General features: G+C 35.4%; 1 protein-coding gene across 1 annotated transcript; it reads right to left on the bottom strand.

Moving 5' to 3' along the window:
• Window positions 1-1,431: 1,431 nt before the first annotated feature.
• On the bottom strand, window positions 1,432-49,112 carry LOC106668868 (zinc finger protein Gfi-1b-like). The gene is made up of 6 exons (XM_014398018.2): window positions 49,055-49,112; window positions 26,623-26,753; window positions 23,679-23,825; window positions 23,370-23,584; window positions 15,725-15,875; window positions 1,432-3,499 (listed from the first exon to the last, which is right to left on the bottom strand). Exons 2-6 carry the CDS (start codon window positions 26,750-26,752, stop codon window positions 3,207-3,209), a joined length of 936 nt encoding a protein of 311 aa, XP_014253504.1. The 5' UTR covers window position 26,753; window positions 49,055-49,112; the 3' UTR covers window positions 1,432-3,206.
• Window positions 49,113-60,948: the final 11,836 nt, after the last annotated feature.

Raw genomic sequence — 60,948 nt, 5'->3', positions numbered from 1 at the left:
TACGACAACGCCAGGCCACATGTTTTAAAATCTCTTCATTAAACAAATTGAAAGAGGTTTTTAGTTGAGATGAAAAAAAGTTAATGGCACGAGCGGGATTCGAACGATAGGAGGAAGTTGATGTCCGAGTGGATCGAGGTCACGATAGCTCAAGTGGTAGAGCAGCGGCGTAACTAACCGAAGATCGTGGGTTCGAATCCCGCTCGTGCCATTACCTTTTTTTCATCTCAACTAAAAACCTTAATTAATTGTAATGTATTAATTGGTCAAGCGGACCACGAAATTAGTGAATTTAATGATTAAAATGAAGTACACTTCACTAAAGCTCTCCGTGGCCATTTCATTTATCGTCGAGAATCCAATCCGATTACACGACATTTTAAAAATGGCAAAAAGGAGGGAAACTCATAAGGTGGGGTTGAGATAGGAAGTTAATGTCCGAGTGGATCGAGGTCACGATAGCTCAAGTGGTAGAGCAGCGGCATATCTAGCCGAAGATCGTGGGTTCGAATCCCGCTCGTGCCATTAACTTTTTTTCATCTCAACTAAAAACCTTAATTAATTGGTCAAGCGGACTACGAAAATAGTGAATTGAATAAAATTGAAAGAGCTCCACCCTATTCTCCAGACTTGTCTCCAACAGATTGTCACCTCTTTAGGAATTTAGACAACTTCGCCAAAGAGAAAATGTTTGAAAATGATGTTCAAGTCCAAAAAGCGTTTTGAGATTTTGTTTCATTTCAATGTTCAGAATTCTTCAATTCCGGCATAAAAATGTTGGTCACGCGTTGGGAAAAATGTGAAAAACTGAGGGTAAATACTTCGAATAAAATGATTTGGTTTTTGTATAGTAATTTTACTAAAAACTTTACCTTGGGAACGGACATTTCATGCGAAACAACCCAGTAGAGAGCTTATGAAATCTAATTTGATTAATCATCTTTGTAGTGCAGAACCTAATCCTCGTTGGTGATAAAGAATCACAATCTTCTTACCTCTGACTACATTATGAATTTACATCAAGTTTTATCAGCACCAGTAGAATTAAAATGCTTTAAAATTCTTTGTACTATCTACTAACTACTTGGACTGACAAGTAAAGGTTATTTATACCTGCCATTTTATTTGCAACGCATTGTGTTCCCAGTTTGTTATCAAGATTTAATAGCGGAATATATTAGGATAATTCCGTTCTGTTTTTATTTATCACTTGATAGGAAACCACGAATGAAAGGTAAAAAAACTTATGAATATTTATCTCTTATTTTATGAGGTTTGGTTTTTGTTTATGTTATTTTGGTTTAGAATAATTTGTTTACAATTAAATGTTTATCTGACATGTAAGATAAAAGGTTTTGGGTGTATAAAAATAAATTAAAACATTTTTAATTGATTAATTTATTTTGTAAAGTATATTACAGTACGAAATGCTCTCGTTCAATAAAGCTAGTACAATTACAGTTAAAAATTTCTAGTAAGGCAACATCGGTTTTTATTTCAGATATAAATCTTTTGTTTTTAACTTATCTATCTACAAAATAATACAATATCACAAATTTCTACAGCTACTTCATCATATTCCGGGCGACTTTTTCAAGTCGGCTTTCCCACTTATTCGACATTTCTTTGGTTTACTAGCTGATGAACTCGGTACAATACCATTAAAAGGTGCAAGTTAGAGAGACGCGAGTGCACATCTTACAGACATCTCTTTGAATAAAAAAAAATTAAAAGAAAATAATTTTATAAAACAAAATAAGGTTTAGGAACGAAAAAAAATATAATACACAAAATTTGACAACTTCCAAACGCGACTAGAGTCACCTCGAAGTTTAAATTTTTTTTCAATAAAAATTCTCTTTAAAAATAATTTGCTAAGCAATCTCTATGAGGACGGAATGTTTGATTTTTGGTCCCTTATCATCTACGTTTATATACAATATTTTGGTATGTTACACGCTGTTTTCTTAACAACTATTCACCAGTTTTAGACTGGTGAAATGAATATGCATGACTTTCAAAACTCATCCTTGACTATTTTGAACCCTTTTGGCTTAAAAAGGCATTGGCAAAATTTTAATTCTTTCAAATGACTGTAGTCGACTAGACCAACTGTTGTAACACATCTCTTTAACATATAATTATAACCAGACTTTAAATTATAACGTTCCCTTATAAGAATACCATAGTTACGTAATTTGTGTTTTTTGGTAACGATTTACAGAAATGATCTAGAATGTCGAGTTTTCCTTTGTACACAAATCATAGGGATTTTTCAAATTTGAAGATATGAGGGTAACTAGGTGCTTCGAGCAACACAGTTGCCTTGCGGTTTGATATTACAAGAATTATTTCGATTGGAGAACATTCAAGTTGCACGTCGTCATTTACATACAGTGCTCTTAACTTCACAATATATTACATTCTTGGTTTAAAAACCGTAATGGTACATCTATACAAACATGGAAGAACTCTCTTTCAGCAATTGCAACGTGGCTAGGCCTCGTTTCATCTGATCTTTGGCAGCGGCAGTGATGAGAGACAATTAAAGTTAATTTTTTCTATTGAATCTATTATTGTACAGAATATACACAGTATGAGCCTAATATCGTTTTTATACAATGTCCAGTTAAGTCGAAATTAGGATTTGGAGTAATATTAAAAATTATGTCTTACGAGATATTTCACAAAAAATATTCACGTTATATATTAGTTACGTACATTTTTAAAAAATTGAATCTTATATAACAAATTGAATAAATAAGAATAACGGTTTGAGAGCCCTAGCTGAGGAACTGCTACAACGCTACAAGTGATCATTTTTATCTTCACTTTTTCACTTGTTTGGATGTGTCTTAAGGTGGAAATCGGCATCTAAACCGAATACAACTCGCAGAGTGAAAGTAAAAATGATCAGTAATAACAAAACGGATGCAATGTGAAGTACAGCCAATAACTTCATAAAAATATTGATTTGTACATATTTAATTTACCCCTTATAATTTAGCGACTATTATTAAGGACCAGATGTTTCTGGAATAAGTCATTTGTTACGTTTTAACTTAAATTTGAAGTCTTACTAGTTTGATTATTATAAGGTTAAATGTATGTACACGCTTAGCCACCTTGCAAGTGAGAGACTAGTGTTAGGTAAAAACTAAAATAGAAATAAAAAAAGGACGCTTTTTCCTAAAGACAAGCTTTTTTCAGTAGTTGGCAGGTAAGTCCTCTTCTTTGATTTTGGAGCCCGTGTTCTGTACTTCCTTTTCCTGGGTGGTGGTGTCAGGCGTCCAAGGCTTGACGTTGCTGTCTCCGGGCCAGGCAGCGCTCGGATGCTGGCTCTCGCGGTGCCTTCGCAGGTCGACCTTCCTCTGGAACGCCTTGTCGCAGAGGCCGCAGGCGAAGGGCTTGTAGCCGGTGTGCTTCCGCATGTGGGTGATCAGGTTGGACGACTGGGAGAAGGCCTTCGAGCAGACGACGCATTTGTGCGGCTTTTCGCCTAAAAACAATCGTCAATTTACAACATGGAAGAATTTAAACAGAAATCGTCCGATAATAGAAATAATGAAGATGGGGTGAGTACGTAGAATCACGTTTTGTAAAATATGGTTCTACTCACAAATTTGGTGTTAAAGATCATCAGGTTGAAGGAGTTACAAGCACATCTCTTGTCATGAATTGTCAATTGACATGCTTGTAACTCGTTCAACCTGATGATGAGCTTTAATGCTTGAAATCCGGATAATTGCATAAAACAAACTTGCGAATAGAACCATCTTTTACAAAAAACTGTCCGTTAAAGTATGTCAGATTGTAAAATGAGACGATTTTTTTATCGTGTTGATTTCTATTAGGATGGCGTGTCTAGAATCCATAAAGGCTCAGGTGTCCAGGCTTTCCCTGCCCGGACAATCAATCGCATTAATCGTGAGGATCCCCGGTAATTGTACAAGTCGGAAGCGGCCTAATGGACCGGAAATTGTTAATAACGTTCTGGAGTGTTTGCATATTCCTACTTCAATTTTTAAACTCGTCGTTCTACAATTAACGTCTTTTTAATGAACACAAACGTCTCTTTCCGACCCGAATGGGGAGACTGGGGGTGCGAATGAGGCAGACGAGAAGGCAAATAAGTCGGGACATTTATTTTCCGCTTTGTCCTATTATAATAGACATTTGGCTAGACAAACGAACAAGCACAATAAAAAATGCATTATTAGAAAGCTTTTAATCACCCAATATGTTCTACACAAATATTACGTTAAATATAGAAGAAGAAAATAAACTTTATTCTGGGGCTTTGGGCCCACTTGAATAACAAAAAGTACAAAATTTGCCACAATATATATACATACATAAACATTTAAATGTAATAAAATAAAAGCGAATAAAACGCACTATTAAGTAAGAAGGGGGGAAAATTAACAGAAAATTAACCATCCTCGGTGTTAAATTATACTGGGGCAGTCAAGCAGGCGAGGCTTAAAATTGGAAAAAGTTGAGGAAGTTCCATGGGTTGTAGGATAAGGAAGACTGACTAAAGCGATGGATTTGTATGATAGGGGTAGAGAAAATAAGGGAGAAAATGAATTAGTATAGACGACGTAAATGTCAACAGATAGAAGAAGAGGAATGGGAAGAAATTACTTAATAGAGGAAGGAGCCAAGAAAGTATAACCTGTGATAGGAGGAGTACAGCCATTTCAAACCTCTTTTTGGGAGCTAAATGATTTATTATTTTTTTATTTATTTCATTCATTTACAGTGCAAACAGGCCAGGTACCCAAGCATAGGACAGTCAAGCAACACAACAAAACAATCATTACAATATAAACTATTAAAAAGGATATAAAAATAACAGCAATGAAGCGCCTACACTTTTAACAAAAAATCAATATTATAAATAGATTAATAAATAGCACAACAAAAATAATAAATAACCCTCAATAACATTTTAAATCTCGTTCAATATTATTTTTAAGATCCGAAGGGACGAGGAGAAGGGGTCTGCACTGATAGCGAATTTATTTAAGTAATGCACAGCTGTGGAGATTGAAGACTGTAACCCGTATTTGGTCCTGTGCCGTGAAGTGCTAAGCAATTCACGGGTCCTTAGTTGACGCTGGGGAACCCTAAAGCCATAAGATTATATCTCCGGGGAGTCAATAAAATTAATTAGGATCTTCCACAGAAACATAACGGAAGGTAAAACCCTTCTATTCTCCAGAGAATCCAGGCCTACTAGAGCAAGTCTGGCTTGATAGAAGCAATGATGGCAGTTCCTGTGATTATATAACTTGTAGTAAAGGTATTTCGTGGCCTTTCTCTGTACCCTTTCTATCATGTAAGACCCCATGTATCTAAAGAACCCGGCGACCAACAACACTGGCATACTATAACTGACTGCGCACCACAGATTGAAAAAGTAATTTTATTGCAAAAAGGGTTCTTAAAGTCAACAGTTTGCCTGAGTACGAATCCTACATTTTTAAACGCTTTATTTCTAATGGCATAAAAGTGGTCCCGAAAATCACAATTCTAATTAAAAATAACCCCGAGATCCGAGATAGTATCTACCTCATCAATGAACCGAAGGAAGAGGTTCATGATTCACTAAAGTCTGTTAATAAGCTCGCCGGTGAGTCCACACTAGATAACAACAACAACAACAACAACAACAACAGCCATAATAACAATGGGGAAGCACAAGGAAATGGCCACGAAGTTCCTGGTGTTGATTGGGAAGATTTAGCTTGCATGCCGGCATGGGTGGAGGTTGGAGAAGCAGCAGCGGGAGAACTGGGAAATTTTCCTAGGTTTTTGACAGATGGATAAAAGGAGATCGGTCGGTTGTTTATGCAGAACGGAGGATAGGAGTGCAGAGAGGAGGAATAGCATATAAACATAATTTTATAAACTCCTCCTCCTATACTACAAACGCATTCGAATCTCCTCCCACCCACGCACATATACATAAAACATGCACCAATACCGTACATATAAACACATATGCACAGTAAGAAAAGAAAATCGGAACATATTGAAACATCGTTTCACAGATATATTACGATTATTCCTCATCAATTTAATCGTTTAAAAGTAACAAAACACCAAAAATTCCTTCAGTTTCTAAAATTCTGTACAACATACTGTAAAAACATTCTTCAATATTAATACTAATTGTACATATTTACAAAATCAGGAATAAGGGAATTCGAATAGCAATAAAACTTCCTTTCTCAACATTTCGAAGAATCCTTTAGATTTCGTGTTCCGATTGACCAAATAACTTCTTTCAATTAATTAATCTTTTTGCAAGGTATTGGTTGAGATAAAAAAGTCAGTGTCACGAGCGGGATTCGAACCCATGACCTTCGGCTAAATAAGCCGCTGCTCTACCACTTGAGCTATCGTGACTTCAATCCACTCCACTTTTTTATCTCAACCAATACCTTACATAAAGATTAATTATTGAAAGAAGTTATTTGATCAATCGGAACACGAAATCTAATGGATTTAATACGTAAAGTGAAGTATATCTTCACTAAAGCTCTCCGTGGCCATTTCATTTGTCGCCGAGAATCTAATAGATTACACGACATTTGAAAAATGGCAAAAAAGAGGGAAAATTCTGAAGGTGGGTTGAGATGGGAAGTCCGAGTGGAACGAAGTCACATTAGTTCAAGTAGTAAAGTAGTAGAGCGCGGCGTATTTAGACGAAGGTCGTGTGTTCGAATCCTGCTCGAGACACTGACTTTTTTAGCTCAACCAATACCTTACATAAAGATTAATTTCGAAGAATATTTCTTTTCTCAAATTTTCAAATTGTTGATACTAATTTACAGGATTAAACATCTACTTAAATTACTGTAGCTTATGTTAGGTTAAGCATAATGAAATTAATAATTGAGTTTAAACTGAACAACTCGTCCATTTTTGGCCTTATCCCTAAATTATAATATTAAAACCTGATATTAATTATTGTTGAGATAATAATCAAATAAAGATTTGGATTGCGTTTTGATAAGTTCAAGTCTGCATATGACATGTATGTACACACGTGTACAGGGTTGAACCTATCCCTGAAAGGGTTGTCGAAATTCCCCCATTACCTATTAAATAACAAATCAAATTGGGGGTTGATGGGATTCTCAATATTCCTCCATCAGTCCTCTTAAACTAGACATTCACGCTAATAAATGCATTCACCCTCTACACAAAACTATAAGCGCTATATATAATAAGACAACCCTGTTTCCTCCAAAAATCGGAAGAGGTGACCCGAAAACTCGATACATTATTCTTCTTGTATAAAATTATTATACAATTTCAAATATCAGTAGACAAACAGAGTACAGGAATATTGGGAGTTTCCGATCATCTTGGTCCGCCTACCCACGCTGTTTTATAGCTGATATGTGAATATATTTGCCCATATATTTGAATTTTTAAATGGCACTTTGTCCCGTGCTAGTCTTAATTAAAAATATCCGATTCTTGAGTGAGTGCTCGGATTCACGACAAAAATGAAGAAAAAATAGACAAGGCTAACAGCAAGTCTATGTGGGCCAATGACAATGTTTAATCCAATGTAGTAATTCATGAACGTTCAGTCATACTCAGCATTACTTCGTAATTTTTAAATTGCTTTTCTATGACCTGCCTGCAGGATATTTAATGCTACGATGCCAAATTAAAAAAATCTTGACTACTTCATTTATATTTGTAATAAAGCGAAATGGAGGTATCTAAGCAAGCATTATCTCGTTACTGAAACAATGGTATGAGTTAAAATCGTATAATTTCCAATCATTGCCATGCTCATCAGCTCCAGCTCTGTGTAATGGTTAAACAACCGCGGGAAGATACGGGTTCGACCTTGGCGGGATGCGGGTTGCATATGGCATTATGTTTGAAAAAAAGAGAGAAAAACGACTGGCATATACACACATTTGTAGACAAATCACACCGGCACCGAGCTCCGGGAGGGCAAATGAGGGTGTAAATGAAACCCGACAGCTGCAGGTGGCCCTTTAACTCTTTGTTTTAACATTATCAACTTCCGATTCTCACATGGAAATTAAATTACAACTGTCAACAATGTCAGCCGGAAAGACGACGAATCGTTCGACTTCATATGAGAAGAAATTATAAGAAATATCACACATAAAACCATGAAGATTTTTCGTATTTTGCACTTTGCATCACTTTGCAAAAACGGCCAAAATATCTACTGCTAGCTACATCAACAAAACATCCTTTCAAAATTTATCGTGTTTATGGCGTATTTGTGACTCAAACATACCGATAATCAGGAAAATTCGTAGGAGTTTAAAGGGTTTAATAATCGTCACAATCAAAATTAGTAAAGAAATTTTATATTCGGTAAAATAATCTTTGTGGGTATATACAACCTTCTCCCAACGAGTTAGTAGCATTATGCCCTTCCTAAATAAGTTTGGGTCCCGGGACGAAAAAAAATTTTAAAAAAATAAAAAAAATCAGCTCATTTTCAGCTGTTATCGATTATCAAACTATCGCGCAGATGATTGTTCATAGGTAAAAAAGGTGAAAGTCAAATGGGGACCAGGGCTGGAGTGTACGGAATGGTAGAAACCCCCCAACAAAGTTGCATGAGGTCTCGCGTTGTATTGGTTCACGAAAGCACATTGTTTCTGGGCCATGGCAAAAGATACTCGCTGAGTTTGGTTTAAGTAGGTTTCTTGGGTGAAGGTCTGATTTCATAACAGGAGTTCGTATGCATAATGCCTACTATACTTTACCAAACACAAAGCATCACCTTTCGTTGGTGAAATATTTGGTTTTTGCACCAATGGGACGACTGCCAATACGACCGCTGGTCAAAAAGTTTTAATTTTGTGCCGTAAAAGCAATGAAACGCAAATGTTTAGACGCTGTAACATGTAACAGTCGAATAATTTATGAGGAGCTCATTTATTTAGCTTTCACGTCTTTCCAAGCTGTAATCTAGAGCGAATGGTTTCATAGCTCATGTTGAACATGTGGCAAGCTCCTGATATGTTTGATTCGAATCAAGTTAAATAGTTTTCCTCGTTGTCATTCGACAGAAAGTCTACCAGATCGTAGATCATCTTTAATCCTCTCATAACCAAGTTATGGTACCGTCTTCCAGAATCCACAGCATCTGAGTCAGCAAACTTCACTTCCATATAAATAGGGCTCAGGCGCTAGGGCCGACAGTCTTCCGTTAGTCTTCTATTAAGTCTTACTCTTAGTCTTATGCTAGACGCAGTGTTATGCTAGTTGTTGGCCGGTATACTTCTTGTATAAAATTGTATTCGTTATTATAAATAAAGTTTTTTTTGGACTTTTATTATAACGGATTACATAACTTCCATAAGCAAAATATTTGAACCACTTTTGTACAGCGCGCTCACTATTGTTTTACCATCAAACGTGAAATTTTACGAACTTCGTCTACGAACGTCTGCCCTACCGAGCTTAAATTCATACAATAAGCACGCTCGAATTATGTGTTTTGACGCCATGAAAAAGTAAATATAATTTACAGTGAACTCTTCAAGACAATTTTTCTAAGAATTGTCGCATTATCCTAGACAAACATAATACGGAACTGTTATGCAAAAATCGTGAGATGCGGTATGGTGTGATGTAGGTTTCAGAAAAACATTTTCTTTATCGTGCCAACGTTTCGATCTTTATTGAGATCATCTTCAGGGCTCAAAGTGTTTGTCTTCTGTGTAATTGTGCCATTCTTGCGTGTCGTGTTGAGAGTGCCCCTGAAGATGATCTCAACGCACGATAAAGAAAATGTTTTTCTGAAACCTACATCACACCACACCGCATCTCACGATTTCTGAATAATTATCGATTAACGGTCACTAATCACCACACATAATACGGATCACTGATTTTCGTTTAGTGGAGCTCATTTTGATCGTTGACATGAGAAGCATAGAGAACAGAAACATACCAGCTGACTGACTCCTATGACTCAAGTAAATACGTACAATCAGAACCATTAATCGATAAGAAATGCAAACATGAACAAAAATAATAAAAAACATTGCACAAGCATGATTGGTGAACACAATTAACAAAGACAGGGGCAAAAAGCAAACGGACCACGGAAACAGAACTAGTTAATCTATTGAAGAAACTTAGATATACAAACTGCATTAAAGATAATAGATAAAATTGGAACTGCCGCACAAAATCACGTGACTCGCAAGACAAAAAAGTTTTATATAGAGGTAAATGAAGATAAAAATACAGACTGAACGGAAAATAAGAGACAAAAAAACAACATGCAAGGTGAGGAAAAATTCTATTGTGCAACTCTCCTTATTCAAAACCACCAAAAAATACAGACAAACATACCAGATTCGACACGAAGAAACTCATGAACAAACGTATCATCACCTGACAATCATAATATGCTACATATAAAATAGATCACAATTGAACCAAAAACCAAGTTCATAATTATCGAAAGAAACAAATAACGAAAAGAAGTCACACTTAATTCGTCCAAAATGCAGGCAAAGAAACTCAACTGAGTCAAATGTGGCTCTAAAAGTGGGCAAATGCTTAAAGGCTTCTGAAAGACCAAAACATGATAGGAGGACCATGAGGATCCGAAACGACCAAACTACTAATTCCACTCACCGCTGAACTCATGAATAATCTCACAATACAAAAATACTGATTTCTCCAAGATTATGCAAAATTCACTAATTTCGTGGTCCGCTTGACCAATTAATATATTGCAATTAATTAAGGTGAAAAATGGCAAAAAGGAGGGAAACTCAAAAGGTGGTGTAGAGATGGAAAGTTAGTGTCCGAGTGGATCGAAGTCACGATAGCTCAAGTGGTAGAGCAGCGGCGTATCTAGCCGAAGGTCGTGGGTTCGAATCCCGCTCGTGCCGTTGACTTTTTTATCGCAACTAAAAACCTTAATTAGTTGTGTATAATAGTAATGCTCTTGCCATCTTAATTTTCAGAAAAGAAGGACTTTTTTAACAACTAGATCAATAGTGAAATGAAAAACTAAANAGTGGATCGAAGTCACGATAGCTCAAGTGGTAGAGCAGCGGCGTATCTAGCCGAAGGTCGTGGGTTCGAATCCCGCTCGTGCCATTGACTTTTTTATCTCATCTAAAAACCTTAATTAATTGTAATTATGCAAAATCTTAATGCTTAATTGACCTCTCAGCATAGATGAACAAAGAAAACTCTGAAAGTATCATCAAAACGTCATCTTTCAAGCAACACTTTTGCAGGAATACAATGACATGCGCTGTCGATTCTCAAAATATTAGGACAGGTCAAATAAACTGATATGATGCTATACGTACAAGTCGATGATTGTAGGAAAGTGTGAGAGTTTTTACGATTATTGCTCATTGGACAAAAGAAAAATTCGATATAGATAAAATAAATATAATTTTGTCAACGTCTCACCTGCTCAATTTCAATTTCATATTGATATCGTTAGAAAAAAAAAACCATCGACGCCCATTCTTTTTTTTACGACGTTACTAAATAAAAGAGGTTATAAGCCTGAATAATGAATCAGGCACGAATCTACCGATCGACAAAATAACACTCAGGTCAACCAAAGAAAAATGTGACAATTTAAACGCATTTGACAGACCATAACAGTGAGGATAGGAGGACCAGAATGATCGGTCCGTAAACCCTCAGATACCAAAAAATTCTCTCAACAGAAACATTCATTGAATGAGACATGAACATACGTTGACATTTATAAAGTCCTTTTGTTAGAACAAGACGACTAAGAGACCTGCCCAAATAATTGAGATCAACTACAATTTCTCAAAATATTCTAAAAATGTAAAAATCGACGAAGGAAAAAGATAGGTAAATGTTTTTAATGATCATTGATAGAAGAGCAAAAAAAAAAAAAACTTATGTGCAGTTAAAACAAACATGATTGTATTTATGTCTCACCTGCCCCGATTTCAATTGTGCATTTGTGCCGTTAAAAGTAAAAAACCCTCGACGTCCATCAGTTTTAACGACGTTATTAAACAAAAAAGACGTTAAAAGGCTGAATAATGAATCAGTTACGAATCGACCGGATAAGTAATATAGATAATTGATTTGAGAAACGTGCCCCGGCCCCTGAGATATCTGTAAACACACTTAGGTTATTGATAACGCCCCGGTGCCTCCGACGGACCGAATGCCATCAAGAAATCCCATAATTAAAATCGATTCCCGCCCTGTTGAATATTTAACATCGCTCTTCGCTTCGGGTTTCGATTCGAATTTCCGTCATTTTACAATTTGATCGGAACCCTTTGAAAGATGGCCCAGACGACGGCCGGCATCAAAGAGACGGGGGCAACGGGTTTGATTGGTTGATGAGCACGATCCCTCTCGGAATGGCTTCCACTCGACCCAACAAATTAGAACTGATTAAGCCTTTATGGAAACTAATTGGACCGCCATCGCATGCGATACTCGCCGTGGATAACATAAACAACAACCACTACTGACCATCGCGGTTTCCAGTGCTTATTTTTAAAAAGCTTCATGTATTTTATGTACCACAGCGTAGTAATACCACAGGGACTGCAACCTTACAGGGAACCCTGGAGTCGTCATTGAAAATGTATTTTGGAATAATTAAAAACAAATCGTGGTCAACCCACTCGTATACAAGACCCACCAACTACAGCCCTACTAATAAAAAGAACAAGGTACTGATAGCATTATGCGAAGAAAGGACCAAAGTAACACCGCTAAAGGCAAACTTCTACTGGTACACTGACAGCTCCGAAATCAACAAGGGCACGGGGGCTTGGAGTCTTGGCGATGAATCCAAGACCGAACTGACGGTAATCCGAGGTAAATATGCTATAGCTTTCCAGTCTGAAATCATAGCGATTGAACTGTGCCAGGGAAATAAAAAGGCTAGGAATACAATTCCGGAAGGTAGCCATTTCTCTGACTGTCAGGCAGCATCAAAGTCCCTGGTCTCGTGAGAGGCAAAGAGTGTTGGAAGTCAGCGTCATTAATGACCTCACCCTGGCACGGGTCTCTGGGCATTCCGGGCCTGCAGGCAACTCGGCCATAGACTCTACACAAAAGAGGATATATCTGAAAATGGATCCTTAATGAGTCCAAAACCTGTTGGAACAATACCACAGGTATGAGGCACGCGAAGAGATTCATAGAAGGGCCATCTGCAAAACTTACAAAGGAATTACTGGAAGTTAACCACAACCGAACCAGGATTCTGGTTGGACTCCTGACATTGCCACTTAAAAAAGCATATGCACCGGGTAGGAGTACAGACAGAAGAAACACTGCAGATACTGCCAGGAAGAGGAGGAAACAGCAGAACACATTCTATGTTTCTGTGAAGGTCTATGTAGGTTCTTGCAGCTAGGGCAAGAAAAACCACAAGCATGATACTACACTGAGGAGCTGCTGGCAAAGCTATGGAGGCTGATTAACAACCTGAAGCTGGCGAGTGAGTCATAAATAACAGGGAGCACAATCTACCCTCGAATCATGAGAAACGAATGGGTGAGCATATAATGACCTATCCTAAGCCTAGCAATGATTACTTCAAATGGTCAAATTCTAAGGTTTCATACTATCTTTACTTTCTCAAACTTCGACATTCGTAGTCGCGTGTTATTAATTGTGCCACTAATGCTATGATTTTATCCATTAGATTTCGTGGTCCGATTGACCAAATAACTTCTTTCAATTAATTAATTTTTATGTTAGGTATTGGTTAAGATAAAATTTGAAAAATGGCAAAAAGGAGGGGAAATTCAAAAGGTGGGTTGAGATCGGAAGTAGGTGTCAGAGTGGATCGAAGTCACGATAGCTCAAGTGGTAGAGCAGCGGCGTATTTCGCCGAAGGTCGTGGGTTCGAATCCCGCTCGTGACACTGACTTTTATCTCAACCAACACCTTACATAAAGATTAGCTATGATTTTAGTTGAAAACTTTCTAACACGTCATAATTTAGCGTTATTCTAATATTTATTCATATGAAATTGCCTGTTTTGCTAGAAATCGTGCGATTTCGTTTTCTGATATCCCGTTGTTTCCATGAACCCAGATAAAAAGGACTTTTAATTCGCGATTTTGTAAGCTTTCAACACAAGTAGAACTTATTGTATTAAAGGGTGGGAGGAATAGTTGTTTTCAGTATCAGAGTATCAGTCACGAATATGTAAATACGATGAGCATGTTGTTAAGCAGAACTAAAGCGTTTACATTCTCATTGCTACAACCCCAGCAGTGATGCTGCATAATGATGCATAAGGTGCAGGTTCGTGCAGCTAGAGCTAGAAAAACCACAAGCAAGATCCTAAGGAGCCGCTCGCAAGGCTATGGAGGCTGAGCAGTTTAACAGTACTTTTAAGAAAAATATGTGTTCAAATAAATATTTATTGATCATTTGATTATACTATTATGTTGGTCAACCCCTTAATGGTTTTTTCTTGAGATCAAGGAAAATGGCCAACAGATGAAATTAACGCACTATGTTGCCAAGGTTCCGATGACCAATTTCATTTTCATCAGGGCCTAACAAACATACAATCGAATTTTTTAAATTATAACATCGCCCGCTCCTTCTTAGAAACAATAACATGGTGATCCTTTGTGTACCATAACACAAAGCAATTTTGGGTAACGAAAAAGCAAGCCTACTGGCTACAGGAGGATCCGCAATACACTGGACCTATTTTTGGGATACTTTTTTCTAAGCTGAATACATACGATAAACGCTTGTGCTTTAGAAAATCTCCAAAGTGGTTATACTCACAAGAAAATCACCATAAGAACGGATAGTCAAGAGAGCACATTGCAGATCCCCGTGGCCAGAGAGCAGTATTCGGAGTAATCTGATCCTTGTACGACCCGAAGAAAATGTTAGATAAGAGCGGAGGATTAAGAAGAGGAATTGGAAGGACTCGTATTAACTTGTACAGAATTGATTGATAATAATACTATTGAATGTTGCCTTCGATTAAGTAAATAATAAAACAAATATTTATTATTGAAAAGTTTACTGATTCATGGAATGTTGTTTTTCAACTCGTGTTTTTTGTGTGAAGTAGACAAAAACTTGTCGTGTTTGGTGAAAATTCCATGCAAAATTATACAATTAGTACAATCATTAGTCTGGGAACTTGTGCTAAAGATTATAATTTTTATTTGAAAGTGATCAGAAAAGACCTTACTATTGGTTCATCACCCAAAAGTCCGGAAGCAAAAATATTGTTTTAATACTTAGAAAGAAATCAAGAGTTTGACCACGGGAGGGACCAACATTTCCTCGACGTCATGTTAAATTCATCGTCACAAGTTAAATAATCGATAACAGACGCGTTCGTCGTAATGCTAATGTTAGTCGTCCGAAGACACATAAGCGTATTAAATCTTGAATAAGCAGTCACGTTCCACAGGCACGATATTTCCATGTGTAATTACGTCCTACATACTTCATCCATCGCCACCCACGCGATTGCTACTATTCCGATGTTAGGAATTTGCCGATTTAAGTGATGCTCTCAGCCTTATTTCGAATGTAAAACCGAAACACTGGGTTTTATAAGCATACCTAATTTTAATCGAAATATACTTCATTCCTCGAATAACAAACGGCTTGATCAATTTCATCTACACGCGCGTCAAGCTAATAATAAGCAAAACAACGTGTATTTACCTGTATGTATATACGTGTGCTTCTTCATGTCGGACTTCTGGTGGAACCTTTTACCGCAGTACTGGCATGGATATGGTCTGGTGTCTGAGTGTATCAGCAGGTGGGTCGAGAGTGTGGAACTTCTTTTAAACGTCTTTCCACATTGTTGGCACTGAAAAAAAAATCATTTCATCTTTGTTTAATCAACGAATGCAAACTGATATGCAGAGAAGATTTTGAACATTGTAAGGTAAGATTCAAATACGTTACCTTGGATTCTACTTCAACAGCAGACTTACATTGAACATACACATAAAAGAAAAAAGTCAAGAACTGACAGAAAAACTCAGAAGCCTTCATAGAACCAAATCAATGAGTACACAACAAACTACCAATTTACAAGACGCTAATTAGACAGATTTGGACTTACGGAGTCTTGGGGTTCAGCCAAGCCATCCAACATCCAAAAAATCCATCCTTTCAATCAAACGTTCTCCGTGGTATCCTCAACGCTCTCTTCTATGGCACTAACCAAACCATGCACAAAGACCTAGACATGCCATTTGTAACAGGAATCGTATTAGACAGACATGATCGAAACAAGATTCCACAACTTCCACTCCAATCTATATGTCCCACCCTAAAAATACAGTGGCTTCGTGACCTGTAACAACACAACCCTAAACCTCAACCAACAACCTACGAGTATCTGTACAGGGAACTATACCTCAACCAACTAAGAGTTCCAGCAATGTCCATCTCCTCTCCTCCATCCCCATCCCCGTGGTCTGATAGGTTCTTCCAGATATTTTATTGTTGTTCAGAAAACAATAATAATACAAAATGTTAATATCATGCATTTTTTAGATGCAACGTCCAGCAAGAACTAAGAGATAATTATGTTTAATTTAGAACAATTTTTTTAGGATGTTTAAATGACCAATTCTTTCTCCCATAGTTCATTTCTTTGTCCACCTTTGGAACCAGCGTACACTTCCATGCGTTCATTGGAACCTGTTCATAATTTGAACCAAATTCAGAGAAGGGAACGATGCACCAATCTATAAACCACCGTTCGTTTGAACATAGGTCAACCTCAAGTTTTTATTATACCAGATGTTATTAACTAATGACCTCATTTCAAAAATGAGCCTAAGCTGAATACAAGTTCTAAGGATTTACATGCTACGTCTTTGGCTTATTTATTGTTCAGAATTTTGAAGAAATACGCAATAAACATATCGTTAATAATGTGAAATTATCCAATCAGCTTTGAACCCAAATAGATTTCGACGGTTTGGTTTGCTGGATTCCTCGTCGAAAACAATTAGGTATTCTCAATGTTTATCTTTTAATGGTATAACAGTTTCCGATTAATTTAGTCTCGAACCCTTGCTGTTTAGGTGTCAGATGCGTCGGCATTTTGTCATATTCAGCTTATAAGCAGGTTGACAAGATCCACCACTAAGATATGCAGATTAAAATGACCGAAAGGACCAAACTGCACGTTCACCCCTCAATTTTTTCGATGAAGCATTTTGTAAAAAAACATGTCATTTTCATTCATCAGGTGACCATCGAAGGGTTGATTAACCTTTCTGTCACGCCAAAAAAAAGAAATTCAGTAGCATTCACTCGGTAGAGAGACGATGAATAATAAAATGCAACAGGCGTTCTCTTACTGCCGGGATAATTACATCGATTCGAGATGGGCATACCATCGATCCGGTTCCGTTGGAGAAAATGGAATTAAGTCGACGCTGTCGTCAATTCCTCGCCTGTCAACCGGGTCGACGTGTATGTGGCGAAAAGAAAATATCTTCTTCTGTAATTTCTAAACTCACTGCCGTCTACGATGAAAATCAATTGTATTTTAGCCACTAAATCTAAACGTAGAAGGCGCGGTTTATCCTACCAATCTAATTACTAAAGTGTAACAGAAGTTGATGGATATTTTTAGAATTGGCATAATTAAAAATAAATTTAAAGAATATAAAAAATAAATAAAAATAATATATACAAATAATCCTTGTAAGGATTGCGTTAGATTTTTTAGAATAAATAGATGCTTGCTATATCATATATTTTTATTATTTCGGTTTTTTTTACAAATGGCTTTGTCTGTGTGGATGTTTAATACAAGAGATTTGACGGTTGTGGACCTTACAATTGCTAGTGTGACAGAAGTATATCATGTATCCCATTGCATCAACTCTATTTATGTATATAAAATATGTAGTTGAGAATGAAAATGTAGGCCTAAGGATAGGTTACAAGCCTTGAGGGCCTGGAATGATTAAGTTGTCGATAGCTCCACGACCTAATTTTGGCAAACATGCCTTGATCTCTAACCCTATAATTTAATTCAAACACAAATTATTTATGATTCACTGTAATAAACACAAATCGATCCTAATATGAAAAATCGGGAACGCACAGAGTTTTAGTTTCGCTGAAAATTGACTAACTTCAACTGTTCTGGACCTATTCTCATTGACAATCGATATCCGACCAATAGTGGACTGCATGTTAATGTTTTGCTGAAGCACTGATTGTGGTAAAAGACGGTACATGTACGTTCACCTTCAGAATGAGACAACCGCATGTGTCTAGCCTATTGTTGAAGTATGCTATATAAAGATTACGCATTTTAAATAAAATAATTTAACCACAAAAGACTTTCCTCAGAATCAGTATTTAAATTTAGACAAATAACACTAACTTCCCATCTCAACCACACCTTTTGAATTTTCCCTCCTTTTTGCCATTTTTCAATTTCTTTCAAAAGGTGTGGTTGAGATGGGAAGTTAGTGTCCGAGTGGATCGAAGTCACGATAGCTCAAATGGTAGACCAGCGGCGTATCTAGATGAAGATCGTGGGTTCGAATCCCGCTCGTGCCATTGACTTTTTTTATCTCAACTAAAAACCTTAATTAATGGTAATATATTAATTGGTCAAGCGGACCACGAAACTAGCGAATTTATTTACAATTATTTCTTGTGAGATATCTCTTTTAAAGTTGAATACAGAGAAACATCAACCGTTTCTATCTCATAGTGCTGATGTTACCCAGTTTGATTTTTACATACCACTCACCATATAATTATTGTTTAAAGACTTAAGTTGTTTTCAATTTTCGTGTATTTCAAACTATTTTTTATGTGCTATGGATGATGGATTACAAATTCTGAGGGCATCCCTGAGAATAGACGACCACGACTGTGACAAACTTCAAAGCCCCACAAATTAAATCCCTTTAATTAATTAATTATTTATCAGTTATATGTCAGTAGTATTCGTTAGTTTCATATCGAAATTCGAGAGGATCCCTAATTATAAAATATCTTGACCTTTACCTTACAGTGATGAGCGCCGTGTCAACCCTAAACCGTTGCGGCCACCGACATCCCGCTATCGTGTATTCTTCGTAATTATATAACAATTCGAAATCTCGATAGCTCTAGTAGCTACCACTAGAGCTATCGAGATTTCGAATTGTTATATAATTACGAAGAATACACGATAGCGGGATGTCGGTGGCCGCAACGGTTTAGGGTTGACACGGCGCTTATCACTGTAAGGTAAAGGTCCCGGGTTCGAATGCAGGGCCGGTGGATTCGAACCCGACATACTTACAAATGGTTTTCTTTTTTTCAAAAACACCGGCACCCCGAGGGTTGATATGACCTCCGCTGTTGCGAACCCTAGTAAAAAAATTGAGCGTATTGAGCTGAAGGTCGTGGGTTCAAATCCCACTCATAACATTTTTCATTCTATAAAAAGAATAATTGATATGATAAATATGGCCAATTATGACCACTAAACATATTTGGGTTAATTAAATAATTGAATTTCTTCTCTTCTGAAATCTTCCCAAGATATTTTATAATTAGGGATCCTCTCGAATTTCGATATGAAACTAACGAATACTACTGACATATAACTGATAAATAATTAATTAATTAAAGGGATTTAATTTGTGGGGCTTTGAAGTTTGTCACAGTCGTGGTCGTCTATTCTCAGGGATGCCCTCAGAATTTGTAATCCATCATCCATAGCACATAAAAAATAGTTTGAAATACACGAAAATTGAAAACAACTTAGGTCTTTAAACAATAATTATATGGTGAGTGGTATGTAAAAATCAAACTGGGTAACATCAGCACTATGAGATAGAAACGGTTGATGTTTCTCTGTATTCAACTTTAAAAGAGATATCTCACAAGAAATAATTGTAAATAAATTCGCTAGTTTCGTGGTCCGCTTGACCAATTAATATATTACTCCCTGCTCTCCCACCTGAGCTGTCGTGACCTCGATCCAATCGGACACCAATTTCCCATCTCAACCACACCTTTCACCAGGTCGTGAGCGGCGTATCTAGCCGAAGGTTGTGGGTTCGAATCTCTCTCGTGCCATTAACTTTTTTCATCTCAACTAAAAACCTTAATTAATTGTCATGTATTGATTGGTCAAGCGGACCACGAAAGTAGTGAATTAATGAATAAAGAATAGAATTGTGGGGAATAGCTAAACCTTCCAATATCCAACGCCTCCTTTCAATCTAAAGTCCTTAGATTTCTTATCAATTCTCCGGATTAAGTCTCCAATACTATCCACCACAACGACCATAAGCCAGAAACACACTTACCCGATGCTACCCCATGCGACGCTACCCGATGCAAATCCAAACTTCGATTTTCCATAAGGTTGCAATACTCCCGTGCACACTACCCAATGCTATGCCACGCTAACCTACCCAACGCTCTGCGATCCCCACTGTCCAGATTTTCGTCGGGTCGCATCGAGTACAATCGAAGACAAAAGAACCGGACACTCATATTTTTATTCAAACTACATGTATTATTGTCGTTATATTAATTACAACATACTTATTTTTAATATAAACCAAATTAACTGTAATTAAAAATTAATTCGTTTTTATTTAAAAAATTAATTTTAATGGTTTGGTAGAAAATTAATCAAAACACCGGAATACGATTTTTTGATATAATGAATTTAACTAACAATTTATTGTACTCGCTTCGGCGGTACATATACTAAAATTGGAACAATTTATTACACGGTTTTGCTCATAAAATTTAATTAACAATTTATTTCATAGTTTTGCTCGTAAAATTACACCATTTTGTAATGTCGGGTAGCATTAGAACAGGACACTTATATTTTTTGTAGTTTATTTCAAACTAAGTACATGTAATTTTTTCGTTATATTATTTACAACATGTTATTTTAATGTAAACCAAATTCATAAGTTTTTACAAACATTGTTTAATTATGATGGTTAGGAGTAACTTTATTTAAAATAATTAAGTTTAACAAACAATTTATTAGATGGTTGTACTCATAAAATTTAACTAACAATTTATGCAACAAGGTTTTGCTCAAAATAGTGCATTAAGAACAAAAGATGCGTTGCGATTGTGATAGTGATTATTGTGGTAAACGCTGTGGACTGTACGCGACGTGGGCTTGCTAGGATAGATGTGCACACCCCACCAAAACGTGGCAAGGCGTCGGGTAGCGTCGCAGGGTGTGGCATCGGGTAAGTGTGTTTCTGGCTTTAAAATTCTATTCGTCCAATATATAATCCCCCAAAAATTTACCAAGTTCTACAATGATTTCTTCCGTCACCCCAATAGTCTCGCCCAAGCCTTGTCCATCCCTACAGTCCACGTCTCAAGAGGAAATAGCCCCGCGACCTCCTTTCTGAGGAATGGACAGTGAAGTTTATTCTGTGAAGTGAAGTGGGAGAATAATATTGATTATTTGATCCGCACAATGTAAATATGTAAATAGCTTTAAATATATCTATGTTCATCAAATTACATATTGTAATCATAAATTGCAGATTGTAATAAAATATTGAAGAAAAAGAATTCTTAATACGACTTCTTGGAAGACTTCATTGGAATTAATCAATGAATTGATTAATTGATTTAAAACTCAAGTGTTTATTGCCTTAACTGAGCAAATTATGATTACTTCTTTTTATTGTGTCAGTTTATATTCTGTACTTACCACCTACCCTTTGTAAAGTTAAAACCTATTATTAGAAAAATCAAAAATTCTACAGCAAATTACCTTTATTTACCTGCGACAAAAATACATACAGAGATAAAAGTTTCGCATCTACATAGAATAGAGTATATATAATGAACAAATAGTATGGATAGTTGGGGGGCATCGGGGGCCGCAACGATTATGCGTTGACACGGCGCTCATCACTGTAATGTCCCGGGTTCGAATCCAGCGGCCCTGCATTCGAACCCGACTTATTTAAAAATGGGATTTTTTTCAAAAACACCGGCACCCGAGGTTTGATATAACCTCTGCTGTTGCGAACCCCTCGTTAAAAAAAAGGACAGTAAGGATAGTTTTAGGCTAAAATTGTATCCAATAGCTCGCCCTCGTTCGAACATCTAGTACGTAACAAAAATCTTCCACAATTTGAAAACACCCAAGAAAAGGATGCTCTTTAGTAAGGTTTTGCAATGCATTTGGCCCGGATGTTCTGAATTTCCTAAAAAGTGGGTGTTTCCCCTCTATCATGGAAGTTAACAATTTCAATATAAAAATTTCAATGGCTCGGCAATAAGTAAGTAATAAGGGTCAGGAGGAACTTGGTTTTGGTTCAAAATGACGAAGCTGTAATGCTGAATTGTTAGTCTTCAATACATAATTAAATATAATACATCTAATTTAACAATCAACTCATCCTATACAACGATAACAAAAACAGAAAGTCAGGTTGCTAAAGAAAATATCCTCCAAGCGAATATTGTAGCCTTAAAGTTAAACCATACAGTAGAAAAAGCAGCATTCAATGTTGAAAATAATTAAGTGGCAATTGAGTGGAGAAATACAAAATAAAGCAAAATAAGACAGCGAAGAAGAGAAGTGGCACATTATGGATTAAGAATAGGCCAAACCAAAATTATTCATAGCTAGAACTTACCATATGTCAATTTTTCTGAGAAATAACAACAGTTGTACGGATTGTAAGTTTTAAGCAGGTCTACAATTCTAAGCGCAGAAACGAATTTACTGAACGCTTTGAGAATTCTAGAGATGCATGAAACATTTTTTACTCTTAACGGAATGACGCTCAAAGATATGAAATTCAAGGTAAAATTCAAAATAACCTAACAAAAAGTTTCAGCATGTTTAATATTTAATGATTACGCTAGAAAAGAAAATAACGATAAAGACCAATCCAGGCTGAACCACTGTAACAACTATTGTTGGCAATGTTGGAACTAAATCGGTCTTCAATGATTGAAACCATGTACTAAATTCCCTGAGTTTCGTCCGAAGGAACTGGGACACCCTGTAGACCCATGATTGATTTCATGTACTATGTTGTTATAGGCACATTTGACCCCAGATAGTTGCTGGTTTTAAATTAACTATATATGGCTATAGCTGTAAAAGAACACCTTGAAAGGTCGTGCACAAGTAGAGTTGATTTTTGCAGATCAAGAAGAATTCAAGTTCGTAAGGTCAAGGTTATATGTTCCTTAAATAACGTCATTGTGACCACTATAATTCTGAAAATATTATGACTAATGTGCCCATGTAATCAAGGAAGAGATGTAATAATTGATTGTTTTAAAACTACGTGTTTTCGAGTTTGAAATTTACCTGGAAACTTCTTTCTTGAGAGTGCGAAGTTGCGGTGGGAGTTGGGGTGGTGCTCGAAGGCGCCTGGGGCGGGCTGTGAAGTTGGACGATGTGGCCGGACTTCTCGCACATGGACCATGGTGACCAGATTTCCACCGGTTTTCTGTGCTTGGTCGACAGGTTCAAAGGCATTTCCTCGTCGCTGTCATCGCGACTTATTTCCGTAAAAGTCTCGCCTGAAAGTACAGTTTTTTTGTTTGTTTGTTTCTCTTTAAAGGTCACAGACCGATCAAAGCGGTCGACTTTTATAATTTGTACTAATCGGCTCACCGGTTTTCGTTTTCTCCGGCGTACACCCGACTTCCGATCCGGCCCGGTGCGGGCTCAGATCCACTGGTTCTTGACTAGCAGGTGAATACGGTATGAAAAGCCCGTGGTGCCACAAGTACGGCATCAGAGGAAAGCCTCCGCCGTACTCTAAACATAAAATTAAAAACAACACTTTTTAAATAACAATAATTGACAATTAGTTGACTAATCTATATAATACATAACAATACATACAAACTACTAAGGCGCGAATAAAACATAACTTAGCTATAATTCGTAAATAACCTGTCATTATAAGTTCTGATTTTTTAAAAATCGATATGACGTAATTACTTTTAATTTAATAAAAAGTTATGTTACTGTAGTTTGTCGGATTACGATCGATCATCTTGATCTTCCTTCCTTCGAGGCTGCTGTTATGGTATGTTGATAGATTTGGAGTTCCAATGTTAGTTTATGTTACTTTGACTCTTTATTGATTTCATTATGTTTATTCATTTGATTGTTATTTAGCAGAAATGAAAATTTCGGTTTTTTAAGCTTACTTTTTAAAAATTAAGTCAGTAGTTAAGCCTAAGGTATGTTGACATATGGGTGGTGGTATGGTGAAACAAGACCTGCAGGCTAAGGCAATCAGATTATTAGGTAGCACTCGAAGATAAGCTCGTCTCAGAGTCACTGACTGGAGCCATGAGAACAACGCCAATTGCAGCCTCGGAGGTGTTATTAAACCTTACACCGCTTCATGTTCTAATCCAAGGAGAAATCAGAGCTGCGGCCTACAGGCTCAGAAATGGACAACCATCTACAAGGATAGGCTATGTCAAAGAACAACGGAAACTGAGGGAGGAGATACAGAACGATGCCATGCAAGTCATGCTAATCGATGCCACTACTCCAAAGTACAACTTCACCAACAAGTTTCAGATACTTGTACAAGAAAGGGAAGTATGAAGCCGAAAACCTCCAATGCTTACTGGTACACTGACGGCTCAAAAATAGACTGGGGCCAGGGAACTGTAGCCATCGGCCTGAATCCGAAGATTGAACATGGAACAATTTTCCACTCTGAAATCTTAGGTATTGAACACGCCAGAGGTATAACAAGAATAGTTATACTTTCTAGGAAGATTAGCCATTATCTCTGTCAGACAGGCACCCTCATGTTAGATAAAGGCAAAAAGTATGGAATTTATTGAATCCCTGACACCAATGACCTGACTCTGGCATGTATCCCAGGGTATTTGGGAACATAAAGCCAATGAGAAAGTGGACATGTTGGACAAAAAAGGAGCCAATATGAATTCTCTAGGTCTCGAATCCTATTATGGCCTAACACCTTGCCACAAATACATGGATCCTTTATGTGGCCAAACACCGAAGCATGAGGGAGGAGGAATTGATAGAAGAGCAGTCTGCAAGACTGGAATGTAACCTCAACAAACCTCCTCCTGACAGGCACTGTAGCTCTTAGGCACATGTACTGTTTAGAGGAACAGAGGAAACATTGTCCACATACTGCCAGGGAGAAGAGGAGGCCGCAAAACGGTATGTTTTTCTTGTTTGCAACTAGGAGAAGAAAAGCCATAAGCGAGACCCTACACCAAGGAGCCTACAATAGCAGCTGGACAGTAAGTCCTAAAAATAGAGTAGCACAATAGATCTACCCAGGTCAAGATGCGGAATTTATCATCTCATTTATCCTTACCCTTAAGCCTACAGAAAGTAAATAATTCCTAGTCTATCCTGTCATTGCCTACACGTTAATTACCACAGGATGATAGATGGCCGAACTTCACCCGACAAAATAACGCATAATTTATAATTCTTTCAGTAGATAATACAAGAATAATTATTTTTTATAGCTAAGACAACAAATACTTACAGCACTATAAAACATTCTGATGAGGGACCTTACACGTTCCTTGACACTGGTTACATTCTGCATTTGACCATCATCTACCCATGGTAACAAAAGCAGTTTAAAATTTACTTTTTAATTATGATTTATTCAAAGTAAATTTAAGATTTTACGAAATTTCATACATATTTTCTATTTTAAAAAAGAAATCGTGCTTGGGACCTTGGTAGCCCCTTAGATAGATCATCAGGCTCTCGGTGAGTTCGTTTTTCACGCCGCCCTTGGAATTTTTGATTGGTGTCGTTTTTGGCACACTATTAGCTACCTAGCCTATGCTATCCGAATGACACACTTTGGTAGGAAAACTTTAACACACTTAACACAGGTAGCACGGTTTACGCGGGTTTCAGCAACCAGTCTTTTTCATTCAGATCCGGTGGACATGGCGGGAAAACCATTGGAAAACACCAAATATCAGTTGATTTCATAACAAAAACCTTAAAATTATTTGTCAGTAACGTAAAATATCCTTATTAAAAATCTACGCAGGTAGTAAAAGAAGAACTATTTTGGTTATATTGTAATGTGATGTGTAGTGAAATACTCAATTTATGAAAAACGCGGTTTTTCGAGTTGTACATGGTGGCAAAGCTCAAGTTACATGTAGTTTTTTGTTCAATTATCGCATTAAAAGTTATCTCACTACGATTATCAGTTCAGAGTTTGTTTTACATTTTGTGTCGGTTATTTACAGATAATACATAGGTTAATTAATCGTTTATAACGAATAACGACTCAAAACTTGAGAGAAAGTATTTAAATTATATATATGTTAATCGCCTATCAGTTGCATCTGTTGGTTCAAGAGCCCTTTTCACATTCTTCCGGGTTCAAATTGACTTTTGGGGCCCGATGAAAAGCCGAACGCGTGTTTGTTGTCACAGGTGGCTATTATGGAAATAATCTTGTTCATCTTCAAGGGCTCAGGTTGTACACCTCGAAGTATGAAAGCCGTTGAAAATGGTTTATTCATGTGTTTTGTAAGTTTATTAAAAAAAAAAAAAAAAGAGGGCTCTCGTATACCTGATTTTATGGCGGAAGAATGGTGTATCACGGGGTGGTATTCGGGTATCCTCCAGTAAGGGGGCGGCGGTGTCCCGGAGGGCGGGGTTACGGGGTGGTTTGGAGGCAGTCTCGGAGCCCCTTCCAACATCCTGCAACAAACGATTAACGTTAAAAATTTCTAATATAAATATAATTTAAAAAAAAGTTGAATTTGCTGATCAAAAATCAAATAACACCCTTCAATATAGTAAAATCTGTATGTTAATCATATACTTTTTAATTACAATTAATCAAGGTTTTTAATAGAGATGAAAAAATGGCAAAAAGGAAGGAAAACTCATAAGGTGGGGTTGAGATAGGAAGTTGATGTCCGAGTGGATCGAGGTCACGATAGCTCAAGTGGTAGAGCAGCAGCGTATCTAGCCGAAGATCGTGGGTTCGAATCCCGCTCGTGCCATTAACTTTTCTTCATCTCAACTAAAAATCTTAAGTAATTGTAATTTATTAATTGGTCAAGCGGACCACGAAATTAGTGAATTTAATACTTTTTAATGCTGGTTGATGATAGAGTTCTCTACCTCTCAGGTCTGTAGAGTTCTTAATGTCATTCAGTTTTCAGACTCCTAATGGTTTACACCAACATGCAGTGTTGGTTAGTAAAAATATTGTCCAAAACGAAAAAGCAAAACAAAACAAAGAACGGTACGCTATTGTTTCTTGAAATCATTCCGTTCAACTGCGGAGGCTGAGATCTTTAAATTGTCTGATTTTTTTATCTGTCTTGTTCGCAATTTTAATAAATAACTTTTTCCATTCAAATTTCGTTCAGCTTAGTTGGATTTATTTTGTCCAGTTACTCTTATTCTCCATTTTAAGTAATTCTCTAATAGATAAGGCTGCTAAAATCAGGTGGGTTTTGATTGCTTATCCGCGCTGTTTAGGCTCGTCAGATGCGTCTCAGCATTTTGCCCTCTTGGGGGTTATTGTGTTATTTTTTAGTCGTTTATACTAACCACTGATGTTTGCGAAAAACCAGAGCAGTCCGGTAGTCCAAACTTCAAGTTGATCATCCATCAGATCTCAAGAAGAAATCTCACAAGGAAATACAATCGCGAGTTTAAAATGGCGTCTGAAATACCAAAGAAAACGAGCAAGCTTCAAGGTACATCATCACCTAGCAGACCTCAAGAAGAAATCACACAAGTACACACAATGCCGACTGAAGATGCAAAAACCCGAAACGCTTCCAACAGACCAAGATGATGGAAGATCCACCAAGCCGCAGGACCATCACCCTACAAACCTCAAGAAAAAATCTCACAAGAATATACGATGGCGATTAAAAATTAAAAAAGCCAAAACGGTTCTAAGACCAAAATGATCGGAGAACGAAGAAGCCCCAGTTTTATCGCCCAGCAGACCTCAAGAAAAATCACACAAGATACACAATACCGACTGAATTTGCACAAAGCGCATCTAACCAACCAAAATGTTCTGAGAACGACCAACCAAGGTTAATCACCTTGCAAACCTCAAGAAGAAATTTCACAAGATCATACAATAGCAACTGAAGATGCAGAAAGCCCAAACGCTTCTAACCGACCAAAATGATCCGAGCACGACCAACCTACAGGTTTATGACCTTGCAAACCTAGAAAAAATTTGCAACAAGATAAAATAGCGACTGAAGATGGAAAAAGCCGAAACGCTTCTAAAAGACCAAGATGATCAATATCTACCAAACCGCAGGTTCATCACCCTGCAAACCTCACGAAAAAATCTAACAAGAATATATGATGGCGATTGAAAATTAAAAAAGCCAAAACGATTTTAACAGACCAAATTGATCGGAGAACAAACAAGCCCCAGTTCTATCGCCCAGAAGACCTCAAAAAATCACACAAGAATACACAATGCCGACTGAAGTTGCAGAAAGCCAAAACACTTCTAATCGACCCAGCTACAGATTCATCACCTCAAGAAGAAATCGAGCTTAGAATAGCACAAATTCCTAGCCTTCTTGGCCCTTACATAACGTTTTACTTTTCACTTTTCACAAACCTAATTTGAGGTTATGTATGAAGTATTGGTATAATGATAATCATTATCATCTTGTCGTATAAAAGGTTATGTGTTCTACACTAAAAATGAACCACCAGAGCAGTTTGCTAATATGAAATATCTTATTTTCATGGTTTTGGTTTTACCATTGAATATCTCTGATTTACGATTTTATATCAAGTTGGATAAAGATATATTGGGTAAAATGTGGTTTATAGATTGTAAGATCCTTAGAATCACACGTTTTCACTGTTCCTAGCCTTAATCGGCGAATGTCTGTCAACTCTGGCAAAATGACCCAGTTTCAGATTGAAAGAAGGCTGAGAAGACGAGCCGACGCCTCTCGAAGGGGAAAAATCTCAAAAATGCTAAGGAGAGCAACTGGCGTAAGGGGGACGGGATGAAAGTGAGAGGGCGCAACTGACAGGTGCTCCGGCCGGGACGACTCACCTGTTCTCCACGTGCCGGGCTCGCACGCCAGCTCCTTTTTCTCTTTCTTTTAATAAACCTTTCTTTTACAACGGTTCGCCTTGTTTTTATCATTTTACGATCTTTTTGTTCTTTAAAACGCCTCGGTAATGGGCTCGAACCCGAGGAACCCTTCAAGAACGACGTCAGTTTGTTCAGTCTTTTCAATATTCATTGGTATTATCATTCTTGAAATGTCTTCTCGAGAAAATTTACGATTTTGTATGTAATTTATATATTCACTTCACAGTAGGTTAAAAATGTATTTGAAATAAAGATAACATCATAAATAAAACATTTTTTTTTGGAAATTGAAAAAACATTGTGCTTAGATCTCTTTCTTATCTGAGAAAACTTAAATTTTGAAGTCTGCCAAGCGTACTTAACACTCGTGAGCGATTCTGTGTGTGCATTTACAAAGGCGGCACACGTTTAAAACTGACCGTCGCCGAGTATCGACCGTCCGTGGCACTTAGGTCGAAACCGGTGAAGATAAACTGGTTGACACCTGTTGTTTTCCCATCTCCTAGATTATTCAGCCCTATAAATCCTCCCCTCTCCGACGCAGATAGCTATCTGACAGGATAAAAAAGGAAATTAATCCCCACGGTGATGCTAATTTCCGATACAATTTTGTACAATATCATTCCTCCTCGATATGGCACGTTTGATGGTATCCGGCCGCAATGAAGGTCCTTTAGGAATTGATTCGAAGCTTTTATGACAAGTTTCTTTGAAAATCAATCAATAATACCAACATAAAACTATAAATCATGCTTAATTATATTTTTTCTCTTCTCAAGGCAATTTTTCCTTTCAACTGTCCTTTACGCCTGACAGCTTTTCTGTTAAAATGCTAGATTGTCGACCGCTGATTTATTCTCACAAATGATCTGGATCTTGGTATGGTCTGGATGCAGAAACAAACTCAATTTTTACTGCCAAGCTTTCGACCTATTTTAAGGTCATCTTCGGATTAAACGATTAAGTCTTCATACTGTCATAATTAAGTTTTTAAGAAATGGTTTCAAGATTTTTTGAACATATCCTTGGTACTAAACTAGTACTGCACCTCAATTGTAACAACAATTGAGCCACTAACGATTGTAAACTCAAAACTATTGATTCAAAAAATGTCTGTATAGATTTCATCTTATAAGGCACTAAATTTTTTATTGAGTGACGAGTTTTTGGGTAAATAACCGCGAAAAATATACGAGAAATTTGAATTTTTCCAACTGTGAAGTTCTTGATCCCACTCAGTACTTGGCAATATTCGGTCTTCAAAAATTTGAAACCACCGATAAAAAACGTAATTGTGCCAATGTGTAGACATCTTTAATATTGTTTTACGTTGATGATGACGATAAAATAGGTCTAATGCTTGGCTGTAACAACGGAATTTGTTTCTTCATCCGGACCATACCAATTTTACATTGTTCGCAACAGCCTGAAAACGCCAACAATGGATCAATCCTTTCAAATCGAATAATTTTTCCGCCTTGTTTTAATACATTTCGGGTTTATTCATCAAATGAATAACTAACTTGAAAAGTTCTCTATGCTAGTCAATAACTCCACGAGTGCATGTCAATGGTTATTGAAACAAGTGTCTACAACTTTTTTCACCCCTATTTTCCTATGTATGGTGCTTTGTTATTATATTGTCTATGCTTGTTTTATTATTTTGTTTATTGTGTGAGTAGCCTGATCTGATTACTGAACTACTAATAAAATTAGTAACTATACGTTTTACTAGATGAGCGATATACAACGAAAATAAGGAGCCGCGGTGGCCGAGTGGTTAGGGCGTTTGCCATGGTAGCGGTCTCGGGTTCGAATCCCAGTACAGACGATAGTTTTTTTAAATTGAGAATTGTATGAAAGATGTATTGTACAATTGTCGGACCCTTTATCTGTATGACATTTCTTTACTTTTTATAATTTTTACTTTTACTCAACGAACATTGTGGGCAACCAGTTAGTGAATCTAATGACGAACAGAAATTGGCATAATTTGTACCAGTAGTTTTCTAATCCACGATTAAAATTGAAATGAACACTGAAAGTTGAAAAAACCTGTCTTTGGCTTAATTTATTATTCATGGCTGGGTCACAATTTAAACAAGGGCGTATCTTTGATCGATAAACTGATTAAACCAAACAATAACAAACGTATATCCTGTCTTTATAACGAATTGAATATCTGCTTCTCATAAATTTTAAATTTGTTAAAGCTATATTAACTATATTGACTAATGGTAAGGTGGCAGCGTCCAATTTAAGTTTAAACTAATAGTTTTTCTTTTTAATTGTATAATTATTAAAGATGTTGTTAATATATGTAGTAATAATCAATTCTGTCTCATTGTACACTGATTAGGAATAATTTTTCGAAAGGCAACGGTACAAAAGTAAAGCAATTGAAAAGCGACAAGGAAACCCGTATTTATTCGAAAAGGAACCGGTCCGACAGACAAAAACGAAAATAAAACTGGGTTTACAATTGCAAATAACCGAATCGTACTTTGTAAGTCTAAAAAGTGGCAGGCAGATTAATACTTCCCTCGGATCGATACCAAGTTGTTAATGGCTCGGATCGATTCTGAGCATTAGACAGTGATTGTCGCCTATCGATTCGCACTGACCCAAGCCCCGACATGCTTTTAAGCCTATCTGATAGGAAAGCGACTGTTGCTGGCACGAAACCCCGCTATATTGTTATTGTTTATTTACTTTTCCTGGTACACAGTTATTATGCGTTTCCGTCGATCTAAAGCAACGGTAGGAGAGGTTCAATGGTTTAATTTAATTATAATGCACTAAGCCGATAATTTTACAAGAAATTATATAATCGCTTATCCTGACGTATAAAATTCAGTAAAACAAAAGAAAGATGAGTTACCTTTTCGATAATTTTTATTTTTCCTAAGCCTAAGGATATTTTGGCAGGGATGTACGTCTTTTTATAAAAACAGGGTGTCGTTTTTAGATTGCCGGACTGAATTTCTGTTGAACATAAAACATTATCGAAAAACAAAAAAAATTTATAATTTCTAGTTTAGTTATTTAAATATTTGTTGTCAGGATACATCAAAGCCAGCCAATTTTGAAATTTGAAATTAAAACGTATAACAGTTTTACCCATTTTTAAGGGGCTTTTTGCACTGAAAACGATGGCGCAGTCAAATTTTAAATTGGCCAAAGAATAACAAAGTTACAGCACAGGATGCGAAGAGAAATATCTTAATTTCTTTTTTACCATTAAGTATTTTCATTTGCTGTTTTGATACAAGTAATTTTTATGAATTTGTTGGAATGACGGTGAGGGTCTTTCGAACATCTCTGTGTTCCACTTTGTTTTTCTTGATGTTGGAAACATGTAGAGCACCTTTTTTAAAAAATGCTACCGTCTTTTAACTAAAATCCATGCATATCCTCTGTTAGCAGATCCATCAACACCATCCCAAGAAATTCACTTCAATCGGTTCCCTACTATTAAAATATCTTGTTATTTTATGTTTGTTATGTATTGTTATTTTATGTTTTTCACTTGGCGATACTTTTAAAAATTATCTATTTATAAACAAAGCACAGGATTTTTATTAAAACAATTACTTATTGAAATAATAATAATAAAAACGAAATTAAGATATTTCTTTTCCCACCTTGTGCTATAACTTTGTTATTCTTTGACCAATTTAAAATCTGAATGCGCAATCGTTTTCAATTCAAAAAATCCTTTAATATGGGTAAAAACTTTCTAACGTCCTCATTTATAATTTCAATTGTCCTGGCTCTGAATTATAAACAAATATTTAAACATAAACAACAGTTGTTTAATTAACAACAAATATTTTAAAAAACAGTACAAGTTTAAATCTAGACTAAAAAGTACTAAACACCTATTTTTAGGTTTTTCGATAACCCTATTTGTTCAATAGAAATTCAGCCGGTCAAACTAAAAAAAGAGCACCCTGTATAATATATTTCATGTCGTGATAAAATATTTTGTAGACATGTTATCATCATGCAATCTACATCACAACAAATTAAAAGCAGGTGTTCTCGCCTGACATTGTAGAGAAAGTCCCTCGTCTAATTTCTAGAAGGATGCAGGCTTTAAATCCTCACAGATGATACGCGAAAACAAGGAAAAAATAGTGTATTTATCAAAAACACCTAGATAAAAACAAGCAAGTACAACATTGATAATTTTATTGAAAAAACAGAAATTTTATTCAAACTGGATGTTTAATTAAGATTTAAGATTTTATAGATTGTAATTTGTTCATTATTCTTTACTTAGTTATTCCGAAATCATGAGATGCGGTCTGGTGTGATGTAGGCTTCAGAAAAACTTTTTCTTTATCGTGCCAACGTTTCGATCTTTATTGAGATCATCTTCAGGGCTCAAAGTGTTTGTCTTCTGTGTAATTGTGCCATTCTTGCGTGTCGTGTTGAGAGTGCCCACCAGACCGCATCTCACGATTTCTGAATAATTATCGATTAACGGTCACTAATCACCACACCTTATTCTTTACATGACTTTTATGTGCAATTGAAGACTATATTTTTATTACGTTTTATATTAACTTTAAGTACGTTTTTTTAAAATAATATATTAAATAAATAATATAATATTCATGTTGGAAATTGAATTCTGTGCAACCTCTTCATAAGTTTATTTATTAATATGTTTTCATTATAGTTGTTTAACATATGATTTTTTTGTCATATACAGGCTGTCCCGAGAATAGATGTCAATATTTCAGGTTATCCTACATGTCAAATTGGACTAAAAAGGCTTTAAGTCAGATTCTAAATTTTTCGAGGTATTTCTCTTTGGAGGTTATTTCAACCTTTCACCACTTTATTCCATAAAGTCCTCAGTATTTAAAAAAATGTTAACCCTATTGTAATTTTATCTAAAAAAACACAAAAAACAATGCAAATCCTAGGAGGTCATTTGTTTGTCACTTTTGGCAAAAATTAAGTAAATGTAAAATCATTTAGAAGAGAAGAGAATTTTATGTGTTTCAAAAGGTTTTGTCTAAAGTTAAAGTAAGATTTTCTTGCTTCTGTAAATATTGACATATATGTCAATTAAGGAAAAGTTGCTGCTAGTAAAGTATTAAATAAATGTACTCCATTTCTTACAGGTCATTAACTGCCATTATAAAATTAATGTTTCATTGCTAAAAATCTGATTTTTTGGTTAAAAAATGGTAACAAATTAGTCATTAACATTTTGAAACTTTTATTCAAAAAGAATTAAAGTAATAAAAAGTTAACGAATAAATACTGTTTGACGCAAAATTTTACATTAAAAAAAATGTCAGACTTGCATATTTCAAGAAGGATAAGACTTTTAACATTCAATTTTATGAATTTTTTAATTTTTTCAACGTTTTAATTTTTAAAAAACTGTCCAGGTCTCGTAGGTTTTTGAATGTTTTTACTTTGATTTAATGGAAGTTTAAAATTTTATGATACGAGAGGCCTTGTGTAAAGTGCGAAAGGTTGAAATTACCTGAAAAATTAAATATCTCGATTATACTTGAGAATAACTTTAGTAGGTAATGTTTAGTTCGATGTGTCGTAGGGTAATATCCTGAAATATTAATCTCTCCAACGGTCCACCCAGTTTATGGTCATTAAGAAAAAACAAATACAAATAAAGGATACCCACTTCGATAAGAAATCTATTAATGTAAGCTTTCTTCTTGAAGTCTCCGGCGTGATGGCAAACATGATTGACAAAATAACGCACAGGCCCACCATCGAAGATGGTGAAATGATTAAACGCTTCTGACAGACAATAACCGAAGTTTGGAGGACCAAACAAACAGGTTCATAACCTGGCCTACCTCGAAATTTATAGCAATTTTCTTCGTGCCGAAGTAAATCCTGTTTACTTCCAACAATCCTGGTTTGCCTGGATTCCTGTAAAACGTATTGGGTTGTCCGGAAAATAATGCAGGATTTTGGTATTAAACAAAAAAAAAGAAACTAGTTACTTTAAAGCAATGTTCTTTAATCAAAATAATTTCCCATACTCTCAATACATTTCTCCCAACGTGTTGGTAACTTATTAATTCCGTCTGAGTAGAATTCAGAATTTTTAGAATTGATAAAGTCAATAAATGCATTTTCCAGTTCCGTTTGATTTTTGAATATTATGTGTTGTAAGTAGTGGTCCAGGTGTCTAAAAAAATGGTAGTCAGTAGGCGAGAGGTCTGGAGAGTAGGGTGGGTGAGGCAAAGTTTCATAGCCAAGCTCCAATAATTTTTGTGACGTTACACGTGACACATGTGGTCGAGCGTTGTCATGCAACAAAATGGGCCCTTTCCGATTGACCAAAGAGGGCTTCATTACTGCCAATTTCTGATGCATGGTATTAATTTGGTTACAGTATGATTCAGCATTGATGGTTTCGCCAGGATTTAAGAAGCTGTAGTGTATTAAACCAAATGAAGCCCACCATACCGTAACCATTACCTTTTTTTGATGAGTTGGGGGCTTTGGAAAATGTATTGGAGCTTCTCCTTTGTCGAGCCACTGTCCAGAACGTCTAGTGTTATCGTAGAGAATCCACTTTTCGTCACATGTAACAATTCTGGCCAGAAATGGGTCATTTTTGTTTCGACAAAGAAGTGATGCACAAACATCAAAGCGCTGATTTTTTTGGCGATCGTTTAATGAGTGTGGAACCCAATTTTCGAGTTTTTTCACTTTTCCAATCGCCTTGAGGTGGTCAGCGACGGTCGTTTTACTGACGTTGAGTTGCTCTGCAAGTTCTCGAACAGTTGTTTTGGGGTTTTCTTCCACCACTGATCGCAGAACATCATCATTAAGAGAGGAAGGCCTTCCACGACCTTCTTCATCTTCAAGGCTGAAATCTCCCTCCCGAAATTTTTTAAACCACCTTTGCACAGTGCACTCATTAACACAACCCTCGCCCCAGACTTGGTTAATGTTTCTAGCCGTTTGGGCTCCGCTTCGGCCGAGTTTAAACTCGTAAAAGAAAATCGTACGAAATTCTCGCTTTGACATTATAAGGATGACTGAATTATTTCCAAGTAGCGGAATGCTACAGAGGTAAACAAACAATATCATTTGGAAGAGGATTAATAAGTGTTGACATTCATACAAATGAGTAATCCTTTAAACGTAAACAGAATATTTTATATAGATTTTTTTTAATGAAAACTTAAAATCCTGCATTATTTTCCGGACAACCCAATATTAACATACGACCAAATGATCAGAAACTGGAACATCTAGGAAAAGCCGAACTAAAGAAATATTTCAGTTATTTTTGTTTTATCTACTTTTAATGTTTAAACGTTTCTAAGTTCGCACCTTTTCAAACGAACCAACAATTTCTGTTGAAAAATGGTTATTTTGGAAGTCCGGTCAGAAAGTGGCTTCAGACGTGGAAAAAAGAAGAAAATGGGCGTCGTTATGATTACTGTGATTATAAGTAGGATTTGCGATCGATTGAGTTGTTTGCGGCGTTTGTTTGTTCAAGTTGTCACTGAAATGCTGGCATTTTTTATGCCAGGAAAGCGCTTATCAAATACAAACCAACTTCGTTGACAAATCTTCCTGTTATTTTTTTTTCTTTCCCTATCATAATATAATCTTAAACTTTGAAGTATTCAAAAACCAAACGGACCAATTGCATAGAGAATAAGATAAAGAAAAATAAGAGAGTCGATTGCAAAATAATTGAGCTTAATCTCACTTGGGAAAAAAAAAAAAAAAAAAAAAAAAAAAAAAAAAAAAAAAAAAAAAAAAAAAAACATCGCCGCGAGAGCAAATAACAATTTCCAAAATAAAAAGTTCCCTTTGAATAATTGACGCATAGCTTTTCTCGCATAAGGAAAAATCTTAGGAATTACAGATCGATTAGTTTGACGGATTGATTTTTTATAACTAATCTTCTCAAAAAAATAAAAAAATCAATCGGGTCGCTGAGTTCATACACCCTCCCTCGGACATTAATTGCCGATCATGGATCTATAATCAACGAGTGTACCGGGTGATTAGCCACCATTCTGATTTCCTTTCATGCTGGAACTGGGTGAATTATTGAAATTATAATTGTCCACTTTGCGTCAAGGTTCGGAAAGGCCCGACAAATTATGCTTTCGCGTATTAATGGGGCTTACATTTTAAAGAGCTCATCGCCCATGCCGTACCGGGTGACCGATCGTTTTGATTAACAGAGTAGAACAAAACAAAAAAATGTAAACAATCTTATCGATTGACTAATTAAAATAACAAATATCTCTTCTGAGATTGTAGATTTTTGGAAAAGGTTTTAGTAAAGTTTCTATTTAAAAGGGACATACAATATTAAATAATGGCCTGATTTTTTTTATACTGCCTTAATCTTGCCATGGATGCTGAATTTTGCTGATGTAGAACATGATGGTAAAACTTTGAGCAGACAATTCTAAGTACAGATATTGCATTTCATTTATGGAACATTATATTGAACTGATATCCACTGACCAATTTACTGAGTTCGTAAAAATCTACGGATCCAGTAAAGAGAATGTCGATGGGTTGAACAAGTGTTCATCCAATCGTAGATCAATTTTAAAAATTGCACAATACGTGTGTGGTGAATAGTGACCGTGATCAATGATTATTCGGAAATCGTGAGATGCGGTCTGGTGTGATGTAGGTTTCAGGAAAATATTTTCTTTATCGTGCCAACGTTTCAATCTTTATTGAGATCATCTTCAGGGCCTGGGATTTACAATCATTGTTTACATTTAACAAATACATGTAGGATGTGGAAAAAAGTGAATTTATACAATGCAAAAAATATTTTTATATTCAATTAAAGTATTTCTATATATCCAACGTATATAAACATAAAATAGCAATATCTCACTGGCACTCTCAACACGACACGCAAGAATGGCACAATTACGCAGAAAACAAACACTTTGAATGAGTAGAAATACTTTGATTGAATATAAAAAATATTTTTTTGCATTGAATAAATTCACTTTTTTCCACATTCTACACGTATTTGTTAAATTTAAACAATGCTTGTAAATCCCAGGCCCTGAAAATGTCTCAATAAAGATCGAAACGTTGGCACGATAAATGCTTTGCTGAAACCTACCGCACCTCACGATTTCCGAATAATCATAGACTAACGGTCATTAATCATCACATTCAAAATAGTTATGAATTTTTAAGTGGAACACAGGGGATCGCCGGAAAAAAATGCCCACTGCGAATCCAGAAAAAAAATATTTTGTCGTTACCGATCATTTTGGTCTGCTTATTCTCACTTGGTTGGATACGCATTTACCCTACTTATATCCCTGACCAAGTACTCCAAATGACGAAAAGTACAATATAAACGCGTCTGATAGACCAAAGAAAAAAATTGCCCCTGGCGAGTCCTGCTCAAAAATCTATTTTTTATGATCTAAATTTCGTATGCAAAAGCTTTAAGGGAAGTTTAAAACGAATTCTAATTGTTAAGAAATAACTACTTCCTTGAAGTTCGTAAGGTTGCAAGTATATGTGCTTCCATTTAATACCACCATCTTGTATTTCTCCGCTCCTAGGGTTTGTTTTCTGGGAAGATGTATCATTATTGTGTTTCGAGAGTGGCACTCTGAATACGACACATCTGCATAGAAAACAATACTTTGAGCTCTGAAGATGATATCAATAAAGATCGAAACGTTGGCACGATAAAGAAAATGTTTTTCTGAAACCTACATCACACCAGACCGCATCTCACGATTTTTGAATAATCATTGCACAATACGTCAATTTTGTAAAATCATCTGTTTTTTTAATGAAAAAATCCACATTTAATATAAAGAGTATCCTTTTTAGATGGCCCGGCTGAATATCTCTTTAGCCAATGACACTATTAAAAAAAAAGTACTTCTTTTATATATTTTAGTCTAGTTTCAAAGTTTTACCTTTTTTTGGAGAAAAATTATACACGGTATCTCAGGCCCAGTTCAACTTCAAAATTTCAAATACGACCTGCCATGGATTTCTTCTTCACGTTTGTAGTATGTTAGTTATTTTGCAAAGGACGTTTTCGTGTGTCTTACTGCTTTTAAATTTTAGCTTACAAAATGGTGAAGGTTTTATTTCTAAATTTGTTCAACCATTTTAAACCGGGGTTAAGAGAAATTTACCCGAGCGGATACGCATTGTTTGCAAATTACAAACTGCTTTTCTTTCTCAGGGCTTTTTTTATATCGAGTTCTCAGCCTAGGTTAATGTAAACCAGATTTTATGAAACTTGCCAGCCTCAAAAAAAGGACAGGTCAACCAGGATAGTCGATTTTGGTTTTGGTTGACTTATTTAAACAACTGTTTGATTCTATTTCTCCCCAAAAATTATTTTGCTTTGGGTGAAATGATTTTGATAAAATCGTTTAAAAATTTGTTCGACAAACGATGGGGCGAGATTGTTTGAAATGCACATTCTATCTCAAACGAACACGAAGAAAACTTTTATTCAGATACTTTCACTTTGCACTAGTTGCAAAATGAAAACTTGGAAGAGTTGTATATCTATAATTATTAAATTCACTAGTTTCGTGGTCCGCTTGACCAATTAATATCTTACAATTAATTAAGGTTTTCAGTTGAGATAAATTCGAATCCCGCTCGTGCCATTGACTTTTTTATCTCAACTGAAAACGTTAATTAATTGTCTATAGTTATTCATAAAATTCCCCAAAACTTACCAATAAAAAGCACTAGTGCCCAATATTTCATTAATTTCTCCATTCAATGTTAACTATCCATAACCGCAATCCAAAAATATCACAAATCCACCGTGACATATCCTTTTATAGGTAAATAAGACTCCTTATCTAATCCAAAATGGTGGAATGTCTTCTCCTTAAACTCTCAAAAGTAATTCCTCTCTCATCAATTTGGGTTCTGATTCATTTTATTGCCCAGCAGTTCTTTAAAGTAGTCAATGCGATTTTTCACTGTAGAAAACAATGTGTAGAGATTAGTGACCGTTAATCGATAGTTATTCAGATCTCACGATATCTGAATAACTGTAGAAAACAATGACCGAAAGTGGTGTCAAAACGTACACTGTATCGTCCTAAAGTCCTTCCTCTCGGATCGCTGGTTTAATAAAGTAAGAATTATCTCCGATTTTTTACTCGTCATGCTATTCAAAGCGGACGTTCCGCAAGGAAGTATTTTAGGACCAACGTTCTACGCAACTCACACTGCTGGCATACCAGATATTCCGAAAGTTTACGCGTACGACACAGCAATCACAAATTCCAGCCATACTTAACAACAAAAACAATCTAAGAACACCTACACATTATAGACTGGTGCACCCAGTGGCGGAGTGATATGCCAATTAGTGAACAATAAACAGCAAGTTGACAAAACAGTATATAGATATTACAACATCCTAATTAACTGACCGATATTTTAAAATCAGACAAGAATTGAAAATGGCTGAAAAATTAATGCGGGTGTATCCCACAGGGGATCATACTAGGTCCCTTAGTTTACTTTATACATTTAGCGATGTTTCAAAAATGAGAGGCTTAAAAATTCAGCGGTGAAATCAACATGACTTATTATCAAACTTTCTTCCAAACGTTTCTCAATAGCTTCAAATAGCTTAGAACAGCAATAAATTAGTGGACAAAAATGAAAAATTTAGCTTCATCAGCTCAAATCAGTATATGTAAATATCGCATATGCAAGATTATTGGTTTATCACCAATGATCGAGCTATCACACCATACAATAGTATGTACTTTAATGATACCAATTGTTGTAAAAATAAACCCGATTCATTGATACAGTTCATTTACAAATTTGTCGTTATAGAATTGTCAATATTGTTCGAAAAGAAGCCGCGTTGTAACCGACGTTTATTTTTGAATATCAAGCATGTTTAGTGGCACAATGGGTATCTTTCCGACAACATTGTCATTTGGACAATAAGGAGTCCCGGTTTCACCTCGCGATAACGTCAAAAAACAAGGGCCGAATTTCAATCACAACCCGAGCGGCGAAACACTTTTCCGAAATAAATAACTAATTCGGCCACCGGCCCAGATAAGGATCTGGACAAAGAGAGTGCAACCCAGGGTTATTTTCGTGTCATGTTCAATTTCATGATTGATATCAGTTTAATTAGAAGATAAAACGTTGCCACCACAATTTATGGAACACGGCGTCCCACTCATTACCGCATCCTTCTGCCGCCACTACATCGTGCTTAATCATAAATATGGATTACTGAAAAAAAAAATCTTGGGATAATTTTAATTTTATTAGCGCCCAGCCAAGTTTGTATGGATTACTTGGCTTTTTATTTGTATCTATCTAGTTTAAAATCACATATTAAACTGTATCGTCTAAGACGCACTTGAAAGGGATGAGAGATGTAAAACAAATGAACAAATGGAATGAGAAAGTTAAACAAATAGATAAATGGATATAAGGACAAATTGAGGTACACTTGGAAACAGATAGAACATTATATCTGTAGATATATAGAAAGAGAAATAGAAATAACGAAGTATAAGTGAAAACAGATCAATGTTAAAAACATAGAAAGATTGAAAACTAGAAAAAGAGACAGGGAAGTAGATTGATATATACAAATGCAGATAGATCATAAATATGCAAAAATAAATAAATTGTTAGTAACATATAGTTAGGAAAAAATATAGGTAGATAGAGAGACAGATAGATATAGATAGATAAGATAGATAGATGGATAGATAGATAGATAAAGAGAGAGAGAGAGAGTGAGAGTGTGTGAGAGAGTGGGAGAGAGGGAGGGATGGAGAGAGAGAGAGAGAGAGAGAAAAAGAGAGAGAGAGAGAGAGATTAGTTTATATTTTTTCCCTATACAGAATTCTAATGGTTATCTTGTTTTTATATGATTTCGGACAAATGCTCAAACATAATACATGGATTAACTAACTTATTAACCCATAATAACTTATATAGTAGATATCTATTTCCAACATGGATTTTTACATTTACCAGTTTAACTTTTTGGAATTACAATATTTTGTTTAACTGTTTTAGTGTTGTATCTAACAGATCCATTAAAATTGATTATCAATTAAATTAAACAAAGATTTTACAAACATATAGAAAAATTAAATTCTATAAACGTTTCCTTTATACAAACGCAAGTTTAAAAAATTCAGTATATTCTATTAGTCTATGTTAGGAGTACATATATGATAGATATTTTTTCAGAGCTTCTTTATACGAATTTTGAGATTCACATGATTTTACATAATTGGGAAGTTAGTTATACAGTGGAATACTTGTTGGGATAAATGAATTTTGGTATGATTGTGTTCTGCATAATGGATTTTTATACATTTTATTTAGGCGTGTAATTTTTGATTGCATGGGTTGTATCATTTCTACTAGGTAGGATTGTTTATTCGTCAATATCACATTATTAGAGTTATTATTTTATATTTTATTATGTCTTCTATTTTCAAAAAGTCTAAATATTTATATCTGTCATGTATTCTTGAAACATATTGTAGGTTTCTTATATATCGTATACATGTATTTAGGCCAACTTTTAATTTAGTGCTGTAATTTAGATGTGATATTACAGCTAGACAGTATATAACATATGGATATATGCATAAAACTTTATACAATTTCAACTTTGCTTTTTGTTATTAGTTTTGAATAATTTTTTAAGTTGATGTAAAATTGAGTATATTTTATTACATGTTTTATCAATTTGTATATTCCAATTTAAGTATTTATCAAAAATTAATCCTAAGATTTTGATGCTATTTTCAAAGTTAAGAATATTTTTATTTGCTACTATTTTTGAAATATTGTTATAATCTGTATTATTTAGTTGTATGTGATGTCCTAAGATTATTGCTTTAGATTTTTTAGCATTTGCTAAAAGAATCCATGAGTTTTACTCCAATCAAGTCGATTTTGTAAGCTTATATTTAGTTTATTTATGTTTTCAGAGAGAGAGAGAGGGAGGGGAGAAAGAGAAAGAGAAAGAAAGAGAGAGAGAGAGAGAAAGAGAGAGAGAGAGAGTGAGAGGACGCAAAATGAAGATGCTGAAAGTGTGAGAGGGAGATAGACAAAAAGTATGTGTGTAGCAGGACAATTGGTAAATTATAACAACAACAATACAAAAAGAGAGCAGAGGGAGAGAGAGAGAGAGAGAGAGAGAGAGAGTGAGAGAGAGAGAGAGAGAGAGAGCGAGAGAGAGAGAGAGTGTCAGTTTATATTTTTTCCCTATACAGAATTCTGATGTTTATCTTTTTTGTATGCGATTTTGAACAAAAGCTCAAATAAAATCAAATCTTATAATGAAACTTTTAAAACTATCATTTTCCATTTATTCTCACCTATGACGATTGTTGGCCACTAGTTAAAAAGCACGAACTTGCAAAGTCGTGACTATCCAAAATTTATTTCTGAACTTGCGACTTTAAATCAATTCGGAAGTGAGGAGACGGCAGCTTAGAAATCGTCATTACGATGATTCAGCCTTATAAAGCTAATTGAACGCTCCCTGTGACTCGGAGGGTCAGGGCGTCGCGTGTATTTCGACATTGGCACACTCGCTCGTCCCGCCCTCGTCAACATTACAAAAACGACTAACGATCTCCAAAAGCACGAAATCCGTGGTATTCAGGTAATCTGAAAACGCCCAGTACGTTTTTATTGGAAATAAGCATTATTGAGTAATAAAAGGTGAAGGGGATGCCACAAGAAGATGTTTGTGTGACATGACTCAATTGATTATATTATAGCGTTTTTAGTAGAAGGATAAAATTAATTAACCACGATACACCCTAATAAAACATAATTTTCTGATTGTCTTTACAAGAAGCCATATTAGCAGTTTAGACTATTACAAGCTGACATTATTATATTTCCTACGATTATGATGAGATTAGATCATTAGTCTAAAAGGACCTGTTCCACACAACGCCCAACGTTGAGTTTAGGCAAACAAAAATTCAGCAAGATCATTTGTTATAAGATTTTTTCCTTGAACTGTGCAAAGAGATGAACCTGCCATATGGTCGTTTCCGATGGTCCGCCTATCCTCGCTGATTTGACGGGACAGACACGTTTCGGCTTCTAGCCAGCTGGTCCCTGTGTCCTTTTGTTAATTGTTTTTACACGATCCGAGACAGGATACAAGTATTATTGGACAGCGCCAAGCTTGACTTCGGCACAAAGAAGGTCAATTGATATGTATCTATGAACTTGCAAATTCGTGACTGTCCAAAATAATTTATTTTGGAACTGCGACTTTAAATCAATTCGGAAATAAGAAGACGGAAGCAGTATAATGTCTAGTGTCCTATAATTGTGACGTTTTATATTATTTGGTCTGGCAGAATCGTCTAAGAATGTCCCTATTTATTGGTTAGTATGTGAGTATTTTTGACAGTGTGAACGTTTATAATTTTGACATTATCCAGCAGAGATTAAGAAAGAATTTGACAGTTAAATCAATTAAAGTGAACCATGGTTTCTTCAAAAACTCCCTACCGAGGAAAGGAAAATGACGAAACGCTTCAGATAAACCAATAAAGAGCGAGGGAAAGCGGACCAGGTTCATTGAAAACGATCAAACTACTTAGGTCTTAAGGCCGGTCAAAACCAAGATAAATTAATCCACCAAATCGAACAACAGCGACATTTATGTAAAGCACTCTTGAAGTCTGCGGTGGGAAGTCAAAATTATAAGAACGAATACGATTTAAAAATATAACCCACCGATGAACCACTGAAGATGGCGAAATGCTTAAACGCCTCTGGCAGATCAAATAATCGAAAATGACAAAACTACAAGAAGCTGTAGGGGTGGTTGTGCAGCCTTACTTCAGACTACTTGTAACTCGGACCAGGCTTTACAGAGACAAACCAACAACGACAAATCGGATTAGAATAATCTGAAACAGCCCAACTATGAAATCTAAAGTGACACAATAGGACAAATGGAAAAATGCGTAAAGAACTTGTGTAGTGTATGTTGTGTGATACTTAAACGACGAAATAAAAAACTTCTTAAATAAACCTTTCTTTTAATTTTTCCTGAATCAGCCATTATTACTAAAAACAATTATTATTCAGAAATCGTGAGATTTCTGAATAATTATCGATTAACGGTCACTACCCACCACACATTACTAAAAACAATCGGTCTTGAGGAAACTGTCGCTACCATTAACTCAATGAATTATTATTGACATAAAAGAGGTTGTTTATATCAAGACGTACATGGCTTTAAGTTAACTCTCAATTAAATAGGCCCAATTTTGAGCAAATGTGTATAACAACGTAAGAAATTTAAATTTTTGTTAACTAGATTAATGACTAATAATACAAATTTGGGAGATTCGACAAATAGTTTGAGAATAATTTGAAATTCAACTCGAACACACAATCGGATAAACAGATTCAAATTGATCTTGTACTGAATGTAAACAGTTTGCGGTTTCAAGGTGAAGAAATCCGCCTGTTTTCATTGTAATTTGCGCTGTTAATTGATGCTGGGCGAGTTTCAAAAATTGTATTAAAACTGTCATTTGCATATTTTGAACAAGGTCAGTTTGGGCTGGAGACAGGTGAAAATGAAAGCGGTTATTCCGCCGAACGATGGGGGTCCGTGTGGCCCTGTCTTGCTGATTTACACGGGCGACTCTAGACCAACGGGTTGATTCATAGTGTATCAAGTGGGATTATTTTCGCTTTGTACACGATCGAAAAAGTCAGTTTCTCAAATTTTCATCGAGTTACATTACGTAAGCACGGATTTGGAATAAAAATGAAATATTTGGCTTATGAAATTGTGAAAAAACTGAAGATTGAAAAATCCTATTATTTAAAGTACTGTATTTAGAAATGTACATACAAAAATTTATTTAAAATAAATTATATATTTTTTTGGCTCTTAATCTTAGAACGCTTCGATGATAGAAAACTATTTATAAATTATAACTATTTAAGGGAAATGTATAAGGGTTTTATGTACATTTTTATACCCTACTTTCCGGTGCTCATAAATTTTTTTTGTTTGTGCACAGGAAACACTAGAAATCAATTCTGTGTACCAAGTGCAAACAGGACGCTTGTCACACTATTTGCGCGGTTTTATTGATGTTTTTACAAGAAAACAATATAATAAAAAGATAGTGGAAGTGTTAATGCTAAAAAGAAAATGGTTAAATAATTCAAAATAAATACAATAAATGATACAAATTATTTTTACTACATTTGCCCAACAGTTTGGCCGATTCGTCGTCTGACTAAATATTAATTTTTGCATAATCAAAGGTAGATTTTCCTAAGAAAAGCATTTGTTTTTTAATTTTTGATATTTGAATTGTATGAATATTATACATAAATAAAAGCGATTAAATATTTTCTATCAAAATTGTTGAATATTATTACAAACAACATGAGATTAATTAGAAATTTCGCCTGTTTAGTAACAGACACATGTAAAATTAATTAATAAAACTATTACGTTATACATAATTATGTATTGTAAGGTCGAATTTGATCGCCCGCAGATCGACTCTTTCCGTGTTTTTATGTTTAGGTTAAATTAGGTTAAATATATATATTTCTTTTCTTTTTTTTTCTAGCAAGAATCTAAGTTGATATTCATTTTCTGAGCCAGAAAAAAACTCTCAATAAAATTTTTGGACAAATTTCTCAGATTGTTCGTTTGCATTCTAAAACCACCAATTTTTTTTCGAAACTCACAAGAATGTTGATGATTTAAAAATGGCTTCACTGAAGAGAAGAGAGAAGATTTTGCAAGGATTTCGAACCCTAGAATCTACATGTAATAAACACATTTGGTCTCTGTAAATAAATGTGTGGTGATTAGTGACCGTTAATCGATAATTATTCAGAAATCGTGAGATGCGGTCTGGTGTGACGTAGGTTTCAGAAAAACACTTTCTTTATCGCGCCAACGTTTCGATCTTTATTGAGATCATCTTTAAGGGCTAAGTGTTTGTCTTCTGTGTAATTGTACCATTCTTGCGTGTCGTGTTGAGAGTGCCCTGTAAATAAACTAGATTTAGAGATATCAAATAAAACGTTTAAAGATTTTTTAAAATTTTATTCTTGTTTTTCTCACTTTAACTGACATAAAATCAAATATCTCGTAAGGAAAGTCTAAAAGATGAATAAATATACTTTCGAATAATTGTGATAACGTTGTACCTGAGTAAAATCCGGATGTTTTATGCCTTTTAAGAACACATAATATGGGGGGGGGATTTGAGGCGAATACAGCCAAAAATATCAATTTTTGTATGTTTATGCAAATTCGTACTTAAGGTTTTTTTTATGATTCAACAAAAATGTTTTTTCATTTTTTGTATGATGATTTTGATGATTCTACTCACAGATTTGTTAAGTTGATTTGGTTTTTGTAACTTTTTGGCACAACAAGGAAAATGTTTTTCTAAACTTACATCTGCCCTTTCAAATTAATTTTCGAAATTAAAAACCCTGTAGTTAATTGGAATACAACACAAAAATACACATATAATAATAAAAATAACAAACCGTACATCTTCACTTTATTCTTTCATCATGACTTGAAACTAATGATATACTTATCATATTCGAAATTATGTCTTCAATTTGTTTTGCTTAGTAAAGTGGACGAGATCTATAGCCATTCTACATCACATTGTCTTAGAAATAAGTTTGGAAGTCCTGATGAAGGAATAAACCGAAGAAGCTTAAGAAATGAGTGTTCTTTCTTTCTTTCAAATTCGTTTTATCCCTGATCTTTTGTATAATTTTCCTGTTGAAATGCAGTATTAAAAAAGCTATTCTTTTTATTATGTTATTGCCTTTAATAACAAAGTTTTTAAATAAATCATAATATGATAATCTGACTTTCCATTGTTTATTTATAATTGTTTTTGTTTTTTTAAAGGTAAAATTTTTTGACTGATTCGGTAAAAAAGAAATCTGTGCCGGCCAATTCTGTTCATTTTAGAGTAAAATTGTAGTCGAGATCTATAGCCAGTCCATTCTACATTACGTCTTAGAAATAAGTTTCGATGTCTTGAAGAAGGAATAAAGCAAAAAGCTTCAAGAAAGTTCTTTTTTTCTTTCAAATTTGTTTTGATTCCTGATCTTTTGTATCCATAATTTTCTTGTTGAATTTAAATATTATGAAAGCTATTATTTTATTATGTTATTTGCTGTTGTTATTATGTTGTTTGCTTTTAATAGCAAAGTTTTCATATAAATCATGGTGATCTGACTTTGTTCATTATTTATGTTAAAAAAATTTTCGAGGTCAAAATTTTTTGACGGATTCGGTAAAAAAAATTTGCGCTTGCCAATTCTGTTCATTTTAGACGAAAATTGCTCAAACTTAAGCTAAGGACTTGAGAAATGCAATAAAAACACTGAAATTATTTCTTTAACCAATCATGCGTTTTGCTTCGTAAAGTGGATGAGATCTATCCGCCAATCATCACATCATCTAAATCACAATTGTCTTAAAAATAAGTTTCGATGTCCTGATGAAGGAACAAACAAAAAAGCTTCAAGACTGTTCTTCTTTCTTTCAAATTCGTTTGAACCTTGATCCATAATTTTCTTGTTAAATGTAAGTATTATGAAAGCTATTATTGATTATGTTATTGCCTTTACTAACAAAGGTTTTATATAAATCATGATATGGTGATCTAACTTTGTTTATTATTTATGTTTTAAAAAAAATTTGCAAAGTAAATTTTTTTGACTGATTCGGTAACAATCTATGCTGGCTGTTTCTTAGCATTTTAGACTAAAAGTACCTGAACGTAAACGAAGGAATTGAAAAATGGAATAAAAACTTTGAAAAAGCAGTACTCACGTGGTGAAGTATCGTCTGTCGAGTCCGAGAGGCACTCTTTTCACACTTGTGGACTCAAGCGAAGCTCGAGGTTGACTGAAAGCTTTGCCGAAGGGAGGAGAAGGAGGAGTGATTGCCAGTGATTGGTGGGGCCCGGGCAGGAGGCGATTGGCCGCTCGGAAGGGGATGAACGACAGTACGGGACGGAGCGGAACCAATCCCAGCCCGGCCCGGCCACGTACTACGTGGAGGGGGCGACGCCAAACGGACCCACTCGTCGCAAATCAAGGACGGAACACTCAACATACACTCACACCCTTCAGACCAATGGGCGATCGATACAAAAACAATTACTATTAAGTTTTCAGGACTGTTAACAATCCATAAATTTATTAAAATCGTGGTTTATCGTCTATTTTATTTATTACGTCTACTGTTACATTTATTTATTTATCTTGCGTAATTTCTTCTAGAAAATCCCAGATAAAATCAGACTTAACTAGTTGGTTTTACAGAAAATCTGCACCGTCAGGCCAAAACTGGATCAGTCAAAAAACCGTAAGATTTTAATGTTTAGAACTGATACAAATTCAATTTTTTAGAAATTTATTTTTTATTGCGCTCAAATTTCATCAAATTCAATGCAGTTTTCCTAGTCAATAGGTTGTTTTTTCTGTTTTATTTAATTATAACTTGACTTTCTGGTGTCACGGTTAAGGCGACCTCGTAAGAAAACGACTACGGACTGCTTAGACCGGCTTCACCTTGGAACTTTGGACGGACTACTTAAGTTGTCACTGGAACCGGCTACGGACCACTTACACTGGAATCGACTGCATAAGTTGGTATCACACTCGAACCAACTCTGGAAGCGACGCCATTGGCCCTTCACATTTCACATTCACGCTAATAAATACATTCATTTTCAATATACACTAAGAAACGCTAGACCGGATTTGATAAAGCACTATTTACAATTACGTTTCCTATAAAAAACGAAACAGGAGACTCGATGCCGCTCAAGCACATTCTGGTAGCATTTCTAAACGCGATCTATACTGAGACAAGGAATGTAACTCTTCAATTAAGTGGAGCAACTTCGACCAAAATTTCTTTATATGCGTATACGCAGGCTTTGGCCCATATCTTTAATCGTGTAAGGATGACCTTTCTTATCCGAGCCAGATCCTTTGAGGGCCACCTACGGACTGTGCCCTTGATACGTGGGATCTCCTCTGCCAATCTGGCACACCTAGGCTGCCATTTTCTTTACCATCTGTATGCCGGTTCGCAGTGGTTAAGTAAGGAGGTTAGGTAACGAAAAGATTCTGTTGTTTAATCAAAAAATCGAAACAGAGGACCCAGTTACTTGCTGTCGTGATCAAGACCAATTACTTAAGCGTGACACATTTAACAATCTTTCCTCTACATGCCGGGCACATGCGCGAGTACTGACCAAAATGTAACTGTCTGTGTCAACAGCGCACGAACTATTCTTAATTGGTGAGGATGACACTTTTTATACGAGTCAGGTACTTCGAGGGCCACCTATTGACAGTACTCTTACTCATACGCGAGAGCTCTTTTTTAACCTTTTCGTTAACTTCCAGACTTATGTGTCCAAGTACCCAGACAACAGCCAACGTTTTGCTAAGACGCTCCAGTTCATAGTATCTTTCCACGAAGAGCGCAACTAGATGGTCGAGTAAGAAAGAACCTGTCTCGAACAGCAGTAATCGATCTGAGGAAGTCGATGCAGATGAGGTAGTCTCCACCTTTATTTCCAAGAAACTGAATCGAAAGGAAGTAATGACTTTATATAAATCTTGGATGGTCAGTAGACGTTTTAAAATGGTTTTTTGGTGAATTTTTTTTCTGAGAGAAAGCTGTGGTTGGGAGGTTCATTATGGGGTAGATTGAGTAAATTTTGACTTTTCATTGCTACATGTTAAATGTTAAAAGTGTCCAAATAGTCATAGAACAGTTTGTATTTAAGATGACCCATAAAAATCTATATCAATAATATGTTAATTCTTCGTTTCTAATTACAAGCACTTACGTCTTAAAACTTGTTATCCTTATTGTTTTACCTTCTGTAAAATAAATGAACTGACATGTTCATTTCACCAGGCTGAAGTTTTTCTCATATCACCCAACTCAAAATTATCAGTAAATTAAATTATTAATAAGTATAGTAATACATTAATTCTGTAATGTTTAGTAATTAAAATACGGCTTTGTTCGATGCAAGTACGTAACTTGGAAGTTATCAATACTTTTCGAAATCTAATCAGGCGAGTGTTTCTAGATTGCCCTTGAATTTTTAAATATAGAAAGCCCAACCCTTTCTGTATTTTTTTTTGTTGGAAGGGTGATCGAATTTTTAAGCGGTTTCAATTACTAATGAGTCCGTGACTAATCCAATAGCTCCAATGAGCAAATCGTCTCGGCCATCAGGTAAATAATAAAATAATGCCGAGGCCAAGCCCTCCCGGGAGTAATCGTTCGAAACTTCGCGGAAAGTCAATCCGCAGCTTATGAAATAGACTATAATTTCAGTTTTTGTGTAATACAATGTCAGATTGAGATTGTGGCCTCGGTTTTCTCTCTGATTCGAATCGGCGGAAAACCTTGACAAAGCGCACCTGGTCCACTGAATTTAACTTTCATACGGGTTGAGCGACTCTGCATACCCTCATGATCTCATCGGGCCATGAGATGAGTCCGATTCGTCAGGAAAGAGGAAATTAAGAGATTTTTTTCACTTTTGTATTTTCACTTTTAAATTGATAAGACACGGCGTGGAATTGTGATTACTTACTTTGGGTAAACAAACAAACTTAAGAATGAAAGAAAAAACCCATAAGTATTCAAAGAAACAAGAATATCGGCAGTCAATTGAGAAATTCAAATTCAATTGAGATGTTCCTCAAACTGGCATAACCATATAACTGGAATCATAGTAAATAATAATATATTAAATAACATATCAGCGAATTGGCCAGGAAATCAGGGTACGCGTTTCCAATCCCATATGGCAGGCTGACGTAATGTGATAGACAGCAACATCAAAATAAATATGTTGTACATCTGATCATCAATGCTCTTTGGTGTGTTTCAAATTAGCCGTTACATAAAGACCTAAAAGTTACAAAAAGAGCGTCGACAGGTTTACATACCTGTATGAATGATGAATATCCGCTTCGCTGGATACTGCAATTCAACAGAACGCCAACCGGACTCGAGCAAAAGACCCATATTTACCAATGTTCATGTTGTACGTAAAAGAAATATGTAAGGTAAAAATACAGCGATTACGATAAGATCCTTAGGGTTAAGGCTGGAGAGAATCCTTCTAAAACAAGCCAAACAATAGAACTATTGTGATGCAATTATTTATGTTAACGAAACGAAAATAATCTTATTTCATCTGCCTATGTTGACAGTTTTGTCTGACACATTTTACTACGACCAACTACTGACGATGAAGAGAAGCCGAAAACATTTGACAGGCGAAATCACGAGGTTAGACTGATTGGTACATAACCTCGTTGAGTTCGACAGGAAATCCGGCAGGACAAAGTGCTATGTAATAGTGAAATTTTTCTTATATAAGGCTAAAAAATAAGCACTATATCGCCCTTCAAACACAGTTTAACGTAAACCACCTGGCCTAGATGGGAGAGCAAAAATTGTCGAGCAAAAACGGCAAGTTTTTATGGAGCTGTTATATAAAGTATAATTAGCCGAATGAAAACAAACATGTTATAAAATCGCTACAGACTGAAGACGGCGAGAAGCCGACAAGCTTCTAACGTACGTATACAACAAGGTTAGTTGAGCCAAACAGCGGGTTCATCGCGCTGCTGAGCTTGGATGTAGATCTGACAAAATGAAGTGTTATGAAATAGAAAAAAAATTCTATATAATACTAAAACAAGAAATCTTTCGACCTACACAGTTCAACGTAAACCATCTGGCCAGGATGGGAGCAGAAAAGATGACCAGTTTCGATAGAGCTGCTGTAAAAGTATAATTAGCCGAATGACAAGAAACGTGTTATAAAATTAAACAATACACTTGGTCTTTTATAGCTTAATTTCATTGTTTCTGTTTTATTAAGTCAAATTAAAAAAAAAAAAAAATGGATCCTTCTGAATCAATATTGAGGAGGTGAATAGAAACAGAAATGTTAGATTGTATACATTAAAAAAAGGCTAAAAAAATAAAAATTTTAAATTTTTTATATAAACAGCCTATCTGGCTTTACATTGGTTGTTTTTAATTTTAATGCTAAAATCTTAGACGATGTCTATCATTCGAAAAAACAGCTGTTGCCTGATTGCACTCTTGATCTCGATATGGTACATTGTTTCAATTTACGTTGTAAATGAGGCAGCTCATCCTTGATTTGGATTTGAATAGATTGAGATCAAATCCTTAAAATGGAAAGGGAGCGCGCACGAGGATGGCCATATGTCGTCAATTAGTATCATCGGGGAGTGCGTCTGTCTCCCCCTTCGAAACGCCAGAGGGCCCACAATTGTTACTCTGTCATAAAACAAAAAAATTAATTTCCGCCTTTCTGTTTTAGACCTCCTTTTCGAAAGGTAGTGACCAAAATTTAAAATCCCGGTTCAAATTGCTTTCTGTTTACACGGAAAACATTTTTTCAACCCTATTAGGCGTGTCCGTGAAATTTTCAACTTTATTTAGACTAATAATACAATAAAACACATAATATTGCAATGAAGAGAATTGGGAGAATAATATTTATTATAAGCTCCCCCCAATAAGTAAATGGTTGTAAATTTTTCTATATACGATCAAATTACATACTGTAACCCAAAATTACGGATTGTAATATAATATTTAAAAAAAATGCAGGATATAAATATCGGGACGTGCTTATAGAGCATATATTAAATTTTATTTTGCCCCGCTTTAGATAGATTTCGATTGTAAATAGACGTCTCCATATAAAATGTAAGAGTCCCTGGGAAGGTACAGGATATAAATTTCGTAGAATTGAGTGAGGGTGGCACAAGATAGATAAATAGATAGATAGATAAATAGAGAGAGAGAGAGAGAGAGAGAGAGAGAGAGAGAGAGAGAGAGAGNGAGAGAGTGAGGGGGGAAGGAGAGAGAGGAACAAAGAGTTGGACGGTTACAATTCTAACCGTAAATAACTGTGAGTAGGAACTATCTTTTTAAAAAATTGAACTTCAACATTTATTCTACGTTGCAATCATTCAACCTGTAACTCATCACTAACTCTAAACTGTAACGACTCGTGACACGTGTCACTCAATTTCACACAACTATTGACTGCCCAGTGACTACCATTTAATCGTTCGGCCAATTATAATCTTACAGGAAGTGCGGAGGAATTAGAAAAAAGTGATGATACCAAACGAATGCTTACCTGAGTATCAGGAGAACTACGCCTACTGCTGCCCTGGTGATGTTACTAAACCTATCACCTCTAAAATCTTCTCTAGGGCGTGCAAGTTCAATTACACATAGAATGCAATATTGGGCAACCCATAATTCCTAAATTATGGTACCGACAAGATAAACGTAGGGTAACGTTTAATAATAACTCTCTTTGGTACACGGACAGAACACAAATTCAGCAGTCGCTGCCTGTTTCTTTTTGGAGCAAATTGAGATTTAAAATGCTATATTCTTTTGGAAAAGTTTATCACGTTTAGTATTTTGAGGAAGGAAATATTAAGGGTCTAGGTGTATAGTATAAGGTTATCTTTTTCAATAACCGAGCTCCGCTTTAAGAACAGGATGATTCGTGATTTATCTATCATTTTGAGGAATCCCTGGATTTGGTGCATGCAGATGTCGGGGTGTGTATTATACTGCGCCCTTTAAGAGCTGTGGTATCCTCAGTTCTGTGCCTATGACACACCGCTTAGTTCTTGGTGCATTTTCTCAATTAGTTTCATTTATATGCTTCCAGGACCAGCTCAGTTCTTTCCTTTCTGTCCTTTATTTCGCGCAAGGCCGATGGCTGGTGCTAGAGGTTGGAGGATGTGGAAAACAGCTGTCCTCAACCAGCCTTAAAACACATTTTCTTGACTAAGGTTTTAAATGATTTTTCTTCTGATTGTAGTGGCTTATACAAAACAAATTGGGCCAAGAAAAGTAAAAGCTTGTTTTTCAATTAAGTAAAATGAAACATGAGTTATTAAATTTAATCTATTCGATCTTGATTTGCTTTTATGTGCGTGATCATACAGAAACTTTACAAATTGAAATGTTAATCTTAAATGACATTTACGATAAAATTAAAAATTAAATATAAATCTACAGAGAAAATTGAAAAAAAGACACAAAAAAAAACTTGATATATTTGTGGTTCCAATGCGGTATTCCAGAATAAGCAGTTATTAGTAGAGATAATAGAGTATTTGGTAATTAATTTGTTTAATAAATCTAATGATTAATGATCGGCCCCCATTTGAAATGGAAGATAGAGATAATAGCCGGTTTGATGGAATCATTCAGAGGGAAAATGGATTCTTCAGAGAGGTCGAGGTAGATTAGAAATTTAACCAAATTTATGAGGGAGATTTCAGATATGGCAAGAGATAACATCACGAAGGGTGTCTATTAAACACAACCCGACGGGTTTCGCCGTAATTGAGCGGCGCACATGTTTTGTCAAAGAATTTGGTCTTTTTAGTTTAAATTGCATGGGAAAACGTAGGCTGAATCGCGGAAATATTAATCAATTGAGAAATTATGTCTTTCAATTATAATTTATAACCGCATTTGAAAGAGCCGTAACATTTTGGCTGTCTACCATGCTAGAAAAATCTGCATCTGGAATGAACGAAGATTTATAACTGGGCAGTTTCGCTTTAGCCTGGATCTCCTTCTATTGGCGGGGAACTTGCCTCACATCACGGTTTTCGTCTCAGAGCTTTCCATGAAAATTTAATGAGAAAATACTCCAACAATCTTGTAGCCTACATTTTTTCTTTCTAAGAACAGTTACAAGCAGTTTTTATAAATAGTATATATTTCGAAACAGCCCTGCTTCCTCTTCAGTTGACAAAAATCTTAACAATTACAGGCACACCTGAATTATTGTATGCTTTTATGTATGCTGAAGAAGAAGCAGGGCTGCTTCGAAATATATAAAATTTATGAAACCAAGACAAATAGTAACTGTTCTTAATAGAAAAAAGTAACCTACAAGATCGTTGAAAGCAACCTTTGTAATAAAAACGACATTAATTTAATTGCAACATTCTTTGGCTACAAGATAATCGAACTTATTATAATCCAATTTTAGAATAATAAGTAGTCTATATGCATTGCTTGTACTCTCATTCATACATTGATTAATTGAAGTTAATAAACCAGTTTAGGATTAGGCAAACATAAAATAGTCATCTATATTAATAATATTATAAAAAAATGAATAATATCAAATACATAATCGATTCTAAATCCTATGTTCAATTTTTAATTGGAAGGCGTTAGAAATATTGTAACATTTCCCTTGTAATTTGCCGTATGTATGGTATATTTTTATTATGATATATTTCTTAATTTAAAATAGTTTTCTTATATAAATCCCAAATGAAGTTTCTTTCACTTATGATTCGCTGAAATTTTTAAAGGCGTTAATAGTTTGTATTTGTTTTTGAAATAAGCAACATCCGATTTTTTTGACGAAACAGGGCTGGTTTACTTTGTGTATATCTCGTCATGTGGATGTTGAGATCGTATGTATTTATTAGCGTGATTGTATTATGCGAGAGAGCCAATGGAGGTGTATTGAGTAAGTGAGAGTGTGAGTGGAATCGGATTTAGAGACTGATTGGATTCTGGGTTGAAATGACCTAGGCGCCCAACCTCGGTCGCTGGACGGATAAGACTGAGGTCAGACAGCCAACCCTCGCGGTCGATGATTATAATATTATATTAGGCCTGCCGGTAATTTATTGACAAGTACACAAAAGCTAGAAATGCCAGCGAGCTGCGAGCAGTGATACGTTACATTCCGAACACGTGTGTGCTTGCATTGCGCATTTGAGATTATAAAAATCAGTAACCAGTAATTAAGTTCCTATCTTCGTTATTCCACAATTCAGTAATGATTCAGGCTGCTTTTGACACATTTGCTTACCTTTTAGAAAACAAACAATACTGCTCGGATGCAATCTTAAACATGTCCCAAGCTTTTAGCTCAGCCTCAGCCAAGACCGACCCCAGCCGGCGTCCCACAAAGGAGCATTCTTGGACCGTTGCTATATAATATTTATATGGCTGACCTGCTCATTCAACCCCAAAACCATACTTACAACCTATGAAGGTATCGAAAAATTTATCTCCTAACTCAACTCCTACTCAAGCTACCTGCAATAACTAAGCATCTTGATTCGAAGAAACTAGAAAAATATACCCAAAGTACGTTCACGTTAAATAAACAGCTTGTTGTTTAACTGCAATGGACTACCGGAATGTACACAATTTACATACTTAATGTTCGTGTGATGAGTCCTACACAAGACTCCCGAGACAAGAACCGAATAAACGAATTGGACGAGTACGAAGACTTCTATGACCGAACGAACAAACTAGCACTGTACATACGTCGACCTTTAATATCCAACTAACCAAGTATTCCAATCAAAAGCCCGCAGAGTTCTACAAGTTCCTTACTACCTCTCAGCCGACTCCTAACAGGCAGCAATATTCACTACATAGGCCAAGATATGATTGAAGCCTGGACAAAAAAAATCGGTGTAGGAAATTCTTTCGACTAAGCGAAAAGTCGGAGTTTCGGTAGAATAAGGCACGAATTTATATCGACCACTTGCTTCCCCACTCCGCTATAACACTGACCAGAACCTCAAAAATGAAATGTCCAAGAAAATTATGATATTAAAGGTCTCTGTCGAGTATGACGCGAGCAATGGAAAAGAAATGTCTGAGCGTCGACCAGGTCATAATGGTTGAAAGGATATCGGAATCGGAAAAAGAGTAAAGTGGAAACTAAAAGATCTAAGTGCGTCTTGTGCATCTTGAGGTAATACAAACTGATTCGCAAGGTTTTTGATCCGTTATTAATTAATTTATTATACAGTAGAAATCCGTTCATCCGGAAGGGACCGGGACTTGTCCGGATGATCGAATGTTCGGATAATCCGAAAATTTGTGATTTTATTAGTATCGGGTCAAAAAAATGGAAAAAACACATACGAAAATGAGCACTTTTAGCCATATTTCAAGTAGCATTTAAAGTAAAGTTTTTATTAGTTTTATTTTTGTTTAAGTCCGGAAACGCGTTTCTCGAAAAATTTATACGTAAGAAATACCTAATAAAAATTTACCTCACACACAAAAAAAAATTTCAATGAAAGCCAACATACGAACAACACGAGACAACAATTTCTAATCTTTTCAAATAGTATACACTTTTTTTAAATTTTTTATTTATTTATTTATTTTTTAGCAAAAACGTGCCTCTCCGGACTCTTCGATCGTTTGACTAGTGGAAGGGCGATTTGGTGGCCTTTACGAATTTCGAACGACGAATTAAAGGTCCATAGTTGATTTATGAAATTTAAAAAATTAATATACGTACATTGAGAATTATGAAAAATGTGTGGTGTTAAATGACCGTTAATTAATGATTGTTTGGAGATCGTGGGACTGTACCACTATACATTACTATACCAGAACACATCAAACGATTTCCAAATAATTTATATAAAAATATTTTAACAAATGGGTCCGGATAAACGGATTTCCACTGTATTTAAATATCGATTAAGGAATCACGAATTTTAATAATCATTCAATATTGTCTAGTAGGAGCTTAAGTGCTTTAGAAAAAATGAAATGTCTATGAAGTATAATTGCATAATCGATAATCTACAAACAAGGTCTAACAATTTTAAACGTCTGCTTTTTCTAAATACCTTTTCAAAATATATAGATACTATCTATATATTTACCTTCTATTCTTAACTTTTTGATTTTTTTTGCGCCACGGCTTCCATCTGAAAAACTCTGATAGATTTTCTCACGACAATTGGCATTTTAATCCAATAAATATTTTTCGTGTAGTATATAAAATGGGTGATAAGAAGAAGTGTTTGTTCTTATTATCGGTAAAAGACATCACATCCGAAAAAAATTACATTTATCGATGATTGTAGTTCTAACTTCATATCTCGGTTATTCTATACTTGTTTTTATTATGTACATAAGCTATTTAATATTACCATTATCACCATAATCGTATATACCAATCCTACTCTTAAAACTTTAAATTTTAAGCCCCACTTAAAGTATAGTCCATTAGATTTCGTGGTCCGATTGACCAAATAACTTATTTCAATTAATTAATCTTTAAGGTATTGGTTGAGATAAAAAGTCAGTGTCACGAGCGGGATTCGAACCTATGACCTTCGGCTAAATAAGCCGCTGCTCTACCACTTGAGCTATGGTGACTATCGAGAATTGGACCATGGCTCATACGAACTTTTGTGACAAAATGCGTGAAATTCACTGGCAAAGCTTGTGATTCAAGAGTCGGACACCCTGGGTCGAAAGAAAGAAACACGAATAAAAATTTTCTTAGTGTTGTGCATTGTAGCAACAAAAGAGAGCAATCCAACCTTTCGAATTTTCCCTCCTTTTTGCCATTTTTCAACCACGAAAGCTGGATCACTAAAGCACAAGTGTAAAGCAGCGGCATATTAAGCCGAAGGTAGTGGGTTCGAATCCCGCTTGTGAAACTGACTTTTTTATCTCAATCAATACCTTACATATAGATTAATTAATTAAAGTATAGTTTATAGCTTGTATTGTAATTGATAAATAAAATTTCTGATTGACTTAGACAACAGTGATAGAGTTTATTTTGATCTCTTTATAGGAATTTTGAATGAATAAAAATTGACAATAAATATGATTGTTGATGAAAATAATAATAATTAAAAAAAACGACAACAGAATAGCCAAGTTTTGATAATATGGTCAATGTCTAAAAATATGGATGAACGTTATAAAACATTTGATAGTTGTAAGTAATGAAAAATGCTGTGACCGGGGACGGGACAGTGATGCTTCACGTTCCCATAGTGGCTCGATGCAGATGATACGTGGTGTAATCAGTGAGCCAACTGACGCCAGATGCCCCTTCGCCACGTTGCACAGTTAACGGAAAAAAGCATCGTTACACAGTTAAAAATTTATACGATTTTCACAGGCGTGGCGGATTTTCCATCGGAGTTCAAAGGGAGCCGATTGTCAGCTTGTTGGCCAGGCTTCTTGTTTCAATTTAAATTTTTTGTAAAATACTGAAAAATAAATTTTGCGAACTTGCAGTAAATTGAAGTCTTTTCCAAACAATTGCCTTATAAAGCTTAACCGATTCATCAGCTTCTAATGACATTTTTGGGGCTCGGAAAGCAGAGCCGAATTTTTCACATACCATGAGGCATTTGTTATAAATCTCTGTTTTTCAATGTCGCAGTCTTTATTCTTTTATAAGTTTTGTGTGTAACAATGTTTGATTTTATTTCATTACAACGTATAAAAATAAAAATGACATAAACAAAAAAATTTTCAAACATTTAAAAAAAAATATCATAGGTTTTAATTTATTTACGGAGGCCAGATGTGTAATATCACGTGTAATTTATAGCGTCCTAAGCTCCAATAACGTTTTTGTGGATAAATGGAGTTGTTTCAACTTTTTCACTAATTGTGCGACTGCAAACATTTTGGAGAACCGAAAAATTGAGAAAAATTACCTTTGATATTCTCAATAATTACAAATAATTTTCCAGTGAAACATTCTTATTTTATCGTTCTTTAGCCAACTGGTTTATACGTTTTTATCTACACCGTCGAGGAATTTATTATAGGCACAG

The sequence above is a fragment of the Cimex lectularius genome, unplaced genomic scaffold (assembly GCF_000648675.2).
Source record: "Cimex lectularius strain Harlan isolate CLEC.00 unplaced genomic scaffold, Clec_2.1 scaffold155, whole genome shotgun sequence".
Classification (NCBI taxonomy): domain Eukaryota; kingdom Metazoa; phylum Arthropoda; class Insecta; order Hemiptera; family Cimicidae; genus Cimex; species Cimex lectularius.
The sequence above is the reverse complement of the archived record's forward strand: the minus strand, read 5'-3'. Positions and strand labels throughout refer to the sequence as shown.

Coding starts and splice junctions, on each gene's coding strand:
- LOC106668868 (XM_014398018.2), bottom strand. CDS start 26,752: ATGTTGGAAGGGGCTCCGAGACTGCCTCCAAACCACCCCGTAACCCCG. Junction 23,585..23,678: donor GCCGGAGAAAACGAAAACCG/GTGAGCCGATTA, acceptor CTGTACTTTCAG/GCGAGACTTTTACGGAAATA. Junction 15,876..23,369: donor CTCAAGAAAGAAGTTTCCAG/GTAAATTTCAAA, acceptor TTTTTTTTTCAG/TGCCAACAATGTGGAAAGAC.